The sequence below is a fragment of the Schistocerca nitens genome, chromosome 1 (genome assembly GCF_023898315.1).
Source record: "Schistocerca nitens isolate TAMUIC-IGC-003100 chromosome 1, iqSchNite1.1, whole genome shotgun sequence".
Classification (NCBI taxonomy): Eukaryota; Metazoa; Arthropoda; class Insecta; order Orthoptera; family Acrididae; genus Schistocerca; species Schistocerca nitens.
Genome location: NC_064614.1, coordinates 1,018,888,936 through 1,018,961,024, shown reverse-complemented (window position 1 = coordinate 1,018,961,024; position 72,089 = coordinate 1,018,888,936).

The window sequence follows — 72,089 nt, the reverse complement described above, 5'->3', positions numbered from 1 at the left end:
GCTGCCTACATCCACCATTCGGTTTCGTACTGGGAACAAAATGCCGTCTGTGATTACTGTGGGGGCAATGAAAGCAGGACCAATTCTTGAAACATTAGAAGCCACTTGACGCCCATAAGTTCATAAAAACTGCGGTAGCATTCCAGGGGTAAACTTTCTGGTCCTGGTGATTTGTTCGGTGCTCCATGTGCCAAGGTCGATGTCAGCTCGTCGAGTTTGATGTTCAACAGCAGGATATCATCAGGTGCTCCGTCTCTATGTGTGGAAAAACCGTGCAGCGGCTCATCGTAATTAGGTTCATTTCGAGGATCTTCCATGCATAAGGTCCCATAGAGCCTGGCGAACGTGTGCGCAATGTCCGTTTGTGTCACTGCGCGGCCTCCTGTCTCCGTGTTTATCTCCGTGATGAGCTGATGTTTGCGGTGGCGCCTCTCGCGCATCTAATTCCGTTTCGTTGGGGATGACGTCTTGCACTCTCGCTTGTATAGGGCACCTTCTAGCTGCTCTGCCCTGATGGGTAGTAGACGAGCTTTGTTGCGTTGTATTGACATCGGACATTCGGGAAATGGTGGTTCCATCTCCGTCCCACGTAACGCTTTATAGTAAAATTCTGATGTCGTCCTTTGCCAGCTTAATCTGTCACGCCCGCAGGCCATCAGGGCCTTTAGAAGTGCACATCTGACACATTCCAGCACCTCAGCAACATGGAAGCATACATGGTCAGGCACGTGTCAGTAACTGTTTGTCAAGATGTTTCCTCGTGTCCATGGACCTCTGCTGCGTCTGGTGAGTTGTCATGGTAAGGTGATAGCCGACCGTTGTGGCCGAGCGGTTCTAGGCGCTTCAGTCTGGAACCGCGCTGCTGCTACGGTCGCAGGTTCGAATCCTGCCTCGAGTATGGATGTTTAAAATTGTTCAAATAGCTCTAAGCACTATGGGACATAACATATGAGCTCATCAGTTCCCTAGAACTTAGAACTACTTAAACCTAACCTAGGGACGTCACACACATCCATGCCCGAGGGAGGATTCGAACCTGCGACCGTAGCGGTCGTGGGGTTCCAGACTGAAGCGCCTAGAACCGCACGGCCACACTGGCCGGCGGGCATGGATATGTGTGACAGGTTAGTTAGGTTTAAGTAGTTCTAAGTCTAGGGGGCTGATGACCTCAGTATTTAGAGCCATTTGACCATTTTTTGCAAGGTGATAGTGCATAAACACGCGAGATGATCCGTGCAGGCCGTCGGCCAGATTACTGCATCACGGTTCGCTGTGTGGATGCCACGCGAGATGTATATCTGGTCCAGACGACTGGCAGAGTGGCCGGTGAAGTGCGCATATCCGCGCTGGCTCCCATGATGTAAGAGCCATGTGTCGTGGAACGCGAGGTCACGTACCTGTGTGTGTAGAGCCGGGCATGGGACGTAACCTGGTATCTGGTCCTCCGACGGTAGAACACTGTTAAAAGCACCACTCACTATCTAATGGTCCATATTTCCTTGCAAAAGTGGGTGACCTCATCCGAAGCCGTGTGAAGTACTCGAGCACGCGTAGACGTTAACGAGGCGGACTGCACCGAGTGTGCGATACCTCGCGCGTTCCACAAGTATGTCACCTCCGTCGCTTCCATTCCATCTCTGAGAACGATGCCTGCTCCTCCTGTGCCATCACCAGATGGTGGCCTGTAGCCATAAATGTCTAAACGCAGCTCTGGACGGACCTCCTAGAGAAGGGCAACGTCCAAGTCTGTTACTCTGGTAATGTCATGTAACATGCGGCTCTTCTCAGTGTAGTGGACACCGTAGACATTGACAGTTCCCACACGATAGGATTGAGACATATCAAATGGCGGAGACAATGCACGGGTGCAAGCCTGTGGTGAGGTCGTAAACCACACACCCATCCGGCCACGTGACGTGCATTACTATGCCGTGTGATATTCTGACAGGCAGGGCCCTCCAGGCTCAGTGTCAGCCAAGGGCACCGGAGGAGTTACCGATGTTTTCTGCCCATCATCTGCCTCCATATCGTCTGCCCAATCACCAGGAGAGGATTGGGAGGTCAGAGGTGGCTGGTCACTTTCACAGGAGCCCACATTCTGGCAGTCAACCCATGCGCCTCGTTTTCAGACCCACCGGGAGGAGGTGAGTGTTCCATACCTTGAGGCGCCTTCTGGTGAATGAGACCACTGGAATCCGTTTGCAACTGTAGACGCTGCAACAGAACCGATATCTTCCGCCACTGTCACATCCCTGTCCAGTTCTTCAGCTGAAAATCGTCCTTTCTTGTGCCACTTGGGTGATTTTTGCTCGCGGGTCCGAGAGCCAATATCCACTGGAGGGCGAGACTCGACACGGTCATCGGGAATCCCTGTGTCCGATCCTGACAGCGACGGCGTTTGGGTGCCTCCGACGCCGCGATGGGCAGAGGCTGCAGGAACCTCTGCACCGTTTGGTTGCGGTGGCATCGTCGTCGCCGTCGGTGCCGCCTCTCCAACCGAACTTACAGCGCCTTGAGGTGTTATCAGATTTTGATCATCCGTCACATCATGTCGTGCCGCCTCCACATGCATTAACGGGAGAGAGGTCATCGTGGACCACAGAAGGAGTTCATTGCGAGGCACCTGAACGAGGTGGAGCTGCATACACTCAGTTTGGACATGGTCTTCCTGGCAGCAGCCAGAGCAAATCCTCCGTTCGCCATCTTATATGACAATTGCGCGGCAGCCGCCAACGAAATTATATGATGGGAAGTGCTTCTCGTGTTCAGTGTGCACTTGGTGTGCCCTATTAAGTACAGCGGACGTTTCAAATGTATTCCCTTTCTCCTCTGTGTGGCTCAACAGTGCCATACGGCTGCAGCACGTCAACGACAAGGTTGGTGGGAACTTCGAGCTGCAGTTCAAATATGCTGACAGTGTGCACCGCTACACCAGCATAGTCAACTACTACCACACTCACATTACCGTCAGCGTGGCAGAAGCGAAAACCGTTGGTAGATCGCTGGAGGAGTCTGTCACAGGCCGATTCGTCAATCAGTTTGAGGTACACTGTGCTGGATACAATAGACAAATGGATGTCTATCAGTTCTTACGGTTCTATGCGCATGACGTCTCGAAGAAAGTGTTCTATTTCGTGGGTCTTCGATCTCATGTACGATGCGTTGAACGTGATTTTGTTTGTGGCTTGTCGATATGATAACGCCATGGCGGGTCGGTACCGGTACTGTTAATCAGTACAACAACGCACGAGCGCGCCGAGGTGTCGGCAGGGTGTCACGGCTGAAAGCCGACTGCCATCTGGACACCGTGGTCATCGTAACTCCACGGACTACCCTAGCACGCCTAGCGTCAGATCCGAATTATCAACTAATACACGCAGTATTGCGTGGTGCCCCATGCCTATTTTCCTCATTTCTCGAGGCAGTTCGACTGTGACTGACGCCAGAACAATAGGGACTTACATGCATTAACAATCGAAAATAGTGCATTGAGAACGGTTAGCTACTAGCCGAAATCTGGAATTGCGTAATAAAATCTAAAAAAGGACGACTGGTTGCTGCACTCTATAACTTATAAGCATTGTGATTTGCTAATTCGACTTCATTCCTGTCAAAAATTATCGAAATATCGTCCACATAACCAAAATAGTCAACAATTTTTAGTACCTGGGATGAGTCAGAAGCTAAAAATCCACATCCCAAATCATTAATAAAAATGTCTGTCAACGAGAACGCAAGGGAATTACCGAACGCCAGTCCATTTTCTTGTCTATAAAATTTGCCACTGAAAAAAAAAGGAGTTAAAAGAAAGGGAGATATGCAATAACTAAACATGTTCAAATGCTTCCCTATACTAAGTTTTCTATGGTGCAATTAATTGTGGGCAGCCCTAGCGTAGACCAAGCACGCTTGAATATTGAACTCGTGTAGATAGCAATCTAATTCTGTCATATCTGTCAATTAAGTTAATATTACATCGTAATGAAGTTAACACGAGCTTATTTCATCTTATCTATTCAAGGTTTCACTTGTTTCAACGTATTCCTCGAAAAATAAAAAAGTAAAAAGGAACATATCCTAAGGGCCGGTTTCGCATATTTTGGACGTAAGTTTTCATATAAATTTAAGACTTTGAATAATAATTAGGTGTAGAATTTGGATTGTTTTCATTACACATATATTTTCCAGTGCCGTATTTACTAGACGAATTAAGGGTTTTAAGTTCTCTCTTTTATTTTATTTATTTATTTATTTATTTTCAAAACGCGTAAAGTCCATATCACACACACGCGGCGGTCTTAGGCCTAATTTTTTTATATACATGTTTTGTGTTTTAACATTGATTTATGTGCATTAGGCTATTATATTAAAACTCGTGGAATACACATATATTACTGTAGCATATAACTTTAGCTGGCCGGTGTGGCCGAGCTGTTCTAGGCGCTTCAGACTGGAACCATGCGGCTGCTACGGTTGCAGGTTCGAATCCTGCCTCGGGCATGGATGTAGTTAGGTTTAAGTAGTTCTAAGTCTAGGGGACTGATGACCTAAGATGTTAAGTCCCATAGTGCTTAGAGCCATTTGAACATAACTTTAGTGATCTGTAAGTTAATAGAATATTACTGTTATTTTCTATTTGGTAAAAGGTTGTAATCAGCTATGAGCGAGAAGTGTTTGAGCTGCTGTAGGAAAGTTAGTCCTGGTATTCTATTCTGCTTTTGTGACAGGTGGTTACATTGGGGAGGGGGGGAATATAGTGGCACGGGAACTGGGGATGTAACTGGGTCTCTGCCATGGTACTGCAAAGTGTGTGTAAGGGACAGGAAAATAGCTGAACAGGAAGGGAAGATGAGAGCCCCTAATACTGAACTGGATAGTGCTAGAGAGAAACGGAAAGGGTGAGAAGTGTGAAGACTGGTGTGAACTAGTACCAATGGGGGACCATGGAAAGAAATCAGTATATGACAGTTTTATCATCGGCACAAACAATAGATTTGCCTTGCTACTTCAGTTAACTAAGAGGCTCAGATAGATATAAATGTAGTTAACACTCAACGGAGTTTCACCAGTAAACCAACTGTTTCAAAAAAGTAGGAAGTATGGGAACAGTTCTGTTATTCGGTAGCAGCCACGGAGGAGGTGTGGGGAAGATGTTGCATGTATTAACCAAATGATAGAGGATGAACGGTCATTGTTCAAGGATTTTACAAAGCGGGATGTGATAGAGGGTGGAGCAGGAAGAAGTGTTGATAGAGAACAGGACTACTATACTGAGTGTAGCATGGTAACAATGGCATCTGCAACAGCCATAAATGTTGACTTGGTTCCTACTTCCATGCAATATGATCAGCCTTAATTGAAGAGCTCTGTCAGGAGGGTCAATACGAAGGTAGATCAGCTACGTCAGGCGGCTACTTTGTCAGGCATAGATCTGGTTCCTGTTGATGCTAGTGATAGGTGGGACTTCACAAGACATGGCCTGCATTTCAGTTGTAAAGGGAACCGTAAATTGACCCGGATGACAATATATCTTTAAGCTGTGGGGGGACTGAAACTCATGGAAGCACCTCTTTTATTTCAAGATCAATGATTCAACATAGAACGAAATTAAGCTTAATGAAAAACTCAGACAGGAAGGTACTAGATGTGTTAAAATGTCACACAATTCTCACAAAAGTGCAATTAAAAATAATGTCAGTATATCACAAGATTCTTACAAAAGTTCAGTGAAAAATGAGGGTAGTATATGTCATCGGAATATGAGGGGATTAAAAAGCAAAGTAGATGTTTGTTTAGAAGATTTAGAAACTGAGGGTGGAATAGATGTACTATGCCTGTCTGAACATCATAAACTTACAGATATGGAAAAGGTAAATGTAGGTGGATACAAGCTTTGAGCACATGTAAGTAGAGACCGTATGGAGAGAGGAGGAGTTGCCACATATGTTAAAATTATTCATAGTGTGAAAAATCCAGAAACTGAAAAAGCTGTGCCTGTGAGTCTTAATTAAATATTGGTACTTTTGTAACTGTAGTTGCGCATAGCTCCCCATTGGGAAATTTTCAGCTATTTCTGAAAAACTTGCTTTATCTGTTGTGATATCTCTCAGACAGAGGGAAGCAATTTACTGTTTGTGATGATTTTGTGAAAGAGTCTGATAGAAAGCAATTATTACTTGGCTCTTCCAATTTGACATCAATTAATAATTTTCCTACTCGGGTAGTATAGGAAAGCAGCACACTGATAGATAATGTATTTATATAAAATAAAAAATTGATGATGTTGATTATTGCATTTATAAGATTTTTTCAGCATAGTTCTGACGGTGTAAGCTAGCTCTTTCAAAATGTTAAGTTTTAGTGCTTTAGCATTGTAAAAGTGACTGAGCCTAGATTTCAGATCACTGACGACACCATCCCAAAACTAAATGTGAATGCGTCTAGCATGAAAACGGTCGCCTTATTTAGTTGTAATTGGACGAACCTAACGTGTAAATTATCGATAGAATACTACACGCAACTGAGGACGATAGGACACCGACAGTTTATGTTACGAAGACTGGAGTTCTCACACACGATTCTAAACTGGAATAAGGAAGGGCCTAAGTTACAGTCATTCACGATGTTACGTACTCCACACGCCTTATGGTGGCTTGCAAAATATACACAACATTTCTTCAGAATTTCTAAAATCACTGGCGGAGTGTCAACAAAATGACTCACTAGGGTAGAATCCATGAGACTTGCGTCTTACTACTGGATCTTTCCGAAAATGTCAAAAATATGATAACACCGAAACAAATGCGCGCTTGGACATAAAAGCAGTGGCTCGGCATCTGCACGTCTATTAGCATGTACGAGTACCAGCAGTAATCATTTTCCCCTGTCCTCACCATCGTTGCATCGGCGCCCTATTTGGATTGCGCCATTTTGGTTCAAATGGCTCTGAGCAAAATGCGACTTCTGAGGTCATCAGTCGCCTAGAACTTAGAACTAATTAAACCTAACTAACCTAAGGACATCACACACATCCATGCCCGAGGCAGGATTCGCACCTGTGACAGTAGCGGTCGCTCGGCTCCAGACTGTAGCGCGTAGAACCGCACAGCCATTGCGCCATTTTGCCATGTGTGGTACACTCTAAGCACGGCAGCACTCAGAGAGCTTCCACCTTGTCCCGAAAGCCAGTGATGAGGCCCTCTTGGACATCAGATAAATCGCTCCGTTTCTGTGTTACGACAAACATTGCACCGTTTACTGCGTCCCATCGACGGACTTTATACGTATACCCCCGAATGCTAGTGACGTCACCTGCCGTCTGTGAGTGGTTACTGCACGTTGATGTCGAACATAGACGGTGGTCACGTTAATGTGACTGGACTGTGTACAATATGCCAAGAACCAGGAAACACAAAGAACTAAGTGCTCACATTAACAGGGCTGCAAAACAAGTATGTCCCCTTTTGTTCATATTGATGGATCTATACATCGAAAAAGGAATGATGGAAATAAATGAACGTTTCAGGAGTTGGGTTAACATTGAAGGTGAAATATTGTTGGGCTTTTTGAATGGAATCAATAGCTAATGAGCACAAACTGGCCATTGAGAGTAAATCGCAGACAGACGTTAGTAATGAGGAGTAGGAGACAGAATCGCGGGCCACGGAGTAGACGAAGGAACTCTGCTACCTTTGACGCAAAATAGCTTTTGATAGACGAAGCAAGACGGACATAAAAAGCGTATTAGTAGAGGTAAAGAGGTCACCGCTGGCCAACAGTCCTACTACTACCAAACCTCGACCTTATTTTCAGGCACACAATTGTATACTCATACAAGTGAATCGTGGGCTGTGGAAAAAACTGTAAAAAAGAGAATCGAAGTGACTTAGAAGTGATGTTACAGTATGCTGAAAATTAAGTGGAGTGATGAGGTAAGAAATGAGGAAATCCTCTGCAGAATCGGTGAAGAAAGGAAGATGGAAAAATACCAGCTAGAATACGTAACTGAATGAAAGGGCATGTATCCACGAGTCCTGAAGGGCTGTCCATAAAGCCGTAAGGAAGAGAGGGGGTGTAGCCTCTTCTGAGTTTAAACAATTCTATAGAAATTCTGGACGTGCGGGGTGTCGCATTGTCCTGCTGGAATCGCCGAAGTCCGTCGGAGTGCGAAATAGACACGAATGGATACAGGTGATCATACAGGATGCTTACATACATGTCACTTGTCACTGTCGTTTCTAGATGTATTATGGGTCCCATATGACTCCAATTGAACACGCCCCACACCATAGGCAGTACCCACGAGCTTGAACAGTTGCCTACTGACATGGAAGAACCATGGATTCACGCGTACACGTCCCTTTGCTCGATACAATTTGAAACGAGACTTGTCCGACCAGGCAACATGTTTCCAGAAATCAGTAATCCAATGTCGGTGTTGACTGCCCCAGACGTGGCGTAAAGCTTGCCTTCGTGCAGTCAACAAGGGTACACGAGTGGGGCTTCGGCTCAGAAAGCCCGTATCGATGATGTTTCGTTGAATGGTTCGCAAGCTGACACTTGTTGATCACTCACCATTGAAATCTGCAGCAGTTTGCAGAATGGTTGCACTTTTGTCATGTTGAACGATTTTCTGCAGCCGTTGTTGGTCCCGTTCTTGCAGTACATTTGTCCGGCAGCAGCGATATCTGAGACGTAATATTTTACCGGACTCGTTACATTCACGGTACACGCGTGAAATGGTCGTAGGGGAAAACACCCACTTCATCGTTGCCTCGGTGATGCTGTGTCCCATTGCTCCTGCGACTACTACAACACCACGTTCAGACCCATTTAAATCTCGATAACCTGCCATTGTAGCACCAGTAACCGATCGATCAACTGCGCCAGACACTTGTTATCTAGGTGTATTATATACCAATTCTTTGCCGCTTTAGTGTGTATCCAAGTTCACAGTGGGGTAACAAACATAATACTACAATGACGCGTAAGTGTTTCATGAACGTTATGCGAATGGGTTTGTTAGCGTACTTTTTTGAGGGGCTGAGAAATTAAAAGGTTTGCCTATGTAGGTGCCACCTCTTGGTAGCCTCTGCTTCCACATGGGTCAGTGTGTTTGGTCCGCTCTAACTGAGGCGACTAGATGATTTTACTTCCACATCACTGACCGCAGATGAGATATCCCGGTCGCTACTTTGCAGAGATAAAGTAATGCATGTTTAATGTAACTCACCTATGGAAATATGTCAAAGTCCACCGTTTACTTGTATGTAACGAAATTCTATTTTCAAAGTGGTATAGAGCCTGGTTCACTAAGAAGTAGCTCCCGGTTGAAATACGCACACTTTATTCCTGCTAAGTGCTGTTATTGTTAATCGAATCTGCCTCTGGAACGCATGAACGTAGGATGAAGGGTCACTCATCAATCGACCCTGTTTCAAGAAATGAGTTTACTCTAGATTAGCCCTGAAAACGAAATTATCTTTCGAAACTTGAATTTCCGTGGTACAATGGTTAATAATCATACAGTTTCACACCACGAATAGAGTCCTGAAGAAACAGTTTAATTATGGGTCACTGCGATAGCTATACGTGTTTGTTCAAAACAAACGAAGAGGTATTCTGATTTCTGGTGTAGTTCTTATGCGTGGCAGCATCTGCTTACCGCAGCGCGAATTAAATTTACTGAATAATTCAGATGGTATGTTATGGAACATCTTCCTTACATCCATGATTTGGCACCGAATGAATGTCATCTTTTCCCAGGGATAAAGAAGTGATTGGGTGGATGACGCCTTAAGTGAGAACCTGTAGGTTAGCGTGGTGACGGAAGTTTTTGCTACGCGGGGTAAGAGAGCTGCGATATCATTACGCCACATCCCGAATTCATTGCAGTGATTATGTTCAAAAATAGTCAGTACATATCTATATCGTGCGTACATAACTCCTTGCTCAGATCGACACTTGTTTTAAATTACAGTTGTAACGGAGGCTAGAAAACAGCTGTCATACGCCTTCACGCTGCATTAGACGGACTTAACAATGAGACAAGTACTGTTAATGGATACTTTGGCTTTTTTAGAAAGTAGTGGAGAAATATCTAACTTAGGGGAGACTTAGCGCTTCACCGCTTGAATTTAACACTCTTATCCCGGGCAGTGTTGCGAAAACTTCCGTATACATTGTCTTGTTATTTTATATAAAGCAGACAACAACGATCATTAAAAACATAGATGGTCACTTTAGAAAGAAATGTGCATCAGTACTCCGTCGTATAAGATACGAGCATGAACCATACAGTCATATTCTCGAGGTGCGTGCTATTGTGTATAGAGAATCTGGCTACGAGTCTTATCCCTTTATGAATTGGGGTTTTTAAGTTACCTGGCACAGCCTGTGTACGCTTGAGTCGGGTCGAATGCTTCAGATCGCTAAGACGCGTTTAATGTTCGAGATATTAGACTGTATCCAGACTATTACGGAGCTACAGTCTTCCGTGCAGAGCGTCTCATCAAAAATTAATGAGATACTTAAGGGTGAGAGCCGGATAGGAGCGCTGTGTCTTTCCATGACCGTGTAGGTATTAGTGCCCAGAAGCCATGCTTCGCTGCTCTGGTATCCAGCCCAGCCAGCGCTCAGTTCCTTGTGGTATTGTGTGGGGGTGTTTTTAACATTCTGGTCGTCGCTAAACCCCTCTAATTGCATTCGCCGCCCGTGGAATGCCACGCAGACAGGGTTACGGCATTACGGCTTTCGCCCGCTGTGTGGAATGCGCGCAGCCGCTTACCGTGAATTCCCGGCCCCTGAGAGACTTTCATAAGCACAGTGACACACTGACACCGAATAAAGGAGGTATCGAAAGTGATACAGCTGAGCCGATTACGTAACGTGATTCAGTGATCATCGATTCGCTAGCCGTCGATGTTGAGATAATCAGAGAAAGAACGCTTGCCCGTTTGGGTAAGGAACATTCCGTTTACACGGAGAAAGTGATTTGCGACACCACAGAAAACATTTATAACGATGACGACAGGATTTCGAACCAATTCCAACTCAGGAGCAATGTGCTGCTATTATGCTTCTCAGTTAGCATTTAGCATTTACCAGTACAGACAACTTTGCGCATCGGTTGTGAAACGTGTGAATCTTTTATCACGATGTTTCAAGACTACGTTTTCCCATTGTAAAACAAATCAATACATCGTAATAATACACATACGGGCATCTACGTAAATATTTATATCGTCCTATAGAATACAATACCTTAAAACTCCTGTGACATTACGCATCGTCAGGAATAATAAGCCAGCAGCAGACATACATACATTGTCAAACATAAAACTTTTCGTAGCACTGTCACAAGGCTCCGTTGCAAATTGAAGCCAGACGGCTTCACCTACTACAAATAATACAATCCTGCAACGTATTTATCACAGTCCCCAATGACGCTGCTGTATACGAGGTGCGGCTAGAAAAAAACCGGACTGATGCTGGGAAAAACATTTATTTACAATTATTCACAATTTCATGTTATCTCCTTCAATGTACTCTCCTCCTCGGTCTCTACACCACTCCATACGAATTTTCCACTGTTCATAGCAATGCTGCAGATCATTTTCGGTAAGTCCATACATTACTTCCGTCGCTTTTTATTTTACTGCTTCAACAGTCTCAAATCTATTTCCTTTCAAAGCTGACTTGACTTTAGGGAAAAGAAAAAAGTCACAGGGGGCCAAATCAGGTGAGTAGGGTGCATGATCTAAGATGGGAATGTTGTCTTTTGCCAAAAACGTCTTCACTGACAACGCACTGTGAGCTGGGGCATTGTCTTGGTGAAGGATCCATGACTTTTTTCTCCACAAATCGTTCCGTTTTCTCCGTACTCGCTCACGTAGGGTAGCCAGGACGCTAATGTAGTAATGCTGATTCACTGTTTGTCCCTCTGGTACCCCTTTGATGTCAAAAAAAAACAATCATCATTGCCTTGAATTTCGATTTTGACATTCGTACTTTTTTTTGTCGTGGAGAACCAGGAGTTTTCCAATGCATCGATTGGCGTTTAGTTTCTGGATCGTAAGTAAAAAACCACGATTCATCGCAAGTAATAACATTTTGTAAGAAGGTGGGATCACTTTCAATGTTTTCCAGGATGTCAGAACAAATCATTCTTCGGCGTTCCTTCTGTTCAGTTGTGAGACACTTTGGAACCATTTTTGAACACACTTTGTTCATGTTGAAACTTTCATGAAGAATCTGCCTAACACTTTCCTTGTCAACTCCTGTTAACTCAGACACTGCTCTGATTGTTAAACGGCGATCTTGTCGAACAAGTTTACCGATTTTTTCAATGTTTGCATCAGTTTTTGCTGACAATGGTCTGCCAGTGCGAGTGTCATCACTGGTGTCTTCGCGGCCATCTTTAAATAGTTTAAACCACTCAAACACTTGTGTTCGCGATAAACAATCATCGCCGTACACTTGTTGTAACATTACAAACGTTTCACTTGCAGATTTTCCTAGTTCGAAACAAAATTTGATGTTAACACGCTGTTCTTTCTGTACACTCAACATTTTCCGACGCACAGACAAAACGTCAACTACTTAAAACAGACGCCACGGGCAGACTGAGTGCAGGAGGCAGATGAAACTCGAGCAGTAGGCGGAGCGAGAGTCACGTGACAGGCCACGTGACTTTCAGCCTTATTGCATTCGTTTTATTGTTTCACCAGTACTAGTCCGTTTTTTTCTAGCCACACCTCGTATGCTAAAATCAATAAATATTGTATGTCAAGGCCTAACAAATTCTAAAAACCAATACTACATCTATACTGCAATTTGTGCATCCACATAGAATAACCAACAGAAAGTATTAGACCTAACGCTATTAGTAACAGTAAGCTGGTGGCTGCTTCACAAGGACGGCATCGACAAAATTGGCCAAAAAATGCTCCGTGAGAAGTTCAGTTTTCTCATTTAACATGCTGACGCATTCCTATCTTGCGACCCAGAATACCTCAACTTACTCCATATGTTGCAGAAACCGTCCTTTGTCCTCAAAATGCAATACACTCATACATTCAATGATGTTACACAATATATACTCATCATTCTTGACTCGCTTCGCCACAGCCGAAGAGGCACTTTCGTTATTATTATACCCTATAAACCTTACTTTAAAATTTCTATATGTTTGCCCTACACATTTCATTTCACAATCATATCACTTTACTTCGTAAACTTCCGCCTACCCCGTACAGTTCTCCCCTATGTCAGTCTTATGCTTCACCGTCTACCCTAGTTTTACGTCCGTCCTGAATGCAATTTTAGCCCCTTTGTTGTTAAATAATCTCACCAATTTACACTGAAGCTCCAAAGAAACTAGTATAGGCATGCGTATTCAAATACAGAGAAATGTAAACAGGCAGAATACGGCGCTGCGACCGGCAATGCCTGTATAAGGCAACATGTGCCTGGCGCAGTTGTTAGATCGGTTACTGCTGCTGCAGTGGCACCTTCTTAAGTTTTAAGTGAATTTGAATGTGGTGTTATAGGCAGCACACGAGGTATGGAGACAACGTCATGAATCCACGGACCCTGCATGTCAGCAGGGAACTGTTCAAGCTAGTGGAAACTCTGTAATGGTTTGGGGCACGTACATGAGTATCCTGTGTGACACCTGCTTCCAGTCATGTCAATTGTGCATTCCGACGGACTTTGGTAATTCCAGCAGGACAATCCGACACACGAAACGTCCAGAATTGGTACAGAGTGGCTCCAGGAACACTCTTCTGAGTTTAAAATCTTACGATGTTGGAATTCAATATGGTGTTGGCCCACCCTTGGCGACCGCTACGGTCCCAGGTTTGAATCCTGCCTCGAGCATGGATGTGTGTGATGTCCTTAGGTTAGTTAGGTTTATTTTAACTATATATGACCATGCAGCTTTGCTAGAATTGAAATGATAATTAAATGAACACCCTAGCTGCAAGCAGGCGTTGATACACTTCGTTGGGGACATGTTGAAAATTTTCAACATGTCCCCAACGAAGTGTATCAACGCCTGCTTGCAGCTAGGGTGTTCATTTAATTATCATTTCAATTCTAGCAAAGCTGCATGGTCATATATAGTTAAAATAAATATGGGTTCCCGGCCTTTGACCTTCTTGTGTGCGAACGCACACGCTATGCCCGAACTCGTACGGGACTTGGTAGATTAATCTGCCACGAGTAATGAGTATGATGGGCAAACATCTAATAGGCGCACTACGAATGTAGTGTTGTGGACATGTTGGGAATGTGGATCTCACGGGGAGCGTGCAAGGGATAAGTCCCTGCAGACACACTATCCTCTGTGCCCGCGGTGGCTCAGATGGATAGGGCGTCTGCCATGTAAGCAGGAGATCCCGGGTTCGAGTCCCGGTCGGGGCACACATTTTCAACATGTCCCCAACGAAGTGTATCAACGCCTGCTTGCAGCTAGGGTGTTCATTTAATTATCATTTCAATTAGTTAGGTTTAAGTAGTTCTACGTTCTAGGGGACTGATGACCTCAGAAGATAAGTCCCACAGTGCTCAGAGCCATTTAGACCATTTTGAACCACCCTTGGCCTTGATGAAAGCATCCACTCTCGCAGGCATAGGTTCAATCGGGTGCTGGAAGGTTTTTTGTGAAATGGCTGCCCCTTCTTCATGGACTGCTGCACTGAGGAGAAGTATCGACGTCGGTCTGTGAGGCCTGGCACGAAGTCGGCCTTCCTAAACATCCCAAAGGTGTTCTACAGGATTCAGGCCAGTCCATTACAGGGATATTATTGTCGTGTAATCACTCTGCCAGAGGCCGTGCATTATGAACAAGTGCTTGATAGTGTTGAAAGATACAATCGCCATCCCCCAATTGCTCTTCAATAGTGGGAAGCAAGAAGGTGCTTGAAACATCAATGTAGATCTGTGCTGTGACATCGCCAAGCAAAACAACAAGGGGTGCAAGCCCCCTCAATGGAAAACACGACCACACCATAACACCAGCGCCTCCGAATTTTGCTGTTGGCACTACACACGCTGGCAGATGACGTTCACTGGGCATTCGCCATACCCACAACTTGCCATCGGGTCGCCACATTCTATGCCGTGGTTCGTCACTCCACACGAAGTTTCTCCACTGTGCAATCATCTAATGTTTGCGCTGCTTGCACCAAGCGGGGCGTCGTTTGGCATTTGCCGGCGTGCTATGTGACTTATGAGCAGCCACTCGACCGTGAAATCCAAGATTTCTCACCTCCCGCCTAACTGTCGTAGTACTTGCAGTGGATCCTGATGCAGTTTGGAATTCTTGAGTGATGGTCTGGATAAACGTCTGCTTATTACACATTACGACCCTCTTCAGCTGTCGGCGGTCTCTATCAGTCAACAGACGAGGTCGGCCTGTACGCTTTTTGTGCTGTACGTGGCCCTTCACGTTTCCACTTCACTAACTCATCGGAAGAAGTGGACCTAGGGATGTTTAGGAGTATCTAGCGTACAGACGTATGCCACAAGTGATACTCAACTACCTGACCACGTTCGAAGTCCGTGAGTTCCGCGGAGTGCCGCATTCTGTTCTCTCGTGATCTCTAATGATTACTGAGATCGCTGATATGGAGTGCCGGGCAGCAGGTGGCTACACAATACACTTAATGTGAAAAAGGTATGTTTTGGGGGTGTCCGGATACTTTTGACCACGTAGTGTGCATATAAAGTATATCATAGTGGTTGTGGGGCAGTGAAATAATCCTAGCATGATCGTACATGCAAAATGAACGGAGCGTGGGTCTTCTGTTTACTATGTGAGTTTACCGTGAAAGATGGAGAAAAGGTATCCTGAGTCGAACGAAAGAAGCAGTCAGCACTTGATAATTAAATTTTAGCAACAGATTATGTCACTAACATTTTTCACTTTGGACAAGGTTTAAGCATGATCAGCTTTCAGTTTTGGATATTGATCCGATGGAGATCTTTATAAATAACCACTAAACATTTATTAACAAAGACAGTTCGGAAATTATGAATATAAGATACATACACATGGGCAAATAAAATGGTTCCCATTCATGATAAAATAAAACAATTTTACATTAATAAAGGGAGTTTCATCCTTCTTGTTGTGCATGACTTTTCATAGTGTCGTATAACATTAAAGAGGTTTGGGATAGACACAACTTACTACATGGGGGCCGACGTACATACAGAGTTGTGCATGACTTTTCATAGTGTCGTATAACATTAAAGAGGTTTGGGATAGACACAACTTACTACATGGGGGCCGACGTACATACAGAGTTGTGCATGACTTTTCATAGTGTCGTATAACATTAAAGAGGTTTGGGATAGACACAACTTACTACATGGGGGCCGATGTACATACAGAGTTGTGCATGACTTTTCATAGTGTCGTATAACATTAAAGAGGTTTGGGATAGACACAACTTACTACATGGGGGCCGACGTACATACAGAGTTGTGCATGACTTTTCATAGTGTCGTATAACATTAAAGAGGTTTGGGAAAGACACAACTTACTACATGGGGGCCGACGTACATACAGAGTTGTGCATGACTTTTCATAGTGTCATATAACATTAAAGAGGTTTGGGATAGACACAACTTACTACATGGGGGCCGACGTACAGACAGAGCTAGTCACGCGTCCGTTAACTCGGTTAATAAGGGTAGCAAGTGATAGTTTCCATTACAGTCAAGGGCTACAAAGCATTACTGCGTACTCAGTACTGATGAGGGACCTTAATCATGGTCAGGAACCCCAAAAAAGCGTTAATATGAAAATTAATAAAAACTGCTCACACACATTCGTTCGTCGTGGAAAATTGAGCACTCTTCGTTTACCAGTGACATGAGAATCTACAAATACTTGAAAATCAAGTGCTGTACATATGACGAACCGCAATTAATTTGTGAAACTGAGAATCACGAAAATTAATAAAAATTGTCTATGCATGTAGGTACTGGTTCACCTTGGAAAACTGAGCACTGTTCGTTTATCAACGAGCTACGAACCTGTATTCCATCTGAGAAGCAAGTCAATGTACAAGTGACTACGTGTACGAGAAAGACCCGTCTACTTCAGACACTTCCATTTAATCCAAAAATTAAATCTGAGATAAACTCATTTAGCGAACAGACACAACATACGCAAGCATTCCTCACCGATCTAAGAACATCAGGCTTAATCTCGCCAGTGCTCTCCATGTTAGCATGAGACGGAACAAAGGCCAAGACTTCTAAGTCATGAAAAGTTATAAAGTAAAATAAAACTTAAGCGCAAATACATTCCTAGAGTCTACTCAAAGCATTGGTTGTGAGTTTACGTTATGAATCATTAGGCAAAAACATGGTTTCTTCGTACCACCGCTGCATGTGGTAACAGTTCAATCTGCCCATAAAGCGCTCCCCACAAACATTACTGTTACTCATGCAGATGTAAATTTACATTCCCCATAACATCCAAAATCTGAAAATGAAAATGTTTAACATGATAATACTTCGCTCACAAAGCTTTCCAATAGTTTTAGCCATACCGTTAGACAGTGCGTACCAAGAGCAGCTGTTCGTAGTCCTGCCGAAGGAGTGCAGATCAACGGCCAGCGACAAATTGAAGAGCAGCCTACTGCCTAGACAGGGACCACTCGCCCTAGCTGCTATCACCGTACATCCTTGAGTAAACACCATCTCATCTACGTCTGTACTCCGCAAGCCACCTGACCGTGTGTAGTGGAGGGTACCTTGAGTGCCTCTATCGGTTCTCCCTTCTATTCCAGTCTCGTATTGTTCATGGAAAGGAAGATCGTCGGTATGCCTCTGTATGGACTCTAATCTCTCTGATTTTATCCTGCTTGACTCCTCGGTGAAGGTCTATTCTCGAAACTTCAACAAACGCCCATACCGAGCTGCTGAGCGTCTCTCTTGCAGAGTCTTCCACTGGATTTTATCTACCACCTCTGTAACGCTTTCGCTATTACTAAATGATCCTGTAACGAAGCGCGCTGCTCTTCGTTGGATCTCCTCTATCTCCTCCATCAACCCTATTTGGTTCGGATCCCTCGCCGGTGAACAGTATTCATGCAGTGGGCGAACACGTGTGCTGTAACCTACTTCCTTTGTTTTGGACTGCACTTCCTTAGGATTCTTCCAACGAATCTCAGTCTGGCATCTGCTTTATCAACGATTAATTTTATATGGTCATTCCATTTTCGATCACTCCTAATGCGTACTCCCAGATAATTTATGGAATTAACTGCTTCCAGTTGCTGACCTGCTATATTGTAGCTAAATGATAAAGGATCTTTCTTTCTATGTATTCGCAGCACATTACACTTGTCTACATTGAGATTCAATTGCCGTTCCCTGCACCATGCGTCAATTCGCTGCAGATCCTCCTGCATTTCAGTACAATTTTCCTTTGTTACAACCTCTCGATACACAACAGCATCATCCGCAAAAAGCCTCGGTGAACTTCTGATGTCATCCACGAGGTCAGTTATATATATTGTGAATAGCAACGGTCCTACGACACTCCCCTGCGGCACACCTGAAATCACTCTTACTTCGGAAGACTTCTCTCCATTGACAATGACATGCTGCGTTCTGTTATCTAGGAACTCTTCAATCTAATCACACAATTGGTCTGATAGTCCATATGCTCTTACTTTGTTCATTAAACGACTGTGGGGAACTGTATCGAACGCCTTACGGAAGTCAAGAAATACGGTATGTACCTGGGAACCCGTGTGTATAGCCCTCTGAGTCTCGTGGCACAGTTAACTTCTCTGACTTCCTGCCTATATATCCAAACTGGGGAGGCTGTTGTTGCCGACTATCGATTTTCGTCACCCACGAAAATCTAAGTTTGGATCAAATACAGCGTTCATTCTGGATTTAATCACAGGATTAAGACATAAGAGAAATGCAGCTACACAAAATACAGAGATAAAGATTTTAAAAAAAGTGCCTTCTACCATTTCGCAGGAGCGGCCAGAACTGACGAATAATTCGGAAACGAGACCTGATTGTATGAAACGGATCTGACGAATCTGTTGCATCTTTTACGAAAGGAAAGTAGCCACACTATATGCTTCACAAGGCCTCGCACGTGTTGGCAGTTGTAGTACTGTTTTAAATAAGCATCCGTGGCGTTGAACCGAACAATGAAAATGAAAGATCGAGCTCTGTTATTCTGAGTTGGATACAAAACTAAATTCACCAGAAAAAAAAATTAGTTATTCTCTTAAAACAGCACACTGGTCGCGTTGGACCACTGTAGATAACTGCTATCTGACAGTCATATGACTCTCCACCGCTGACTGAAACTGTCGCATAAATGGATGAATTTGCACAGGAATCAAGCGAGAGCAATTGAATGGGAGATCAAGTACTCGGATTAAAAGTGGTGTAAGATAGAGTTGCAGATCTTTTGTCTCTATTTAGTCTGCACATGGAAAAAGCAAAGACAGAGAAAATGCTGAGTAATGTGATTAACGTTCAGAATAAAAGTATATCAATGGTAACCTTCGCTGAAGGTAATCCTATCCGCATTCGAGAAAGAACTGTAGAATCTGTTGCTTAAACCGAAGAAAGACAAAAGTAATGAACCGTGGCAGAACTCCTGTTATTGATCAGTTTAACATCAAAATTCGATACCACGTAGTAGACGAGGTGAAGTAATTACGAACCATGGATACAAACTAAGACATGACAGAAGAAGCTCTAAGTACATAAAAAGCAGACTGGAACTGACAATGAGAGCATTCCTGGCCAAAGTAAAACAAAAGAGGAGAATCGTAGGCTTTGAGATGCGATACTGCAGAAGGGTATTGAAAATTAAGTTATCTGATAACGTATGAAATCTATCTATCAGCTATTTCAGGACATTTGGTGCAAGTACTACTCTGAAATGAAGAGGTGGGCACAGGATATTCAATGCAGGTCATTTCAAAAGAGTCAGTAAACTGATGAAAGGGAAAGCACTCATAAAAGACTATTGCTCGTACTGTCACATACACGTACAGTACTACACAGTAGCTTACTGGAAGCATGTTGCGTGGACCATCGAGTAGCGATTTTGCCTCAGTTAAAATGGCGCAACGCATCGAGTGCCCCGACTGCCCAATTACGCGTAAAGACCTCCGTGCATGGAATCTCGGTGGTTCTCTGTTGTTGTGCGGATGTTTCTCGTAGCATGACTTGGGACCTACCCATTCAGGGTATCATGAAAATCAACCGGGATATTTATTGCAATATCCTCGGTGCCCCGTGTTGACCATTATTTCCTGTGTTTACAATGCATTCGTTGCAGGTACTCCAGTCTTCCTAGATCACATCAACCGTTTTCACTGGGGTACAGGCATAAAGGTCTGGTTTTACGAACATTCGGACATCGTACCGCATGTCAACTGGCCCAATAAATCAATCATATTCGTATACAAAATGTGTGGGACTTTTTGACACAGTCCATAAAATCTTAGAGATCTGATGCTGCCCCCCCCCCCCCCCCTCAATGGAGTGGCTTCAGTTGATATGGCACAACTGAAGAAATACGCAGACTGTCTGTCTCGCTGACTTCAGTTCATTGTCAGCGCTATAGCCGGTGTTGCTAGGAAGTAGCGTGATGTCCCCTGGGGACAATTTTTTCTCTGATGTACTTATTATTGTTGTAGTTACATGCTGGGATTTATTTACTGCACAAGTCGCGATAACAGTGTGATATGGTGCTAGCTTGCAGGGGCTTTAATTTTCTTTACCATAGTTTCACAACCGGTTCGCGACATAATTCCTAAAGAGAATACAGCTAAACGTAATGTTCTATCTGGCCAGCAATAAATATTTAATTATAAAACTTAAAATACTAAATCATACCCGGTTTTCACGTTTTTGGTGTGATAAGTATTATTTTTGGCATGGTTTAATAAATTTATCTACACGTTCCATCACAATAGTAGTGTCCTACAATTCCAGTTAAAAGGTATCAACGGGAAGTGGAAAAGAGTCACATTTAAATGTTCTCTTTACGTGCAACTAAGTGAAATGACGTTCTGAAGTAAAGTTATTTAGTTTCATTTCAAATTCCATTATATTACTTACGTTTAATACGCTGCAACAAGTTGTTGAATACATGTGTACCCATGCATCTGACGTCTTCCTATAGTAATATTAAATCATTTAAGGTTATTTTCTTGAGGTTAATTCCCAGTGATTGCTTTTGGTTCTCAAAATACGTTCATTTGCCTGTTATTTTATTTTTATTAATTTCTGCAGAGGCCTTTCAAGCATTTTATTACACCAGACGTAAGTCTTACAACTTCCTTCTGTATTCTGAAAATAGTATCTCTGCAACTCGAGCTTCACTCAAAACTGGTTCCCTACCTCATTTTCAGTGTAAATATGGAGAATACACTAGTTTCTTTACTTTCAATGTTCCAAAATCTTCATATTTTCTATTCCTCGTCTGGGTCACACAAATAATTTGTAAGCAAGCTCTTTTATCATCTGATTGTATTTCCCTAGCACTCTAGTTGCGAACTGGTGTGCCACCTTCTTCATCTACGAGACTACGTGATCGTTGCGTTTCGAACTCTAAAAATAGTTGTACCAAAGTATTTGTATGAGTAGATCTATTCTAATGGTGAGTCATCGAGACTTTAGTCATAGGACGCTATGTATTTTTCGTTTTGTGAAATGGACAACATTAAGTTTACGAACTTGTAAAGGAAGTGGCTCATTGTAGTACCACTTTGAAATCTTATCAAGGTCCACATTAATACCTGGCAGATGTTTTTTGAGTACTTGAGTGTATATAACTTCATTATTTATGAATAATTTTAACTCATTTTAACGTTGTGTGCTAGATCATTAATAACAAGAACAGAAATGATCTCAACAAACTTTCCTAGGGCACACCTGAAGTTACTTCACATTTGTCGACGACACTCTATCAAGATAATATGCTGCGTTCTCTCTAACAAGAACTTCTCAACCCAGTCACAAATTTCGATTGGTAAATCACATGATTTGGACTAAGACTCTTTAGATAAAACTGATGTTGGACGGTACTTTTATGGACCACTTCCGATGCCCTTCTTGTAGACGGTTTTGATTAACTCGGGCCGAAATTCTGTATAGAATCTGACAGGGATACCATAAGGCACCGGATCATTGTGCAGTTTTAGCAATTTCACCTAGGACTCGACACCACATTGTAGTTTTCATGAGGATAACGGGTAAAACGCTAAGTGCAATAGTCAATACCTTCAATGTCCGTACTATTCGCGGTCTCATGGTAAACTCAAATATTAACACTTATAAGCTACGCATTGGCATCCTGAATGTAATACCAAAAAGCTGTACCAGGATCAACAAACACCATGGATTTCAGTAAAAAATGCCGGCGCTCAGCTTGCTTACCTCTTGTCTTGTAAAAACGTCTCGCAGCAGTCGTCCCGAATGGTTCCTTCTCCGCTGGCAGCAGGCTCTAACGTGAATGCAGTAAACAGTGCAGATCGAAATCATAAATGGGATAGAATTCAGTGCTATTAATAATGAAATTACAAAATATTGGGATGCCACCTAATTTTTATTTGTAAGTACATGTAAATTAATAATTTTTATTTCTATTTATAGAACCAAAATAATTATGGAAATGATTCTGGGAGGCTATCTACTGTCAACGCTCATCTCCAAATATTCAAGTACCATTTACTCCTGTAGCATCCTAAAAGTCACAATAAAATACGTCACACTATCTTACATTTCACACAAGGTCACACGTAAATGTTTTCTGAGGGAACTTTTAACGAATTGACTAATAGTCACTCTAAATCCCACCAGATGCGTCTGAATACGTGTTGCTGCTCAGAAACAGATCGTAGACTCGTAGTGAGCTATGCTAACAATTCGTCGTCTACCCGCTCAAGTGGCGCCTCTGAGTGGACGTAGTTCTCACCGATCATATCATTAACTGAAATTTGTATTTAGTTTTTACATGTGGATTCAAAGTTACTGAAACTATTATTGACAAGCTATCAATGCAAGAGTAAAGTCATAAATGCGGTTGGAAAATTACTATGTAAACGAGACATATAAATTACGAAAGTTACGTTCCTTCGCTCCAAGCTTCGGTGGTGAATCGCTGCCTTCTGTATAAGCTCCAGCATGATGTGGCTCTTATTCATCCCACCCATCTCACGCTCTGAGACGAACTGTCGCGTAACGTAACGTTGACTCTAGATGCTATCTTACAGCGATATGAATCTTCCTACACTGACTGATAAAACGTAGCAGTAAAGGGAAATGAAACGTAGGTGGAGATGTGGCATAGACGCCACATATCACCCAACAAAGCGTTCTTCAAGATTTCCTGACTTTGTTAACATTTAGAAAATTTATCTCCATTGTTAGACGATATTTTCGTACCACTAAGCTCACAGTATTTCAAAATTTCTTTCAATGCCAAGGTGCTCGTTCCTACTGTCGAAATACAATAAAGTAAATACGAACCCGATTATATAAAAAACCTAGCAGTCGTGAGGTAATGTTATTTCTTTTGAATATATTAAGATAATAAATTTAATTTTAAACAATTTATAGGTTACTTGTGCCAGTCAAGTATTGCTGGCATCCATTCTCAATTCATCATGAACATTTTGATGTTTGCGACATACAAGAAACAATACAAGCATTGGACACATACAATATCACTATCTTCCTGAAAGAAGGCAAAAATTATAATAATATTAATTACATAACCAGTTAATAATTTCAACAGAATCCTTCATACACGCCAACAGATGCCTGGTTCGTTTGTAAATGTTAAATGACCTCCTGCCCTATTGCACACAGCGATGGATCATCTACATTCCGCTCTGTCAACAGCCTGGTACCTTGCTGTAACAGCTGCTGGATGGCAATTCATTGCCCCGCACATCGTTAGCCATGTCTCTAGAGCTGTTACTATGTGCTCAGCTGATTTTGACACTCCATGTGTTGAGCACTAATTCTATGAAACCTACTTCTTTGCATTACGTCAAATCCAGTCCTTATAAACTTGGCAAAAGACAGAAGAGAGAAAATAAGCTCCAAGCAGAGCAGAATACTTACTTCAGAATAAGCGCCAAATTAAATATAAACATTCAGAATCCATTCTTACATAGCAGTCTAATTATTCACATGGATTTAAATTATATCAACACTTAGTCATATGCTTATATTCATATCATACCAACAACTTAAACGTTTACAAATAATTAGCAAGAAATGCTCTTACATGTACCAATCTTCAGTTTCATTTGCTTTAGAGATATCACAGATATTCAAGAACAGTCATCTCAAACTGAACAGCATAATTTTACTTCTGCTAAAAATGTTTCGTTCTGCTGTATGCCTAGAAACTATTATATACATTTACATTCCACTTAGTCATTCTGACACACATCAAGAGCAGTGACTAGTATTCAGTCCTTCCAGTAAATGTGTGGCAGATGTTACTCAACCTAAGCTCTAGTAGTCTATATTTTTCTCAAATCGCAAGTAGTGTAAAAGCATAAATAACACTAATTACATAGATATCTTCCAAGTTATGTGTATTCCATGGTGAAACATAATATTATGACATTTCTCCAAGACTCACTTACTAAGGTACAGCCAACTGTTTATCTACTTTCATCAAAACACAAAAAACTCTTACTCTGAATATTTTAAGACCATTTTGTCAGTACAATCCTTTTATTTTATGGGCTCTAAGAATGTCTCTACTTCCAATAAAAAGCTCTCACACTGATGCTAGTAAGGTACTTAACACCAAGAAACTTTTGCAGGTTCTTCATATTAAGTCTGTCTAGTACAAACAGGACTAATGATTTTATTGATAGCCCTGATACCTAATATCAGGTGAACATTTTGACTGGGCTCCCTACAGCTGGTGAAGGGATGAAATATGGTGACATTGAGGGTTCTATAATTTTCCACGTGAGCATTTGCCATATTTCCTTTGTGATGTCTGCTCGTTTAGTTGATTGGTTGGGGTAAGTTTTATGAGAGTATGTTTCATATGTGGGGACTTCCGTTTAATATTGGTACATATGGATAATACCTGTTTTTTTTTCAAAAGGATGTACAAACTTTAAAAGCAAACACCTTAGCTCTGTCTGCTGCAAGGAGTTAATACTGAAGACTCTATAAATTTATCTTTCATGTACTTTTCATTATAATCAACTTAATTACATTATGAAGGTATACTACTATTGTGTGCAGTTTTCGTTTTAATGAACTTTATTTTTAATGTAGGCAGTATTTACGATTCTTAACTCTTGTTGTTATTACGTCAGCTACAGTTTTTTGCCATCGACGTTCAGACAGTATTTGTCTGAGGAGAAGTTTACCACTGTGTACATGTCTCTTAGAAATTCCATGTCAAAAATGGACTTTGTAGTTAATCCACTTAGAGTTAGGAACAGTCAGCCTATGGCTCCCTTTCCTGTCACTGCTTCAGCCTATGTCTGCAATTTGATGTATCACAACCTTACACCAACTGCTTTAATAGCCTTACAGTCCTTTAAGGGGGATATAGGCTCCCCTATTACCTCAAAAAACTTACTAGATAAATTGACTGGCGCAACATTCACCGTAGCACCTGCAACCAGAACACCTGCAGTCGGCACCTTCACTGCAATAGCATGTACAATAGTTTCAACCATTTCTTTGTTATCATTATGGCACCTGCAGTGGTCAGTGGTTAGTTCATCTCTAAAGTCCGTGTCATTATTACATATGAATAGATCTGCAGAAATACTTTCTCTGCCCCACTCCATTCCACAACCGCTGTTAGAGGGCATAACGAAGCCGACTCTAGTTTGTCCAACACGCTGTAGTCAGGCGGGATTCTTCCGCTATCTCAAAAAAATTTAAGGCTGGATTTTTTGTTCGCCATTTACGAAGCCGACTCTAGTTTGTCCAACACGCTGTAGTCAGGCGGGATTCTTCCGCTATCTCAAAAAAATTTAAGGCTGGATTTTTTGTTCGCCATTTTGTGTCCTCTGTACAGTTTTTTACGGAACCTTCTTGTATATGAGCACTGTTCATGTATGACTGACTGAAGTTTCCCATTTGGGGATATCACTGACAATTTTAATTATTATGCCGCTATTCTGATCCATTATTACATCAACCATGTTGATATCCGTTATCATTTCTTCTTTTCCTATTAAAATCCTATGGAGTACAGTCAGAAGGTCGTGCATTGTGCAGCAGAAGCAGCCTTACTGCATCACGAAGTTGACAGGATAGTGTCTTGTTCCTTCCTGATGTAAGACAGCACACACAATGGAGAAGATAGATTCGTGCCATTATTCTTACTGTTATTGCTCAATTTTGGGTCTTCAAGCAGTAGATGAAATGAATCTAATATAGACAAGAAGGGCTTTAGATTTGTTTCTCGCTTGTGAACTACTTTGCCTCATAGCTCCACAATCAATTTTGCTCTTAATATTTGTAAAAAGACCCTCTGTGATATAGGTTCATCCTAATACCGAGTCTTATTCAAGTATTCCTCGAAATATTTTCTTAGGCTTCCTCTCGTGCTGTGAAGTGACTCTTGATTGAACGTTTCGCTGCAGAGTCTTTCTTGCAAACAACTGGATCAGTATTTCGACAACTGTGTCTTCTCAAACTGTTCATACGTGTGATAGTTTTAAGCAGTCTCAGTCGCCCAAAGGGCAGCTTTGTCCAAAATAAATACCGCATAGATGTGTATCTTTTGCTAATCAGTGTGCCCCCAACCCATAGAATACATGATTATATCAAATCTGTACACTCCCTCTTATGCTGTGGGACTACTGTTTTCACAACATGTCCTAGCAACAGATGCTGTTGTGCCATGTACCACGAGCTTGTCAATGGACAGCTGGTGCTTAATATTCTGCTTTGAGATATGACACAATATCGCCATTCTGGAAAATCTTTACTCAATGCAGATTTAATTTGGTTCAATTCTGTCATACCTACTTTCTATGAAGTATGTTACTGGACAAGACTCCAGCGGCAGGTGGTTGTATAACAACCCTTAGTTCTGAATCCAAACTTTCAGTTAACTCTTTGTCTTTAATTGAAATTCACTGCAAAATTCCTAGGAAAACCTTTTTCTTTGAGTATCAGACTGTTCCCCCATTTACTCCATTTTGGATCAATTTTTTCATTCTCTTTAAGAGCAGATTCATGTAGCTGTGCTTATTGGTCAGTTAACTGCCTCACTGCATGAGAAAGGCTCCAGAGTGCAGTTTTTAATCACGTGTTTTTAGTTGTTAAAGCATGCAGCTGTGATGACGAATTTGTCAGGTTTCACGATAGTTCATTTTGTGTGGTTAACATTTCACTTTGTTTAGAGGATAGTTCATTATGCTTAGATTACATTTCATTTAGCTTTAATAAGATCAAATTTTCTGTTAATGGTAAATGTTAAAAATTTGTTCTTATCATAGCTCCCAAGCTACAATAAAATGCAGCAGGAGGCCTTGTCTTGAGCTGGTGGTTGGATACACTTCCTCGCTCTCAGCGTTGACTCAGATTCTTGACCTGAGGTTCATTGTTTTCAATGGGTGCATCCACGAATGCACTACCCCTGGCATTCGATTCTACATCATTACATGCTTTCAGTTCATTTTTCTGGGCCTCCCTATCTTTACCATAACATTAAAGGTAGCTACATTTATGTGTGTAACATCACGTATTTTACATTGATATTCGCACGCAAATAACAGTATTACTGAACATGAACTTACTAGGACAACATTAATTTGTTGATACAATAAAGAATGATGGCTCTCTGCACACATTCATGATGCAAAGTCAGTCATCTTGTTTAATCCAATAAATAATTACTTACATATTAATTTTTTTGTTCATTTTCAACTTAATATTCTTCCATTATTCATCATCATTCACATTTTTACATGAAACAGGAACGAAACATTTCTAACAATGCAATTACAATAAAGTTTCCTACACAGAATATTAATCAAATAAGCGTCCTGTAAACAGGTCACCCAGTTTGCAGTATTGCTTCTGAAATTATTATATTGTCTTTTAAATCTTTGAAGTATAAAAGAAAGATATTGATGGAGGTAGTCGGCATTAATTGACAGCAGCAAGAGGGTGATGAATGTAGATATAAAACACGATATGATGTAGCGTATCTTTAAATTGAAATGTTTCGTCTACTGCGTGCCTTATTTTACTGCATGAAATACTTTACTCACTATGCATTTGTATAGTTCAGTACCAGAAGTTGTCGTTGATAAGTAGGGAGCATGGTGACACAAAGATCACGTTATTGTTGAATCTGAATGCAATGAAATGATTTTCAGGGTGATAATAATGATAATAATCGGACTTGGTTAAAGATATAGGCTGCAGGCTCAATATATCATTGATGAAACGCTTTAGCGATAGTGCTTTGATGGAACACAACCGTTGCATCACCAAACATACTACTTCCAACGTATTTAACAGGCTGAAAAATGTACAGAAGGTTTAAACAGTGTTAGTGAATAGGATAAAACATAATACTATACAATAAAAGAATTTTAAAATTAAATCGATTATTATTTCATCTAAAATTACATGACAGCGTTCTTTATGACTTTTTCGTATGGTGGTCTGAGAAAGAAAAAATAAAAAGAATGCATACTTCACTTTTTATAAAACGGTATACGATCAAAAAATTAAAAATAGATATTGATTATGTCATAGAAGAAACCTTGCATTTCGAAAAATAATTACATCGCTAACCTTAGCAAAACGTAGCGGTTTGTTTCATGTGTGACAATAACAAATGTGGTGATTTATTTACGAAGGTGGTTAATATCAGTAACATTTTAAATGCCTTTCGAAAAATCCGGTGAATGTACCGCCAGTTCCATTGTATTGGCATGACCTATCTGATTAATCTTATATAGATCCTCATATATATCACAGAATTTCTTTATTTCATTGTCTATCTTTGAAGATTCAACCCTTGATCTGACCAACACAACGTCTCAAACCTTAAATATTCTGGCCATGTTTCCGTAGTTATGTCTTTCTTGTCTCTTTCTCGCTCTTTCTTTCAACCTAACCAGCGCTAGACTCCTTATATTATCCAACGACATCAGCATCTTTGAAGGAAATGTGATAATTCGTTCAAATTCGTCTGACGGTTTTTCAGCATACATTACCTCAGTGGTTGCATGTGGCAGTTCATTCGACAGCTGCGGCAATTCTTGTACACAATTTCCCGATCATGAGTGTTTCCTAGCTCAACAAGCTTACCTCATCATCCTCACAGCCACAGTTGATGATGGGTGGTATTTTGAAACATATATGGCGGGTTATTTGTTCTGCCCTCGATATATACTGATATACTTTTAGTACAAAGTGGGTCCCTTTATCGGTAACGTCCTTTTGTCACTGTCCAACGTTTTCAAGTACTACTTTTTCATGACATTTGCGGTGGTCTTTCGTGTACTTTTTCTTAAGAGTATAATTTTATGTATTTGGTCATCACATCCAAAATGACTAACATACAAATATATCCCCCCATAGTTGTCGGACGACACTCATACAAGTCAAAGGCAACTATTTCAAGTACAGAGCTTGGAATAATACTGTATATAGCCCTATTCATACGTGATCCGACCCTAGCACAACTCGCACTTTTCTAATACTTTCCTCGCCCTCTTTCCCATGTCATTAAGATGCTTGTTCTTTTTTTTAAGTTCATTTGCACACCTTTTGGAACCATAGTGACCATATGCAAGGTAGACATAGTATATGAAATTGTCATTTACATGTTCAAGGAGACATTTTTACCAATTGTTTGATTGCGGATTGACCCCATCTTTAATAATGTCAAATTTATGCAACATCGTTTTTATTTCCCCATTAACACTTTGAGTGCTATTGGTTTCTGCCTGAAACCACCATTTCATTAATTTTTTTTAATTACCAGTGCCTTTCACGCAAAACAGTCCTTGCTGCCGCAAGACAGAAACATCTATAGTTCAATTCTTTTATCTTGGCGGCTCGCGCATGCCCGCCCAGACGCGGGAGATTGCTGCGTTGCCAGTTGCACACGACGCACGTGCCAAGAGAAGCAGCGCCATAGTATAGTATAGTTCGCAAGCTCACGTTTAGGGGGGAGCGCGCAGTTCATGAAGTAAAGCCACCACGGCCGCATTAACCCTTTCGCTGCTACAAAGACGTGCTTCTGCCTTCCGCGCTGTGAGCGATTTTGTCACTGCACTGCTCGCCTGTGCAGACACATGGTGTTCCGATTGCTTTGACACGCTTATCATTCGATTCCACAAAAACTATTTGGTCCAAAAATTAGATTTTTACACATCTTCTTGACTGATACCTTCCCCCCATAAATGATTTAATTTTGTTCCGATGCTCAACGCAGTTATTATGCAGCATTAAATATAGTAAACCATTGCACGAAATTTTGAAGAGTTTGCAGAGGTAAAAGTCCATAGAGTATACTTTCCGTATGGTCGATTTTAGTTGCCACAAGATATCTAAATTTCATATAAAATTTACTGCATATCAATATCTCATTTAATTTAAGTACAACATAGGTGTCGTATGTAATATTGAGAAATATTCCATCTTTCGTGACTGTAACAAAAGTTTTATTTACACTGGGCACCTCTGGCTTTATTTTAAAGCACTTCAATCAATCAAAAGGAAGTAGACAAAATACATTAAACAAAACTGTGGACTTACAAAAACAGTAGGACTTGAACATACCGTCTATCAGTGAAGTGCTCTGAGCTATGTCAAATATAGTTTTTGTGTGTGGCACACACAAACAGCATTTATTTGCTAAAACACTGATCAGCCAACACAAACGTTGAATATTGTGTTACCGCAGCACAAAACTACGAAAGGTGACTTGGCAATGGAGGAGACAAAATACTGTACACTGAAGATGCTTCAAAAGAGAGATACGAATCTGGTCTAAATGAGTCACTTATTACATTTGCAGAAGAGGAATATATTTCAATAGCATTGGTAAAACTGCGACTGTGGAACAAAAACAAAAAATAGAACATGAGTACCATACCTTTCATTGATTGAAGTGCTTTAAAATAAAGCCAAACGCGTCCGGTGTAAATAAAACTTTTATTACAGTCGCGAAAAACGGAATATTTCTCAATATTACATACGACATCTATGTTGTACTTAAATTAAATGAGATATTGTTATACAGTAAATTTTATATGAAATTTAGGCATCTTGTCCACATTTCATTCTCAACATTGTGGCAACTAAAATCGACCATACGGAAAGTATACGCTATGGACTTTTACCTCTGCAAACTCTTCGAAATTTTGTGCAATGGTTTACTAAATTTAATGCTGCATAGTAACTGCGTTGAACATCGAAACAAAATTAAGTCATTTATGGGGGGAAGGTATCAGTCAAGAAGACGTGTAAAAATCAAATTTTTGGGCCAAATCGTTTTTGTGAAATCGAATGATAAGTGTGTCAAAGCAGTGGAAACACCATGTGTCTGCACAGGTGAGCAGTGCAGTGATGACAAAATCACGCACAGCGCGGAATGTGGGGAGCACGTGTCTGCAGCAGCGAAAGGGTTAATGAAGAGACAAAGCACCAGAAATTTCAAAAAATTGCACTCATACGAATTTAATTCGTGAAGTAAGGCACTTCGATATTGTTTTTAAATAATGAAAATATTTAGCACTCCACAAGGTTTGAACTCATAACCTTTCACGTAGAACACCAACACCTTAACAGTTACGCTAACACAGCTCGTGTGACTATGGAACGCCATAAGGACTAAAAAGTCACGCAAAATACTGACAAACACTGTTGGTATGACTATGAATTACTCATGCTTAGTCGGAGTACAATAGGAAATAAACAATTACCGCTGTTCTTTATTGCGAAAAAGCGGTTCGTGAGATTGATACAAACACCTTTCCTTGCTATCGCCTGAATTAGGAGTCTTATTGCCTGTTTCGTTTAATTAATTAATAAAATATGAAGCAATTGGTATAAAGAATGCTTTTTCCAAACATTCTATAAAAGAAATTCTGCTATCAAGACATTGCTTTAGTTCTATTACTTTATTTATGACTGAACGTTTCTAAAACTGAAGACATTCGTCCATGCTCTGCACTGTAGTCGAGATCTGGCAACGTCGTTCTCTGTTCATTGGCTGACTGTGTTTTGTGACGTCAGATGCGCAGAACGAACCTAAACTCGGCCGCCAACATAAATGATGCGCACTTTAGTGTAACATAAATTTGAGTTTTTACTACTGCTGTTATTCATGACTTTGAAATGAAACCACTAGAGCAGTACATCGTTTGAGTGAAATTTATTGTATTTTAGGCCCATTTTTACTTGTTTCTTAGGATTATATTTTATTTTAAGTTTATGTGTTCACAGAAGTTTCGAAATGCAGGATTGTGTCTAGAAATATTGCGAAATTGGTTTCAAATATCTTGGGAAATGATGGGTGGTTGAAAATTACATGTTTAAGTGGTTTCAGAGAAGAACCACACCTTTAAAGCAACTGCTTGTTTAGTTTTTGCTAATTCCTTCTTGTATTCTTTGCTTATTGTGTTAATAAAGGTCAGTTTTGTGAATTTTTTTAATTAATTTTTTATATTATTTGGAATCAAAGGATTAAGTGTTAATCGTTGTCACTCTATTCTCTTCTCATATGTTTTAAAACTCGTTTCACATCTTTCAAATGTGATATTTATGATTGTTTTGGCATGTTTATCACTGCTGCCTTTGAAGTCAATACAATCCATAACAATTAGTAATCGAGATAAAGCATCTGCTACAACATTTTCCTTTCTAGGTTGGTGCCTAATTTCAAAATTATAATCCTGTATCAATGAAGTCCATCAGGTAACCCTACCACGTGTCAACCTACAGTCCTGTACGAATGATGCAGCCTTATGGTCTCTGCAAAAATAACCTTTCTACCAAGCAAATAGTTCCTAAACTTGTCAAAAGCCCACACAATGTCTAGAAGCTCTTTTGCTTTTACAAAGTACTGCTGTTCGCTTTTGGTTAATATTTGACTCTCAAAACTAATTGTTTTTCTTTAGCTTCGATCTGAGGTTTCTATTATTTGAAATATACCTGCTGTAATCCTATACTCTGATTTATCTGTGGCAGTGCATATATGTTTACAGTAATCTGGGTCAACTAGATTTATTGTTTCACACAAATTTTCCTTTATTCTCTGAAATTTCTGTTTACATTGTTCAAATCAAACCCATGGGATGTCTGTGTAGTTAACTACAATAACACCTATGCTCTCATGGCATTTTTAGTCGAACATTTTCTATAAAAATCGCTTCACCTGAGATAAAACTTAATCTCTTTTTCTATTTCTGTGTTCTGGTACTTCCTTCATTGGCCAAATATTTTCTGGATTTCACCTCATATCATCTGTCGAAATAATGTGATCCAAAAACGTAATTTCTTTTCGCCTAAATTCCGATTCCAATATTAACATTGATTCCATTGTTAGACAAAGCACTCACTGCATTGTCCAAGACTTCGTTATGTTCATTCTAAGTACTGGGCAGCATTAGGACATCCTCTACATAAAGCGTCACGCTCAATAGAAATTCCGTGCTTACTATACCATCAACTTTCGGATAAATGCTGATGTAGAAATATTTAGTCCAACTCGGACCACACTAGAATCGTAACATCGACCCATGTAAACAAAGGCTGCGTACTTTCTACATTCTTTTACTGACAGAATCTGCCAGAAACTGGCCTTCAAATCAATGCTAGTCATAATCTGAAAACTGTTACATTTTTGAATCAGTTTCTGTAATACTTCTGACTTATCCATTTGTGAAAGAATTATTTTGTTTATTCCTCTCTTATCCAGAGTTATTTTCACTGATCCACCTTTCTTTCAGAGCAATACAAGTGGACTGCAATACTGGTGTTGTGACCTCTCGATTATGTTCCATTCTTACTTTTGTTTAATCGCTTTACCTAAGGATTCCATTTTGCAGTATGGTAACATGCTGCTGCAACTTAAATGGTCTGTGTTATTCCACCTCAGACTGGTATGCATAGTTCTTCCTTAGACCAGGTCCGTCTGAAAATATGTGTACATGTTTCCTCAACCATCTCTTTAGTGATACCCTTTCGTCGTATCCTATACCTTCCACTTGACCTACTTTGTCATTTAATTGCCTTGTCAACATTTTGTCGTAATGCCATTAATTTGAACATGCGTCTGCATATTTCAAGCACACTATCCCAATCTATATTATTCTGTAACATATCTTGCTCATCGTATATAATACAAGTCATCTCATCTCTACACTGTGCATTTGTGCTACCAATAATTTTCATTTTACTGTTTCCACTTCCATCAGGAAGTATAACTCCATGAGAGTGAAATAGTGGGTGAAAGCTTTTTTTTTTAATATATCATTATTAAAGAACTACTGAAAAATTTCAAAGCTAGATCTATGAACACTGCTATTTGACTTCTCAGTTACAAATTTAAAAAAATTACGTGTTTCAGTGGTTTTGGAAGCTGAACCCCTAAGAGGCTGAAACAAACAGGGAATGAAATTTTTTATGAAATTATTTTATTATGAAAGGATTTTTAAAGCTAAATGTATGAAAATTTGTATTTGGTTTTCTGTTAGAAATAAAAAAATGCTTCACTGTTCTTAGACGTTCAGTTATTATGGGGTGAAAAAGGGGATGAAAGTTTTTATGGAAATATTTCATTGTGCAAGTATTTTTAAAGCTAAATATATAAAATTTGTGTTTGGCTTCTCTGCTAGAAATAAAACATGCGTGCCACTGTTTCTGGAAATTCAACGACTCAAGAGATGAAAAAGGGGGTGAAACGTTTTATGAAAATATTTCATTGCGAAAGCATTTTTAAGGATAAATTTTTGAAGACTGGTATTTAGATTCTCGGTTAGAGATGAAGAAATACGTGTTTCACTGTTTTTGGAAATTCAACCGCTAAGTGGGTGAAACAGGGTCATACTGATTCACTGACTCATCATTGCCCAACCCATATCGATACGGATGCAAACTTGAAGTTTGGAGAGGGTGTGAATCTTACACTGTACGCATCGTTTAGTAAAGGATTGTCCGTAATTCCACTACTAATGGGGTGAAATAGGGGATGAAGGGTTTTTTGAAGGTGTCTCGCTATTAAGGGAATTTTGAAGCTAGAATTACGAGTTCTGGTGTTTCGTTTCTCAGTCAGAAAATAAAAATATGTGTTTCAGCATTTTTGGAAATACAACCAGTATGTGGGGGTAAAATAGTGAATGAAAGTATTTTCGAAAATAAATAATTAGCAAACTGCTAAAGGATTTTTAAGACTACATCTGTGACAATTAGTGTTTGACTTCTCGGTTATAAATGAAACAATACGTGTTTCAGTGTTTCTGGAAATTCATCTTTTAAGGGAGAGCAATAGGGGATGAAAATTGTTAAGAAAATATTTCGTTACATTAAAAAATTTAAAGCTAAATTTACTAAAATTGTTATTTTACTTCTCGGTTAGATATAAAGAAATATTTCTTAGGAGACGAAAGTTGCTACAGAAATATCTCTACAAGAACGCCAAAGGCAAAACTAACAAAAACTTTGGACTCCAACTATCAGAATCCCTTTTTGGTCAGAAGTACAATCGGTAAGGACCATACTTATATGGTCTTCATTAGCGTGGAAAGCTTAGAAAGCATTTCAATTTGTAGACAACATAACAATTCGATTAAATAGAAACAAACAAAAAACTTATCTGCCGGCCATACAGTCTACTGGGCGAAGCAACAGGCGGTAAACTAGTGATGCTATATGTTTAGAAGTGTTCAGTTTTTTTCAATTTACACTTTATTTATTAGAGCTCAGAAGATTTGTTCCCAGCCCCAATGATCGTGCCGTGAAGGTAGTCTAGCTGTTGGTGTCAGCAGTATGGGTTCAAATGGTTCAAATGGCTCTGAGCACTATGGGACTCAACTGCTGTGGTCATCAGTCCCCTAGAACTTAGAGCTACTTAAACCTAACTAACCTAAGGACATCACACACATCCATGCCCGAGGCAGGATTCGAACCTGCAACCGTAGCAGTCGCACGGTTCCGGACTGCGCGCCTAGAACCGCGAGCCCACCGCGGCCGGCAGCAGTATGGGGTTCCAGTCGTCTCAGCTGCAATTGTCACAATTAAAATTTCTCCATAAAATATTTTATTGCCTGCTGTGTTATAGTTTTTCCGTATTTAGAGACAGAAATCTAGTTCTGAACGAAAATGGTTAAACATTTAATATCAGAATAAATTGCTACTTAACAGGAAAAATCGAAAATATTTTTGCAACTAGTAATGAAGTGTTACAGCGTACGTAAATTCAGATCTATGAGGCGTGATATCTGGCAGGTACGAGGGTGGTTTGAAAAGTTCTCGAAATCACCACGATAGGTCAGTGCTAGCGCAACGAATTGTTCACGTGATATTCATTGGACTGTTGCCTGTAACACTTGTCACGTCAGTGCTCTTGGAAGACAGCTGTGGCGGTGACGTGGCTCTTTTGTTGTTCCCACGTAGTGATTTGCGAAGATGGAAAAAATCGAGATTCGATCAGTGATTAAGTACGTCATAAAGAAAGGTATGAAATCAAAGGATATTCATGCCGATTTCCAGGATACCCCGGGAGACTCTGCTCCTTCATATTGAACTGTTGCCAAGTTGACAAATGAATTTAAATTTGGTCGGGAGAGCTTACATGATGATCCGCGCAGTGGTCGGCCAAGATGTGTCACTACTCCAGGAATCATTGCAAAAGTACACAAAATGGTTATGGAGAATCGTCGATTGAAAATGCGTGAAATTGCTCACGCTTGCCAGCTGTCTTCTGAAAGGGTATAACACATTTTAATTAAAGAATTAGAAATGAAAAAATTATCTGCAAGATTTGTGTCGTGACTCTTGATACTGGATCAAAAACGCATGAGAAAGGACATATCGGAATAATGTTCCGCCCGTCTTAGGAGAAACTAACACGGTTTTTGCGCCGGTGTGTGACCACAGGTGATACCTGGATGCACTACTATACCCCAGAGACAAAACAACTGTCAAAGCAGTGGAAACATGCTGATTCTCCGCCACCAAAGAAAGCAAAGACAATATTTTGGGTGGGAAAGGTCATGGCATCAGTGTTCTGGAGTGCCAGGGGGTTCTGTTTACAGGTTTTCTCCCCGTTTGGCAAAGAATTACTGGAGAATACTATGATAACCTCCTGGACAAACTGCAACAAAAGATACGCGAAAAAAGGCCAGATTTAGCAAGAAAATTGTCATCTTCCATCAAGGCAATGCGCGCCCGCCCACATGTACCGTCGCCATGACACAATTACGCGAACTAAGGTATGAATTGTTGCCACACCCGACTTATTCACCTGATATGGCTCCGTCAGACTTCCAACTCTTCCCAAAACTGAAAACTTTTCTTGCTGTACCAAGATTCACTTCAAACGAAGAATTGATAGCCAGAGTTGACAATTACTTTGCAGGCCTGGAGGAAACTCATTTTCGAGATCAAGGCACAGGAACAAGTGCATTAATGTATAAGGAGACTACATTGAAAAATAAAAAAAGTTTCAGTGATGTAAGTACTTTTTTTCTATTCTGAGAACTTTTCAAACCCCTCCTTTATAATTGTGTACGTCACTTATTTGCGGCAAGGGACATTTTAGAAATAAAACACTTTCGTCACTTCATTTAGTAAAAGATTTTTATTTACCGTTATGACGACACACTGACAGGATTTAGATGAAAAATACTAGGTAGCATACCTTTTAAGTAATTATAGACAATACAATATAGTCTTATTCACGAAATTCTCGGAAATACTTTATTGTCATACTTACTACACATGGATATGTTTTGTCATTTATGATTTAGCCTTTAAATCTTCCCCTTTTGTCGGTAGCATGAGGCCAATGAACTACTGCATCAGTCTGGATAGAATTATATGGAACTGGTTTTATTGACCTTACATATCTTACATAGTAATGATTCCTCTGTACTGGCTGAAGATCCACATCTCTTTTCATTTTTCATACATTTTCCCTTCTTGCAGAGCGCCTCTGTAATTTTGTATTTGAATTCTTTAAGTCATTTAGTTTATCACAGAGAATTTTGCTACATGAGCTTTAAAATCTCCATTTGTACTTCGTGGAGCATAAAATCTCGGGAATCCATCGGCAATAAAATAAAAATTCAGAGTATTAACAGTTCAATAGAATTTCCACATCGCAATAAAAGTAAAATTTAGTGTCAATACAGTTTTTAGATCTGATGTTCATATGATTCATTGGAAAACTGTAATACATTAAAGTATAAATACGATAACAATGAACACAATTGGTCACTCAAGTGTTCTGGTGCTACAAATCAACGTAAATATTTGCTATCACTAGATGTGGTTTCATCTCTTGTATGCGCCCTCAAAGGTACACAGACGCCTAATGAAGCATATTTTACTGTAAACAGTATTTTAGAATTCATATGCACGTGCAACTGGTTCATTGCATATGTTTGCGACGTGTCACAGATACCACAGAACAAACAAGTTTCAGAACTGAACGTATCTCTGTATCTGTAGCTGTAATGACGATAAACAAACAATGACGATAATATCTCGTGTGCGTGTTGTGAACGAAGGACGTGATAAGTCCTGTTTCTCTGACAGAACTCATTGATACTCTGAAGGAACACAAGGTTATTTTGAAGGTTAATAAACTTTTAAAAATTGAGAAAAAAAGCTTGTTTTATTCCATGCTTGCTTCAATTTTGAATCATAATTAATACCACAGAAATCATAACAAAATTTTAAAAAATAATAAGTATCGTCAAAATATCGAAAAAAATGCCAAGTTATTAACAGCTCTTCGTGGAGCTCGTAGCCTGTTCACTTCTCGCGGAACACCAGTGTTCCGCGGATCACAGTTTAGGAAACCCTGCTCTGGTAGGACTCGAAATTTCCAGAAGAGGGAAGCACATGTCAGAGGCGTTGGTAGCTTCGTATACAATATACACCGACCGTCACTGGAATTAAAACTTTTCATTTACAAGGGTAATTCAATAAGGAATGCCCAATGTTTTTTTAAAGCCATTAATATACATAGACAAACGTCCTTGCTGGTGCTTCACATTTGATGTTTGTTTTGTGCGCCGGTGAAGGTTTGAACCATTCTAGCAGATGGCAGAGCGCTAGTACAGAGTCAAAATGGCGTTACATACGACTCATGTTACAAGCAGCTTGCTGTTGTTGAATTATAGTGTGCAGAGAATGAAACCGTGGTGAATATCCGTAAACGTTTGTCTGCAGTGTACGTAGATGGTGCAGTTGATAGGAGTTCAGTCGGGCGGTGGGTAGAGAATGTTACAGCCTCAGGAAATGTAGAAACAGAGGTCCATATCAGCTACGCTCGGAACGTCCTGTCACAGTCACTGCTGAGTCATGTGGATGCCATTATTCGTGCCGACCGGCGCACGACAACTCGACAATTCCACTACAGTTGTCGGCCAGCATTGGTAGTGCGTTTGCAATGATCGAGGCTGTCAGATATTCAAAGAAGTGCTCACGATGGGTTCCACGAATGCTCACAGCGGATCACAAGATTCAAAGAGAGGCCATTTGACCTGAATTGTTGGAGCGTTTTGTGACCGGCGGAGAGGCCTTTCTGTCACGGATCGTTACGGATGAAGAAAACTGGGTGCACCACTTTCAGGTGGAAACAAAAACGCAGTCCTTGGAGCGGCATCATCCACATTCACCACAAAATAAGAAATTCAAGACAACCTTCTATGTTGGAAAAGTCACGGCGACAGTCTTCTGGGATTGTGATGGCGTCATTCTCGTGGATGTGATGGCAAGAGGGTCAACCATCAATTCAGAGGCGTACGTGAAGACTCTGAATAAACTCAAGAACAATTTCCGACGTGTTCAATCGGACAAAAATCCAGCAGAAATATTGCTCCAACACGATAATGCACGCACAAACACAAGTCTGATAACCCGCGAACACATCGCGAAATTGGGTTGGACATCATTGCCTCATCCACCCTACAGTCCAGACCTGGCACACTCGGACTTCCTTCTCTTTGGGCCCCTTAAAGATTCTCTAAGAGGAACACACTTTGAAGATGACGAGAGTATCAGTCATGCAGTGAAAACATGGCTGCGCCTACGGGACAAGAGCTTCTACCAGCATGGAATACATGCTCCTCCACAACTTTGGCGTATGGCCATAGAACGACATGGAGAGTAAGTAGAAAAATTGAATATGGACAAGACATGTTGATGTATGATGCCACCAAGTTCTGACTCTTAACAATAAATATATTCGTAGAAAAAAAGTGGGGCATTACTTACGGAACGACCCTCTTATTAGCGCCACTTTGGTATGACGCGAATTCGCGACGCTCAGCATTAAGGGTTTGAAGGAACCACCCCGAATTACACCGTTAATGCACTGAAAATCTAAATAAATGAAGATGTAATCATTGTCACATACGCGACGAGTTTCTTAACGGGGGCACCTCGTTAGTTGCGTTTCCCACCTCCCTCCGCGTGCAATATGTGTTCTAGACTGCAAACCTTATTGAACACCTTATAAATTCTTGTTCACGGCAGGGTATCTGCAGCGTGTTCCGACAGCCCGACAGCCGCTTCCTCAGACGTTCGGGCAGAATGCTTTCAGCGCGTTCTCCTGTTGAGTGGTATTGGTCGGCCCTGACAGTGTGCCGGGAAGTCCTGCGCAACCCCCATTGTCCCTTGGCAGCTCACGTCCCTTGGCGGTGTCTACTCGGATTCCCGCCATTCGTGTGAGCTGGCTTACGCGAACTCGCACAGCACACGTCTTACGATATTTTTCACTTCCAGTTTAAAGATTCCACCTACACGTCGCATAGAGAAGACGGAGATATTAGTTGCATTTGCAGGATACGACTCAATTTTTTAAGCCTTGTTTTTATCTTTTCTTGACAAAGCGACAATATAACCGAATCGTTTAGTAATTCTCTCTGAATTATTTCAAACGCTCTATTCGTAACTCAACATGAACCATGCTGAATTATCATCCTTACTTTCTACCCCAAATTAATGTACGCAGTATAGGCCTAGTACCGTCACAGGCTGAATATCGGCGCATTGTTTTGAGTGATATAATGTATTCACATGAGGAGAAAAACTTTAGTAATGCGGAAGCAGTGCGTTCTGACTCAACTTCAACGACAATAATGTTAAATAAGACGTTAACGTATGGAAAAACGTATGACAATAACGAAACCACAAACAGAGAAAATCGCGATATGACTCATTACTCTGAATTGCCCCATCTGAATTCTTTAAAAAGATGGAACTCATAATTTGGTATTTATGTTTGTTCAATATATTTAGTAATGTCGCTATCTACACAACTAATTTAAAAGCTGAATGTTCTGCTGGGGCCTTAATTTTAGTCTCCCTTAATCAAATAATTACTCATACTACAAAAATCCTCTCTGATCTGATTAGTTTTTTAACCAAGGAAATTTTTTTCTTTTGAAGCTATATTTTCTTTACGTTGCAGCATACAATAATTTTAAACATATATGTGAAAAATATATTTTAGCGTAGGACTTTTTAGATGATTCCATTTGGAATCATTGGGACACTGATGTGGTAGGTGAAAGCAGAGAATAAAAATTTTGGTGTTCGACAACTGCCATCTTATTCCAACTAAAAGTATGTATATTTTAAAAATCATGGAAATTTGTGTTTTCATGTTTTGTAAAATGTTTTTGGAGTTAAATTTTGGAGTTAATACATGGTAGCATTGAACTTATGCTACATACAAATTCTTAAAAAGATTCATACCCTTGTTAAGACATAGTGAGACACTGTATTTCGTCGACGTGATACTAGAACGTAATAAGATGGAACACCTGTAGCCGTCATTCCGATATTACTTATTACATAGCTAAAGGTCTCGGTGATTCAATACACTATGCGCCGTGGGTGTTCACTCCATCGGCATCAGTTATGGCCCGAAGACGATGTATTGAATCACAGAAACCTTTAGTCATATAATAAGTAATATCGAAATGAAGGCTGCAGGTGTTGCATCTTATTACATAAGAGAATGACCAAAGTCCCTCAGACCATCACTCATAGAGATGGACATACAAATACTTCATTCTAGTACAGCTTTTTATGCACAATTTTCATCTTGGATTGTCAGGGAGGTGTTCTGGACAACGGCCTATAACATCACGGTACACCTCAGAAACTGGAAAAGATGCTTTTTCTGTTCTCCTCTTCTCTATTGTGTTTGAGTATGGTCAGGGTTGGATCCAGTTTCTTTTTTGGTTACGCTGTATCTCTCTTCGAAAGTCATGCTGAAACATCGCCAATAAAATCGTCTAGTGGCCGGTAATTTATATTTTTCTGACCACAGTGTCTGCTATAAAGCAGTCATGCATTGACACATGCAATGTTGACTAACTGAAAACAGAACTGACATCCTTTGATATTTCTTCTAAAGAGCTGGACTAGCTTGTCATGCAGATCAATATCCTCCATAAAAGTGCTGTACTCTTTTTAATATGGCAGGAGCACAGCCCTTTGCGTATTGCTTACAACGGAAACTCCCGATCGCACCCCCCACAGATGTATTGGTAAGATGCCCCAGTCAATAGCCCGTAAAAATCTGAACACAGATCAAGCTGAAAACAGGAAAAGGATGTTCTGAACTGCAAGAAAAGCAAAATGGAAATAGTGAACGGTGCAAGATCTGCAATAAATAGCAGCCTTAAAAAATTGGAAATTTGTGGTAAGGACTATGGGACCACTCTGCTGAGATTATCGGTCCCTAGGCTTACACACTACTTAATCTAACTTAAACTAGCTTACGCTTAGGACAACACACACACCCATGCCCGAGGGAGGACTCGAACCTCCGACGGGGGAGCCGCTCGAACCGTGACAAGGCGCCTGAGACCACACGGCTACCCAACTCGACAGCCTAAAACAGCAAGGGCATCGTGGGTAAGTCGTCATAGTGCTGGTCTGCCAGGAGGGCGGGCCATGTTGGAAACTCCCTCGTGCCATTTTTTCTCATAACATTATGAACTGTCCGTCAGGTCATTAAAATGTTTGTTCTCTTTCTGCAGTACTGGCAGTTGTATTATAAAGTAGCCACAGACTATGAGTCATGTGGTAAGAATACGATATCGTTAAAGTAAATGTGATGAATAGTGAGAGAAGGCGAGATACCACGTAGTCGTGTCACAGAAATGAAAACAGCATATACACGGGTGTGAACTATGTTACATGTGAACTATGTTACAACAAAGAAATTCAGGAACCAAGACTTCAAAAACGGAAGGCCACTTCAGAAACGTTAATAACATAGGTTGTAACAGAGCACAGAGAAACTGTGTGATTGTGAAACTGTTGCGTTCATTTGTTGAAGCTTATTTGAGAAACTATCATGTTTTCATCATGTACTTGGGAGCGGTCACGTTCACATTCATACGAACACCTATATCGGGCAAGGGGACACATCTGACTCATTTACAAGTCGTACAAATTAGGTGCGTCGATAAGAGATTCTTGTGATATGACAACCGTACTGTCATTAATTCTGTGTGTGGCACACCAGACTTGTTTTCCGGTGGAGGATTCGGTTGAGTTGTCATCAAACGTTTGCTGTTCCCATTCGAAACCCATTTCCTTTCTCCTATTAATGGAGCAGTTGTACGGAGTCAGCTGTCATTATAGGTCCCTACCTCGCTGTTGCAAACGGACGTTACAGCACGACACAGACACAAATTTGAATAAAGCAGACAGCGAAAAAAAGGAAAAAAATTGGCACGAGGGAGGTCTGAATACGTCACGTCTCGCAGGCAGGCCAACACCGTAACCACTCACTCACGATGCAGTTTCTCTGCCCGCCTACTCTATTTTGCGCTTCTTGTTCTAGGACCGTTCAATGTTCCTATTTTGCCTTTTTGACAGTTCAGTACGCCTTCATCATGTTTTCATGTTTGACCGGCGTTCATTTGTTGACGGGCTGTGCACCAGGCCCTTTTACAACTAAATCTGAGTGTGGTTGCGATGGGAAGTTTCCCTTGTTAGCAGCAACTGACCATCGTCATACACCTTCAATAACCTATTCACTTTTACATACGTGAAAAATTAAATGCTCTCCCTTATGGTCACACAATTTTAGCACCACGATATTCTCGTTTGTCTCTACACTGAACTCGTAAGATCGTTGATTTTTCTGCAAAGAGCATCGTGCCAGTCGGTTCTTTCTCAGGGTTCCCACCAAGTATTTTGCCAACTTCTTTAGTTCAACAGCAAGATCATGGGAAGCCAACCAATCGTCAAAAAATAAATCTTTTTTTTTTATATTCAGGCAAATTATCAGTAAACTTTGTGGCGATATTACCACTTGTATTTAAAGACACGTCTTTCATTTACCCATGTAAATTTCGAAATTGTAGACAAAACCACTTACTCAAATCCTTTCCAATCCTTTTACTCCCCATCTATGTGATTCGCTGTTATATATGGCAACATAGTCTTGAAAACTTGAGCGAAATCATCATCGCATTAACTGAGTTTTCGGCACCATTTTCACAAAATTATTTCTCAGAGAGTTAACAAAAGGTCTAATTTTGAACAATTTTTCATAGTATCTATGTTCTCTTGAAAACATGTCATCATTATTGTTTGCATATAAATAAGCCTTCAAGTTACAAAATCGATCACGTGACACAATTCCTGCTATATACACATAACTGGCAGAAGCAGCGCAGTACATCCTACACTTCGGCATTGGAACAATTCCAGCGAAAAATTGGGTTCCAAATAAATGAGATATTTCAGTAGGAGACGTGTCAATGGACTTCCCTGCTTTTTCTATAGAATGTAGGTTTGTTTGACCTTCTAGGTTCTGAATGATGCTGCTGTCAAATTTTTAAAAGTAATTCAATGAGCGTAAGTCCTCGTTTGGAGGATCAGAAAATGAGAAGCTGTAAGTCACATCTATTGGTTCCATATTTCTTTGTTGCTAACGCCTGTTTCTTACTTAACATACAGATAATTCACTTGGATATTGTGTTTCGAGTGTTACAGTGAGAGGTGTCTCATCTAATTCTTCCTCGTCATCGTCATTCAATGCGTGAAGTTCCGTAGACATATCTAAACAGTCTGTATTCAAAGCTTCACCAGCAAGATCTTCTTTATCAAAAACTCTTCCTCGAACAGCTGCTTCCAAAGTAGATTCCACCTCATCATCTTCGGATTCAGTATCTTCAAAATTAGGCACATCGCCTTTTACATTGCCACAATTTCTTTATCTGTCACTGGCCACGACTTATCTTCAAACAAATGACACCAGACTGGCCGGCTTGGGGAGTTTCTCTGCCCAGGGACTAGGTGTTTGTGTTGTCCTCGTCATTTCATCATCATCCTCGTCATTTGTGACAGTGGCTAGGTTGGACTATGAAAAAATATTGGACTGTGAAAAAATTGGGACACTGTATGGACGCTGGAGACCGCGTAACTGAGGGCCCCAAAACCAAAATAGTCCATCATCGTCATCATCATCAAATGACATTAGTGTAATATTTGTATTGTGACCGATAACCTGTAAACATAATCATCATTAAAAAAAATAATTATTACAAGCATCTTCTTCGGGTTATATATAACTTACATTGTATTTGTCATTGCAAACACGTATGAAATTGATGAACGTGCATGGGAGGTATTAAATAACGTGCTAACTATGTGTACAATCAATAGTAAACCACATCATCATACGTTAAAGTACGCATACAACGAAGACTTACTGATTCCAAATGGAATCACTGTTTTCTAACGACAAAAATTCTAATTCCACGAATTCATTCTAAAAATACAATACAAGCACATTATTCTCTTCTTTTGTAAGTGATACAAACTGATAAAAGCAGGTCCGTCTCCCTCTCCCTCTCCCTTGTGCACATCAAGAAACAACGTAAGACAGCCACCTGAACGTCGATCGTCATCGATCAAAGAGGTTCTACAAAATGTCGGTAGACAGAAGAACCAATTCGTACGACTCAGTTTGAGAATATTCACTGCGTAATATAGGCTCCAAAAGCCAGAAAGCGATAGGGACACTAGTTCACTTGGGTTTTAATTTCAGTGTCCCTTCATCAAATAATTATTCATTTTGCGAAATTTGTCATACATACTGAAGTAACTGAAAATCAAGCGATTTTAAATTATTTATAAACTAGTTAATTACCAGTGTATGCAAGATTTATAAGAAATGGCTCATCTCTTATTTACGGAAACAACATTTCTTTTTGGGACGAAATACGTACACAGGCTTGATCAATGTCTGTACTAGTCTTAATAAGGAAAACACATGAACAGTTCTACAATATTGACACTCGTACAGTTTATTTAGGAACATTGCTAAGTTCACATGCTTTGTTAATGGACTGATAGGGAAATGAGAAATAAAAAACGATAAAAATGATTACAAAAAGTATAAACATGATTATGCACTTCTATAAAAAAATAAAGCAGAGAATTTGGTAAAATCTGATAGTATCGTAAATAACATTACAATTTTTTTTTTACACAGCAATTGATACGATAGCAGACAAGTAGCACGTTATGGGGCCCCTTAGGGACATAGCTGCCAAGAAGAGAAAGAAAACCAATGTGCACTTCATGTGCCTACCGGGTTGAGTCGTTAAGATGTGGAACGGGTCCTCCTCGATGCCATGAAGAGCACAGGGTGCAGCCAGCTGCAGGCAGTGGCTCGATTTGGTATCAGTGTTCTGTGTCACTTTGGATCAGAAGAGATTCTCTTTGGTTTCGAGCGGCTAACCGAAGTGGTAAAGGTTGCCAGTTTTGCTTGCAAAATGAAAGCAGAGCTGACCGTTTGCATCATAGTCGACAAGACCGATTGTGGACCTTCGGTATAGATCCGAGTGGATGGTCTGAATTAGAGGCTCATACGATTCTTCGACCGTGTAGGCTGCAGATTCCTCGACTTGCGACAAAGGGTGGTTGGCATTCAGGTTCCGCTGAATAGGTCAGATGTCCACTTAACGCAGGAATCGGGTAGATGGGTAGCAGGGGCTGTATGGCGTGGACTGGGCGACTTTTTAGGTTAGAGGGTCTCGGGAAAACACAAGAAGGGCTTCAGTCACAAAGGGCGGTGGCCAAACACAGGAAGAACGTGGATACAGGAACCATCAGTATAACAATTGTGAATTGTCGTAGCTATGTTGGGAAAGAACCAGAGCTTCAAGCGCTAATAGAAAGCACTTACGCTCTAATCGTTATAGGCACTGAGAGCTGGCTAAAGCCGGATATAAGCTCAGCCGAAATTTTTGCGAAGAACCTAACGGTGTTCCGAAAGGATAGGCTAAACACGGTTGGCGATGGCGTGTTTGTTGCTGTTAGAAGTAGTTTATCTTGTCACGAAGCTGAAGTAGATAGTTCCTGTGAGTTAGTATGGGCAGAGGTCACTGTTGGCAACCGGAATGAAATAATAATTGGATCATTTTACCACCTTTTAGTGAACACAGGTTTGACGTAGCGAGATTGAATATTGTAACCCCCAAATCCTCCAAAAATAAACGAAAAATATACCTATTCAAAAAAGGCAGATAAAAATTCAGTTGATGCCTTCCCGAGAGACAATCTCCACTCCTACCAAATTAACAATATAAGCGTAGACCACATATGTTTTGAATTCATAGAAATAGCAAATGAGAAATGTATACCAAATAAATTAACAAACGACGAAGCCGATCCTCCGTGATACACAAAATGGGTCAGAACACTGTTGCAGAAACAAGGAAACAAACATGTCAAATCTAAACAGACGCAAAATCCCCAAGACTGGTAATCTTTTACAGAAGTTCAAAATTTAGCTCGGACTTCAATGCGAGATGCTTATAATAGTTTCCACCACGAAACTTTGTCTCGAAACCTGGCAGAAAATCCAAAGTGATTCTGGTCGTATGTGAAGTATGTTAGCTTCAACAAACAATCAAAGCCGTCTCCGCGCGATAGCAATGGAGATACTAGCCAAGACAGTGCTGCCAAAGCAGAGTTACTAAACACAGCCTTCCGAAATGCCTTCACAGAGGAAGACAAGTAAATATTCCAGAATTTGAATCAAGAACAGCTGCCACCATGACTAACGTAGAAATAAATATCCTCGGAGCACTGATGCAACTTACATCACTTAATAAAAGTAAATCTTCTGGTCAAGACTGTATACTAGTTAGGTTACTTCCAGAGTATGCTCATACATTAACTCCATACTTAACAATGACATACAACCGTTCGCTCGACGAAAGATCCGTACGCAAAGACTGGAAAGTTGCACAGGTCACTCCAAGAATGGTAGTAGGAATTATCCACTAAACTACAGGACAACATCATTAACGTCGATATGCAGTAGGAGTTTGGAACATATATTGTGTTCGAGCATTATGAATTACCTAGAAGAGAACGCTCATTGACACACAGTCAACAGGGATTTAGAAAAAATCGATCTTGTCAAGCACAAGTAGCTCTTTACTCACACGAAGTGTTGAATGCTATTGACAAGGGATTTCAGATCGATTCCGTATTTCTGGATTTCCGGAGGCTTTTGACACTGTACCACACAAGCGGCTTGTAGTGAAATTGCGTGCTTATGGAATATCGTCTCAGTTATGTGACTGGATTTGTGATTTCCTGTCAGAGAGGTCACAGTTCGTAGTAATTGACGGAAAGTCATCGAGCAAAACAGAAGTGGTTCCTGGCGTTCCCCAAGGTAGTCTTATAGGCCCTATGTTGTTCCTTATCTATATAAGGATTTGGGAGACAATCTGAGCAGCCGTCCTCGGTTGTTTGCAGGTGACGCTGTCGTTTATCGATTAATAAAGTCATCACAAGATCAAAACAAACTGCAAAACGATTTAGAAAGATATCTAAATGGTGTGAAAATTGGCAGTTGGTCCGAAATAACGAAAAGTATGAGGTCATCCACATGAGTACTAAAAGGAATCCGCTAAACTTCGGCTGCACGATAAATCAGTCAAATCTAAAGGCCATTAATTCAACTCGGAATTACAATTAGAAACAACTTAAATTGGAAGTAACACACAGAAAATGTTGTGGGGAAGGCAAACCAAAGACTGCGTTTTATTGGCAGGATACTTAGAAAATGTAACACATCTACTAAGGAGACTGCCTACACTATGCTTGTCCGTCCACTTTTAGAATACTGCTGCGCGGTGTGGGATCCTTACCAGATAGAGTTGACGGAGTACATCTAAAAAGTTCAAAGAAGGGCAGCACGTTTTGTATCGCGAAATGTGGGAGAGACTATAAATGAAATGATACATGATTTGGGCTGAACATCATTGAAACAAATGCGTTTTTCGTTGCGACGAGTCTTCTCACGAAATTCCAATCACCATCATTCTCCTCCGAATGAGAAAATATTTTGTGGACGCCGACCTACACAGGGAGAAATGATCACCACGATAAAATCAGGGAAATCAGACGTAGTACGGAAAGATATATGTGTTCGTTCTAGCCTCGTGATATATGAAATTGGACTAATATTTATGACCTCTCTGCCAAGCACCTAAATGTGATTTGCAGAGCATCCATGTAAATGTAGATATACATTATGTAGATATATATAACTGTCTGCGTGCTATGTACCCCCGCAGACAGTTCATGGAGATATGTTCCCCATTTCCAGCTGCAGATCTTCAGCCAAATACCATGCTGATATTTGGACAGAGGGAGTTCCAGTTGTGGACGTATGGGAGGGAATTACCAGTTCCGGCATTTTGAAACGAAGGGAAACTTCGCTAAACCCTTGAATAAAACGTTTCCCAAGATTCTTTAAAAGCGTGCATAGAACCGGAGAATGGTGGTGGAAAGTATTTTAATTTAGTTAAGGAACAATGTATCCCGTTCAAAATATTAAGTCTGATGTACGTGAACGCGTCTTAGAGGTGTATATACAGGGTATTTTCGATATAATTCTCGATAAGTACAAAGTACCTAACGTGTGCTGAGAAAGCAACCTTACTTAGCTGCGAAACACAGTATATACATTCTCAGAGCAGCTTTCTGCCAGATCCAAGAGAGTTCGTTTGCACGAAAACTCATAATACAAGTATCCTTGGACAACAAATTATCGCTGATAGAAGGAGGTCATAAAATGGGCAGTGAAAGACAGGAATACAGCAAGATAAGCCACATTGGCGTCAGCTAGATAGGTCTCTCAAGAAAGCTAAAGCGAAAGGCTGCAGAAGTAACGTGAAGAAATCTGAAAACAAATTTTGATCAGGAGGAGTGATTCATTTTCGGAATCATGAAAAGGAAAGGGGTTAATATTAACAGTTCAAGAGGCGTTTCACTGTTAAACGCAGAGGAGGGAACAGATAGATGAAAAGAACACATAGCTTCATGACGTTGTAGATGCATATCCAATGTTCGAGTCAGTTTACCAGAGCTCTAGAAGGTATGTGTTCAGTTAAGTCACAAATAATTATTACCATTCTTTCTGAAATCATTGGTGGAGATGGGAATGAACGATTATACAAAGACTTTCGGAAAAGTACTATCCATACTATCCCAAAGGTAGCAAGAGCTTATAAGGGCGAAAACAATCACACAAGCAGCTCAACATATCATTCGATCAGGCTGCAGAGTAATATAACACACACAAATATGTAAAATAAAAATATGTAATGTAAAATATGTAAATGAATGTCGAGGACCTGTTATATGACGAACAGCTTGGCTTCACGAAGGGTAAGGGAGTCAGAGAGGCAGTTCTGACACTGTACTAGAATGTGGAAACAAGGCTTAAGAAAAATCAAGACACATTCATAAGATTCATCGGCACAGAAAAAGCGTTTCACAATAAAAAGTGGTAGAAGGCGTTAGAAATTGTCACAAAGGCAGACGCATGTTACTCGTCTGTCACAATATCCCACAATATGTGTTAGAGTTAAGAAGAATCAAAGAAAATGAAAGACTAAGGACTAAGTACACCGATAAAAAAAAGGGTGTGATGGATGCAGTCTTCCGTCACACTATTCAATCTACATAGCGAAGAAATAATTGCGGAAACAAAAGAACAGCTCAGTACTGTGCTTAAAATTCTGACTGAAACGGTATTATTAGTTTTACTGATGGTATTATTCCCCTTCTACTTTAATAATAAAACTGGAAAACCGTCGTGTCTGTCTCTTTGAACACATTAATCTACATAACTAGTAGACATATTTCTGTGGTGTTTCCATCAAAATCAGGTCACGGAAGAAAGAGATATCGTAATTTAAAGTTTCTCTAAAATTTTCTGGTCTGTGTGTCAGTATGGACTCGTTAATCTACAAAATTACTAGACGAATTTTCTTTGGGTCTTCGCGAGTGACTTGAGTGTATCTTTGGGCACCGTATAGTACTTCTTTCATCGAAATAGGATAGCGAAAGAGAGATATAAATACGTATTGTGAGAATGTATCTAACTATGTACATATGTATTTACAACACCTCCTCCGAAAAACCATTGGACCGATTTCAACCAAACTTGGTACACATATCACTTACTGTCTGGAATGACCTGCTGTAAGGATTAGAACCGTAACGAGGCAGAGGGTGAAAAAGACGTGAAGGCCACTGCACTCGAATACCCGAATTTTACTCATTCAATATTTGACAATGAGAGTACGTAGTGACTTGTAACAAACTTCACATACGAGGTGTGGCTAGAAAAAAACCGGACTAGTACTGGTGAAACAATAAAACGAATGCAATAAGGCTGAAAGTCGCGTGGCCTGTCACATGACTCTCGCTCCGCCTACTGCTCGAGTTTCATCTGCCTCCTGCACTCAGTCTGCCCGTGGCGTCTGTTTTAAGTAGTTGACGTTTTGTCTGTGCGTCGGAAAATGTTGAGTGTACAGAAAGAACAGCGTGTTAACATCAAATTTTGTTTCAAACTAGGAGAATCTGCAAGTGAAACGTTTGTAATGTTACAACAAGTGGACGGCGATGATTGTTCATCGCGAACACAAGTGTTTGAGTGGTTTAAACGATTTAAAGATGGCCGCGAAGACACCAGTGATGACACTCGCACTGGCAGCCCATTGTCAGCAAAAACTGATGCAAACATTGAAAAAATAGGTAAACTTGTTCGACAAGATCGCCGTTTAACAATCAGAGCAGTGTCTGAGTTAACAAGAGTTGACAAGGAAAGTGTCAAACCTATAGGAAACTCATGTTCACATCAGGCGTGACGTTGTATTTTATTACTTCTTTAATACTAACTGTATTCGCGACATATTTTGCATATAGCGTTCACACATATCACTGAAAGTACGTGGAAAATTATTTCATTGTAGGCATAGCCCAGCATATGTTACTTCATAAACACAAACTACCGCGTCATGAATGATGTTTAAATTTATTGTTACTAACCCAATGAACCAGTTTAGATGAATTTTGTTAGCGAGATGACGTAAACCTAAGAAAAAACATAAACGTATGTAGCACAATCTAACATATACACTGGGCCGGCCGGGGTGGCCGAGCGGTTCTAGGCGCTACAGTCTGGAACCGCGCGACTGCTACGGTCGCAGGTTCGAATCCTGCCTCGGTCATGGATGTGTGTGATGTCCTTAGGTTAGTTAGGTTCAAGTAGTTCTAAGTTCTAGGGGACTGATGACCTCAGAAGTTAAGTCCCATAGTGCTCAGAGCCATTTGAACCATATACACTGGCGACACTCATTGGGAAAATTGCTATCGGCTGACGGTTGGTGCGACACTAGCATCCCAAGCGGCGAGAAAGCAGCCGTAAAATCTAAGTCCGTGTTTAATTAATTTTCTAGTTAATTAGCGAAATTTTATTACATTTTTTCGTTCCAAGTTTTAGTAAATTATCAAGAGGCATGTATGATCCTGAAATACATGTAACAACGGACGAGTCTCCCTGGTTCAGTAACATATGCTACGACTTAATAATGAAGAAATACTTGCAAATATGTGTAGAACTGCAACTTATTCCGCTGAAAATACGAGAATATAAACACATATTTCATGCATCAGAAGAAAATATTTCTTTTTTTCTCTCTCTCTGTTCTGATTGTGACGAGCACTTTCCTGTACACACAACAACTTTGTAGGGAGGCTGGGAGTGCATTTATAGTAGGAAGTACCTCAGATTGGGGACGCATGCACCCTAAACTTTAACGCCACGTTGTGTCCTACTGCACGGCATTACAAATGTCACGCTGGTTGACACGACACCATGTGTCATAATGTGCGACATGACATAATGTATATTGTTACATTATTTGGCAAAATGGATTACATTATATGGATTTTTTAACAAGTAAAAAAGCACGAGTACATCAAGATGTTGTCCTTTAAATGGTTTTAAAGCTACTAGATGAGTGGAAAAACTAATTCGCTTCTGTTACATCTCTAACTCTGCCGCAGACATATTGACTTTCCATTGGGGTTATGTTATACAGATTATTCCACCTATTGCTTTCAAAATTTTTGCAGTCGCATTGAAACGTACTAGCTGATAAAGCCAACTTTTTCTAAGTGGTGAACTTTTTTTACGTCCTACTAAACGGTTGTTGACAACTTTATATTTCTGCCTTAGATGAGTCTGTTGCGAGAAGCAATATGGGTGCCATACGCTTACCGCGCTCTGGTAAGCGTAATTGCATCTGTCGACCACTATGTACGACAGAAAATCATGATGGTACGATGATATGCCCGTAATTCAGTGGCAAGAGCAACAAAAGCTGTTCCACTGGGTGAATCCTTTGTCCGTTGCTAATTAGGTTTCGTGTGAAATCATGCTGACCAACAGAGATGGCAGGGACAGATAAACTGACTAACCAACTGTTCTGCTATTTAAACCACTTTCACGGTCGAACTAGATCGTCGTTTGACTAACGTAAATGCAACAACACTTCTGAATTTAGTAAAGTGAATGCCTCTCTTTGAAAAGTAAACCTTTGGAGTGAGATCATCACATGCAGGCTTCGGAACTTCAGTGATACTTCTCTCATAGGCATTCTATTTGCCGACACAAAATTTTATGCTATTGGAAGAGATGAAAGATTTACAAGTACGTACAATCAGGAGAGCTTCCATGCGCTGTTTTTCGTTCTCAAACGGAAACTTCAATCAGCACAAGAAAAGAGGAGACTCAGAGGAAAAGTGCATTGTAGCCTGCACGTACCAATATTGTCTGCATTCTATCCTCTTCCATACGCGTTTGGTGCGACGTCTGTTTGCCTTGGTATACAGCTGCATGCCTCGGTGTACAGCTTGTGTGTCTCTTCTTGTCTTTATAATGCCTAGATGAGACACGTGATGAAACTAACAGAGTTGTGAATCATTCTTCCTCTAATACCGTTTCCCTAGGTCCAATTATCAGAGTTTCGCGAGGAAAACGTCCGTTATCTGCCAAAATATAATCACGTCGAGGTCTACGTGATATTTTGCGAACGAGGTGGTGAAGTAATCGAACACGGAGCTGTCGTATTTGTGGGGCAGGATTCACGTACCTATTTCATCATCCACACTCAGGTTTTCTTTGGTATTCATAAATGGAGTGTGGCGAATGTCGGAATAATTCTTTTCCTTTGAGTACTGCCAATATGATTCTCACCCTTGTCTTGCCCATGCATGTACTTTTTCTCTAGTGACAATTGACAGAAAGTTATATGCAAATCTTCTTTCTTTCCTTCTCAAAGATTCCCATATCACTTCCTCGGTCTCACCTGCTTACCTGTCGTGAATTTTCACGATCCTCGCGGTGAGTCTGTGAATTCGGTTGATGTTCGCTGCCATGCCTGTTGGTAAAGGTAAAGTTGTCCTCAGTCCTAAGGTTGGTTTCAACGCCAGAGTGCTTTGACAGTTATGGTGTTATTGGTGGTGGCACGTTGTTGCCATCTTCTGACATATGAACTCATACCCAGCAGGTTACAGCGGGAACTACCATATAACGGGGAGTCCATACATCAGTGAAGCTCAGCATTTTCCATTATAACATTGCCAGTGTGTAAAAGCGACAAGTGACAGATAGAAATCCTAGGACTGACCAGGGATATAATTAGCGACCTTTGGATCCACAGTTGGCACTCTCTTATTGAGCCACTGAATCTCGTGTATCTCTCGGTAAAGATTTCATATGCTAGAGCAGTACAACTGGTCTCACCGGTTTTCTATGTACTGTTACATTTACAAATTTATTACAATTACTCAGAAAAATTCCTAAAGTCGAATTCTACCATTCGTGGTCTCTACTATCTATATTACATACTAGTCCCATTTTACATCACTTCTCTCTATTACACCCACAGCGTGTAATGGGTATAAGTCAGGTATTTTTATTGGTGACATCAGTATTTACTAATAATTATTGCTGTTGGGAATAGAATATTTTTAGGCTAGATAGTACCTCCAAATACATGTGGCAAGAGCAAGCCATTGCTGCTTATTTTCTCCTGTGCAGTAGATCAGGTGTTGAAAGTGTGGAGGAGTGGAAGCTAAATGGGTAGCCTATACGGACAAGTGTAGTCCACTGAGTTCTGCAGTACGGCATTGCAGGAAACATCAGGTCATAAAGTTAGTGATGTGTAAGTGGGAAGACTGTTCTACACAGAGAAGGGGGGTTTGGGTCGGGTTGTTTTGGGGAAGAGACCAAACAGCGAGGTCATCGGTCTCATTGGATTAGAGAACGACAGGGAAGGAAGTCGGCTGTGCTCTTTCAAAGGAACCATCTTGGCATTCGCCTGGAGCGATTTAGGAAAATGACAGAAAACCTAAATCTGGATGGCCACACGTGGGACTGAACCGTCATCCTCCCGAATGCAAGTCCAGTGTGCTAACCTCTGCACCACGTTGCTCGGTATACACAGAGAAAAAACAACCAATAAAGTGATGTGCGTACATATTTACACATTTAAAAAAATCTGCATTTATACCCATTGGAACCTGTTTATACACAGCTTAACAGATTAGAAAAGCTTACCACAAATCTAGTAATCGGATACGATCGGTACTGTCCCCTTTGTTGTAGACATTTTCTTGAATTAACTATCATACAAATGGGGAGAGAGAGAGAGAGAGAGAGAGAGAGAGAGAGAGACTTTAAACTATTTAAAGTTTTGCCCATTTTTGGTTCCAGTTACAATTTTCTATGGCTTTTCTCCTCTTATGTGGCGCAATGGAACTGTATTTGGCTATATGCACAGTTCAGGATGTTTAATATATATATGCTCACCTGTACAGTTGCATGAAGTCATTTATTATAATAGTAAGGTATCTTTGTTCTAAGTATACAAAGCAGATATATCTGCTCATCTATTGCAGAGGTACGAAAATATGTAAAACCATACAATAATATAGCGCTTCAGTTACTAGGTAGGGACGGTTTCATGCAGTTTTCCACACTAATCTGTGTCTTGCAAGCCTCTTAATCTCTGCATAACTACCGCAGCATACATAAATTTGAAATTGCAAAATGTGTTCGAACCTTCATCTCCCTCTGCATCTTTGATCTTTGATCTTTGACGTGACATCAGCCCCCCCCCCTCCCCACCACACACACCACACCAACACCACCACACAACCACCACCACCACCACCACCACCACCACCACCACCACCACCATCACACACCCTTCTGCTATCTATTCACGCATTCTTAATATCTCAGGATGTATCTTCTTTTAGTAAATACAAGGCTTCATAAAAACACTGCCTGCAGAAGATATTGTTAGTCGGAAGACACGTCAGATGTCAGTGTAACTTGGTTTATGCACATAGTATCTGCCAGTGTGTCAATGATTAGCGTTGCAACTCTCTGTGACAGCTAGAATGGCCACGAGAGTGCAATAGTGTTGTTCATGTTGTTATTATCAGGCCTGGTAACGTACCTACGGGACGCAGCCATCATCAGTAGTTGAGTGATCACTGCAAAGGTCACGTAGATGTCTCGTACTCAAATGAGGCCATGTAAACAGCATGTGACAGAGTTTGAAAGGGCCTCGTTGTGGATCCTCTGATGGGTCAGTTGATCGAGTCATGCAGTATTCAGACTGCGCGGCATTTGGATGTGCGGTGGCCCGATGATGGTCTGTGTGGGAACGTCTTGGAAGGTATACTCGTCGTCAGTGCTTTGGTCGACCATGTCTAACCACTAGAAGGGAGAATCGCAATACTGTGCACTAAACACTTCATAACCCTTCCACATCCGCGCCTGCAGTCCGATAAGAAGTAATGAAATCTCTGCAACATTTTGTGACATCTTGGACCACTGGTCGGATACAAGGAGCAGGCGGTCTCGATAACTACCCCCCGCCTCCCCCCTCCCCCAAATACGTACACTGCCGGTAACACCTTAACACAATCTGCTGCATTTGAACTGTACCATGACCAGGAGGTATTGTCTGTCACCGATAGGCATTCACTGTGCTCAGCAATGAATCGTGCTTCAGCACCACACCGGCTGACCATCGTCCTCGTGTGCGACAATTAAGCGGGGATAGGTCCCATCCTTACAATGTTTCGGAGAGGCACAATGGACCACATGTGGGACCATTGTAACTTAGGAAGTGGGGATGAGGGGTACACTTAGAATGGAAGGTCAAGGCCACTGTAATGTCACGCCTTAAACAATAACTACCAAATTCATTGTTTATTCAAAACAGGTAAGAGACAATCAACGTGGTCATCTTTTATAAAATATTACAGATATCTTACTTCTCAAGCAAGACAGCAGATAATAGAGATGACCCACAGAGATTTCAAATAAATTACAGTCTGAATCTGATTTAAAGAAATGGCACAAAACATTTTTTAAAATAAATAATTTACAACATGGAGCTGATTTATGAAAAGCTTCAGTTCGTTTAGAACCCCCAAAACCCAACCAGCACAACACGTGACTAGAATTACAATTCATACTCAACAAATTTCAAGCCTTCTTTTTAACAAAAAAAAACAGTACATAAAATTGGTAACGTTTATCAAACGCGCAGTGACCCCAGGCTGCCCTGGGCAAGGGTGACTTAAATGCCAGAAGCAGCAGACCAGCCGTCCAAACAACACCAAAACGCCGGGCCCAACTGGGAGTCACTTCCCATTAGACGGCACGTCACAGCTTCTGCGCACCGAAGCGGGACGTGGCGTCGCAACCACGCACCCTAACTCGCAGAAACTGGAACACAAACAGAGCGCAGAAGACACGGTAAACACCAAGCCAACATCAATCAGTATACGTTAAGAAATTGATAAACAATAAAATACACAAACCAATTACTGTTGAGTCAGTGCATTCAATAAGTGCACGTATATAAGAGAGTACATATAAATGACTAGCTTTACAAATACAAGTCTCACTAATAACAGAATAACTGGTTGCAATTTTTTTCTTTTACAGCAATATACCAGAGACGTCGCTTGATGGCAATAACCCAAAATCACACGCACGCATTCGTGCTAATCTGATTCCTAATAGCAATCCAACCAGCAGATTTTAAAGGTAATAGTAACTGCTAATCTGCCCTCCCGGTTGGCCGTGCGGTCTAACGCACGGCTTTCCGGGTGGGAAGGAGCGCCTGGTCCCCGGCACGTATCCGCCCGGCGGATTTGTGTCGAGGTCCGGTGAACCGGCCAATCTGTGGATGGTTTTTAGGCGGTTTCCCATCTGCCTCGGCGATTGCGAGCTGGTTCCCCTTATTCCGCCTCAGTTACACTATGTTGAAGATTGCTGTGCAAAAAAGTTCTCCACGTACGCGTACACCACCATTACTGTACCACGCAAACATAGGGGTTACACTCGTCTGGTGTGAGACGTTTCCTGGGGGGTCCACCGAGGGCCGAACCGCACAATAACCCTGGCTTCGGTGTGGGGCGGCGGAGGGGTGAAGTGGACTGCGGTAGTGGTCGTGGGGTTGTGGACCACTGCGGCTGCGGCGGGGACGGAGCCTCTCCGTCGTTTCTAGGTCCCCGGTTAACATACAATACAATACATACAACTGCTAACCTCCATAATAAGTTCACTTATACCAAGAAGCACATATAAATGACTAGCTTTACCAATTCAAGTTTTACTAATAGCAGAATAACTGGTTGCAAAAAAAAAAATTCTTTTACAGCAATATACCAGAGACGTCGCTTGATGGCAATAAACCAAAATCACACGCACTCCTTCGTGCTAACCTGCCTTTTAATAGTCATCCAACCAGCGGATTTTAAAGCAAATCGTAACTGCTGGTATGCATACAGTCACACAGACTCTGTCGGCTGCTCTTACTTCGACAATATTAGAACCAACCGACCAACAAATACACTCGCTGTAACGCAAATCGTTTGACGAAACGAAGGCACCAAAACCACTTTTATGTACAATGGAGAGCGTTGTTCGAGACGGTCTCGAGGGATGGGTGTCTCCGAGAAAATAGGCCCCAAAGCAATGCGACGAGCAGCACCCGAAGCTGACATCAGACAGGTCCACCACAAACTCGGGACCGTCTTGCAAGGTAGATCGGCCGCGCCATAGCTGGCCAAGCCCGCGTGTTTGCTCCGTCGTCCCCTGAAGTACTTCCTAGCGTCTCGTAGCGAGTCCGATGGCAAACTCGCCTACCACAAATCCGCTGGCAGATCACAACAGGGGCAAAGATCGTAGTACAGCAGGGTAATCGATAGTGGTGCCAGAAAAGGAGCACCACTGCTCTACCATTTTGAATGTCAATACCCAGGATATCAAAGACCAGTTACAACAGTTGAAAGCCAGCTTGCCTTAAGACAGGATACATCGGCATTACAACATCCTTACAACGAATTAGTTCATGCCTCCAGGCCAGATGTAGCTCATCGTCATTCTACTAAGTGGACTCACTCCGTAATCAGGCTACGAGTGGCCTACCGGGACCATCCGACCGCCGTGTCATCCTCAAGGGAGGATGCGGATAGAAGGGGCGTGGGCTCAGCACACCGCTCTCCCGGTCGTAATGATGGTATTCTTGACCGAAGCCGCTACTATTCGGTCGAGTAGCTCCTCAATTGGCATCACAAGGCTGAGTGCACCCCGAAAAATGCCAACAGCGCATGGCAGCTGGATGGTCACGCCCAACTGCGCTTAACTTCGCTGATCGCACGGGAACCGGTGTATCCACTGCGGCAAGGCAGTTGCCCTAGTAAGTGGACTAAACCTGTAAAATTGTATGTGACTTTCTCCACCCCCTCGCGATTCTTAATTTTTTCTATCCTTTTTTTTCAGGCAGTCGAAGTTCCTCACGTCTACTTTTTCAGGTTTTCTACTTTGCGTAAGACCTTCACCTCTTCAATTATTTTCCATTTATCTTCTTGGGTTCAGAATTCAGTAATCTGTTTACTGTATTTGCCCACTATCGACTGGCTAGTTGTCATTCTTGTTGCAGTTAATGTCAGCTTTAATTCTTTTCTTTTCAGAGAGGGGGTTCGATGCGGTAAGGTGGGGGTTCGAGTGGCATTTTGCATGACATTCTTAATATCCATTTCGTCTCATTTCCTACGTTTTCCGTGCAGACCTTCAAAAGCGAACTGTTAAACATGAACTCCAATATTACTGTTTTGTGCATTTCAGCTATGATGTGGAGTGAAATCATTATTCAATATCTCCATGATGCCTTGGCCATAAATTTTAGATAACAGAGTTGAAAATTTCCTTCGTAATGCAAGCTTGTCTTTCTCAACAGCTTTGCTGTTCCGACATCCTTTATGCATTGTCTTGATACTTCACCTTGAAATTCCTCAAACATTCGAATAGCTTCATTTACTAGTTGATTAGCTTTTCTTTCACGGCAACGGCCTTGCCGCAGTGGATACACCGGTTCCCGTGAGATCACCGAAGTTCAGCGCTGTCGGGCGTGGTCGGCCATTGGATGGGTGACCATCCAAGCCGCCGTGCACTGTTGCCATTTTTCGGGGTGCACTCAGCCTCGTGATGCCAATTGAGGAGCTCCTCGACCGAATAGTAGCGGTTTCAGTCAAGAGCACCATCTTACGACCGGGAGAGCGGTGTGTTGACCCTACCCCCCTCCTATCCGCATCTTGCACCGAGGATGACACGGCGGTCGGATGGTCCCGGTAGGCCACTCGTAGCCTGACGACGGAGTGCTTTCTTTAGATTTACAGAACTTCATAAATGATGTAGCGTTAGATTAGTTTTTTCTTGGAATACTAATTATTTCTTAGGATCAACTACTTATCCCGAAATGTAAATAATATTTCAATCTATTTTCACTTTTATTTCTACTCTCCCGTGCATTAATTTTGTCAAAATGTTTGTCCTGTAGACCTAGGTCAACGGATTAACCTGTTTCTTACATTCCCGACTTTCTTGAGTGCACCATCAAGATGCGCAGGCCTAGTAACCACTTAAGATCAAAGATTGTAGCAATGTCTCTTATTTATTCGGCATCACTACCTACCTAGTTCTAGCGTAATGTTACCAGGTGTGGATGTAGCGAACTTTTTTGTTTAATATCTTTCTGTTTCTATGTTACCTTCCCGCAACTGCTTTTAGTTTGTCGGTTTCTCGTGTGGACTTACGAACCGCGTCAGCTTTGTTTTGTGAAGCACGTATGGTCACCTGTGAATGTGTACCTTTTTCTTAACTGAACTGTTTTTCTACAGACCACAAAACAGCCCTGTTGTATACGTGGTTTAGCCCTCAGGAACACTACTGCAAGTGTCATGTGTTACACGAGACTTGTAATCTTTTTTTTATTCGTTGCATTTTCGAGACTTTCTTTTCACTGAGCTGGTCTCTCGGAAAGTGAGCTGAAAAAAGTTGGAAGTTAATATCTGTAAATACAAAAGCTTTTATTAAAGTGTCACGACCGTCTCACCATCACCCCCACCCCCCACACCCCATGGGTCCCCGCTTGAGTGGAGGTCAATATTAATTTGCTTGGTACATGTTTTAATGTCTCGCCGTAAACGGTATCCTGCCGTTCCCTCCCAAGCAAAATTTTACTAAAAAAGCTTGTACTTTCAGATATATTGTTTTCCAAATTTTTCAGCTAACTTTTGGAGAGTACAAAGCTATGAAACGTAAATCTCGGAAACGGAAACGTGACACAATGACAAAAAGGAGATGTCCTTCCTTAACCATACGTGACTGAAGTTCCTCGCTGTGTCGACGTACCATCGCAGACTGTCCAGTGTGTCTAAAAGCAATAGGTATAAGGCTTCTACGAGGTTTGCAGCTGCGGCTGAGGGTCTCCCCTGGTATTTGTCAGTATTATAGCGGGCATTGTCCATGAGCTATAGATACACACAAACTACGAGTTATTATCCACCACTACTTTATTTCTATAATGACATTTATAACAACGTGCTCGTTACGCCAACCCGTCGTCACTGTGTATGACGTCCTACTAAGAACAAATACGGATTTGTCAGTACTCCATTGTGAGTCGAAAAGGACACAATTCCGCGTCGGATCCACGCGCGTTGGGTACCGTCCTGCCCGTGCAGGTGGCCAGCGACGCTACGCGACTGCCGGCCGCTGTGACGGAGCGGTTCTAGGTGCTTCAGTCCGGAACTGCGCGAATGTTACGGTCTCAGGTTCGAATCCCGCCTGGGGCGTGGATGTGTGTGATGTCGTTAGGTTTAAGTAGTTCTAAATTCTAGGGGACTGGTGACCTCAGATGTTAAGTCCCATCGTGCTCAGAGCCATTTGAACCGTTTTAATTCTTTGCGACGCGACTACTGTTTCTGTGAGGCGCTCTGCGGCCGGCCTATACTGACACCGCAGTTCGACAGCATTGCACGATAACGCCACCTCCCACTCGCATCCGCACGTGGCAGTTGCGTCCAAGCCTGTGACCCTTACACCATGCCCTCTAAAGAAGATTAACTACCGAATGTGGCTCGAGATGACCTCTTGAATGTCATGAAACTGTTTCGCAAGCTGTTGCATCAGACGGCATTGCAACGTTTACCTCATTTGCAGACACAATAACGACTGGTACTGACGGGCGGGCTTTCAAAGTCGAAACTTGGTATATGGTACACGCTGTAAACACAAGATACATTAATAAAAGTAAGAACAACACAATACTGACAAGTACACTACTGGCCATTAAAATTGCTACACCAAGAAGAAATGCAGATGATAAACGGGTATTCATTGGAAAAAGGTATTATACTGGAACTGACATGTGATTACATTTTCACGCATTTTTGGTGCATATATCCTGCGAAATCAGTACCCAGAACAACTACCTCTGGCCGTAATAACGGTCTTGATACGCCTGGGCATTGAGTCAAACACAGCTTGGATGACGTGTACAAGTACAGCTGCCCATGCAGCTTCAACACGATATCACAGTTCATCAAGAGTAGTGATTCGCGTATTGTGACGAGCTAGTTGCTCGGCCACCATTGACCAGACATTTTCTGTTGGTGAGAGACCTGGAAAATGTGCTGGCCAGGGCAGCAGTCGAACACTTTCTCTGTATCCTGAAAGGCCCGTACAGGACCTGCAAAATGCGGTCGTGCATTATCCTGCTGAAATGTAGGATTTCGCAGGGATCGCATGAAGGGTACAGCCACGGGTCGTAACATATCTGAAATGTAACGTCCACTGTTAAAAGTGCCGTCAGCGCGAACAAGAGGTGACCAAGACGTGTAACCAATGCCACCCCATACCATCACACCGGGTGATACGCCAGTATGGCGATGACGAATACATGCTTCCAATCTCCGTTCACTGCGATGTCGCCAAACACGGATGCGACCATCATGAGGTTGTAAACAGAACCTGGATTCATCCGAAAAAATGACGTTTTCCATTCGTGCACCCAGGTTCGTCGTTGAGTACACCATCGCAGGCGCTCCTGTCTGTGATGCAGCCATGATCTCCGAGCTGATAGTTCATGCTGCTGCAAACGTCGTCGAACTGTTCGTGCAGATGGTTGTTGTCTTGCAAACGTCCCCATCTGTTGACTCAGGGATCGAGACGTGGCTGCACGATCCGTTACAGCCATGCGGATAAGATGCCTGTCATCTCGACTGCTAGTGATACGAGGCCGTTGGGATCCAGCACGACGTTCCGTATTACCCTCCGGAACCCACCGATTCCATATTCTGCTAACAGTCATTGGATCTCGGCCAACGCGAGCAGCAATGTCACGATACGATAAACCGCAATCGCGATAGGCTACAATCCAACCTTTATCAAAGTCGGAAACCTGTTGGTAGACATTTCTCCTCCTTACACGAGGCATCTAAACAAAGTTTCATCAGGCAACGCCGGTCAACTGCTGTTTGTGTATGAGAAATCGGTTGGAAACTTTCCTCATGTCAGCACGTTGTGGGTGTCACCACTGGCGCCAACCTTGTGTGAATGCTCTGAAAAGCTAATCATTTGCATATCACAGCATCTTCTTCCTGTCGGTTAAATTTCGCGTCTGTAGCACGTCATCTTCGTGGTGTAGCAATTTTAATGGCCAGTAGTGTAAGTATGGATTAATATTACTTGAAGATTCAAAAGACTTAGTCCTATTTGCTGCTTGAATGAAATTCAACTCATCGTTAGTAGTCATTACATCTTATTGCATATCCATAATTAAATCAGTGTCCTACGGAAAACTGGACAGAGGATGGTTTGCATATGCTAGTATGTTTGATACGTTATAATAAACTGGTAATATTCTCGTTAATGGGAGCTTCCCAGCAACATGAAAGATAGCAGGCAATACAGAAGGCTTATCAAGCAGATCACATAGTAAATCACAATGACTGGCATTTTAAATTAATCCATTACATTTTAATTTCAGTGTGACAGATTGATCTGACGTACTAGAAGTTGTACATCTAAACGTAACACGAGAGTCGAACTGAAAGAGTAAATTATACCATCAGAATATCGTTTATGAAATGACTGATACCAACGCATTAACTTCCTTTGGCAATCATCTCTCGGAGTATTATTCATAAATAAATAAATCAATAAATAAATTCAAGCTTAGAATTATTTGTTGGAACTGCCATGTCTGACCGTGGTTCAGACGAAACACCTGCGGTCTGTGTTACTACTGCTACTATAGCATTAATTGAACACATTGGCATAGTAAAAATTAGAGTTACAGTAAACATGGTTAGTTTTTATAAGCACTAGAGTTAAACAATCAATATAATACAAATGTGTCTCTTGCGGTAAGCTGTGGAGGAAGATTTAGTTACACTTGCGCACTTTATGAAATAGCTCCAATCTGTATTAGCACAACACATTCACATATGTACATGGTTGAGAGATAAACATACGTTTTACACTCACTCACATTACACACGTCTACGCAGATTGTAGGAGTGTCTGGGAATGGATCGCTCGGTGTATAGCGACGCCTCAGCCTCGAAGTCTGGACTGCGGCATTGCGCTGCTCGTGTCCTGGATTTAGGAACAGCTGGTCGGCTCCTAGCTTGGTCCTCGTCGTCATCTCGCGATGCTACAGGAAGTGTACCCAGAAATGACTTTACATGATTGACATGAACGACAATCGGACTGAAAAACAGTTGGAGCTTAATAGTGACTCGCTACAACACTTCCAAGATCGGATACGGTCCTTTGCGAAATTTCTTAAGCTTTTGACCTGGCCTCTTTAACACCACGTTGCTCGGGAGACAAGATCTCCGACTCAGTACTGTGGCGCAACTGCTTGGCGATAGTGCTGTTTCGCTTGCTGCAGAAAAATTGATGATTACGCCGTTTCACTCTATCCCATGCCTCCTTTAAAAAATGGTTCAAATGGCTCTGAGCACTATGGGACTCAACTTCTGAGGTCATCAGTCCCCTAGAAGTTAGAACTACTTAAACCTAACTAACCTAGGGACATCACACACATCCATGCCCGAGGCAGGACCATGCCTCCTTTAGCTTGGGCGCTAATTCCTTTACGTGTTCATTGCTGATTCCAGAGGTACATCGTGCAAAGTCCAGGGTTGAATGTATCCTTCTTCCTCACACAATTTCGTATGGACTTAAGCCAGTTGACGTGTGCATTTTTGCATTGTAAGCGCTCACAAAGTATGGAAGACACACATCCCATTTGTCATGCTTACTACTTACCTAGTGGCTATCTATTGTTCTGTGATCCCGCTCAAAGCGCCAGTTTCCTTCTGGGTGTGCTGGCGTAGATCTTATACGTGTTATTTTCATTAGCTTAAAGTCTGTTTAAGCAATTCACTCATGAAATTTGATCCTTGGTCAGCGATTACGCAAACTTTAGAATACACTCACAAAAAACCTCTCAGCACTCTGATCAGGTACTGGTGTCATGAGAAGGTATCTGCAGAAATGATCTAACATGTTTAGTATGAATTAATTCCTATCTTTAGTCTTAGGCAAACGTCCAACACATTAAACCCAACTCTTTTAAATGGTTCAGTGGTCTTTGGAAGTTCTTGGAACGGTGCCTTAGTTTTTCCCGAATTATTCCGTCTGTTGCAAGAATCACATTACGAAACAAACTCAGAAACGTCAGCTTTACGTCTTGGCCACTAACATACCTCAGCTATTTAAATGTTTCTTGCTTTCTTACCACAGTGTACAGATAACAAAGAATCACGGTCTTTCGTCATGATTTGCACTCTCATGCTTTCCGGAATAACTTGGCGGTGTCCTTTACGAGTGATCTTGATCAGCTATCCATCTATTTCGACAAAACACTCATCATTTTTTTTAACATTTTGCATTGTGGATCCTTCTCCTGAGCTGCTTTTAAGTCTTCCTCGTGGCTTATTGTAACGTTAAGACGTACGTTTCGGCTCATGGCGTCAGCATTTACGAGTGGTTTGCCAGGTCGATGAGTAAATTTAAACTAACTCAGTCTCAAAGCCCACCTTGTTAGTCTGGAACTTGAGTCCTTTCAACTCAACAGCCATTTAAGCGTGGCATGGTCTGTAATCACTGAATTCTCTTCTTGTCAAAAACACGTTTCTTTAGCATTATACTAAAAAACCTAAGCACAAAGTTCCTTTTCCGTTGTAGTATGATTACATTCTGCTTTGTTTAACTGTCTGGAAGCAAATGATATTGGGTGTTTATCGCCATCAATTTCTTGAGACAAAATAGTGCCGACAGCAACATTTGAAGCATCTGCTGAGAGAATAAAGGGCTTGCTGAAATCTGGATAGGCTAACACTGAAGCTGTGGTTAGAGCAATTTTAAGTTCTTCCATTGCCTTCATGCATTCTGGTGACCAACTGAATGTAGTTCTCTTTTTCAGTAGCTGTGTCGTTGGATGTGCTATATTTGCATAACCGTCTATGAAACACATGTAGAAATTTGCTAATCCCAACAACGGTTGTAATTCCTTTAAATTCTGTGGTTCTGGGAAGTTCTTGATTTTGGACCAGGACAGGCAACTTGACTAGTTGTAACAAGAACAAGGTAGTTCACTTGATTTTGTGCAGAGCGCTGCTAAATAACGTCAGAAGTCACTTTTGGGTACTAACCTACACACATACTCAAAATTCCACGCCACAGTGCGTGGCGGAGCATATTGTGCACAACTACTAGGCATTTCACTTCCTGGTCCAAACACAAGTAGAGCGAGGGAAAAACGATTTTCTACAGAGTGATTCAGCCGCCCCCAGCGATGTCATTTCATGCAGCCCGCCAAGTTATACCTGGCCTTCATAAACCATGTGTGCGGTTTTCTTATTCTTTCGCGCGCTATGTGCAAACTCTTAGTATTACCAGGAAAACATGGGCAGGGCCTTTTTTGTTGGAAATGTAATGTAGTTAAATTTTGTACTGGAATAGTTTTCGCTAGATGCCGTAGTTTCCGAGTTACTCAAGAAAAATCGATAACAATGACTTCAAACGCACCGGTCGTGATTTCTAGTATGTTGTTCATGGCATTCCCTCCTACCAAAAAGTGCGACTGGGCGCATTATTTCCAACAGTCGACCTTGTTTGGTTTTCATTGACTTTCCTTATCACGCCAGCAGCTTAGTCTCATACATTCAAATTGTAAAATTGACATTGGTTTACATTTTACCTAATAGTTTTGTGAATTTTAGTAGCATAAAATACAGTTTTATTCGCCATTCCTTCTGATTACGAACGACTGTGTTTACAAGGGTTAACTGTGGATCGAGCTGTCAACGCCGGCCGTTGTGGCCGAGCGGTTCTAGGCGGGCCGGCCTGTGTGGCCGAGCGGTTCTAGGCGCTACAGTCTGGAACCGCGCGACCGCTACGGTCGCAGGTTCGAATCCTGCATCGGGCATGGATGTGTGTGACGTCCTTAGGTTAGTTAGGTTTAAGTAGTTCTAAGTTCTAGGGGACTGATGACCTCAGATGTTAAGTCCCATAGTGCTCAGAGCCATTTGAACCATTTTTGGTTCTAGGCGTTTCAGTGCGGAACGTGTACAAAAGTAGTTTTTCTTTCATTGCCTTCACGGATACGTTTATATCAATAATGTTGAAGAAATAGCTGGTTATGCTGGCGACGTAATTACCCAATGAATAAAGACGAAAAAGGAGAAAACAGTACATGTATTCAGAAATTTTTGTAAGTGGTGGGAAGGAGAGTCTCGAACAACATACTGGAAATCCTGACAGATAAGGGATGAGTGGAGAAGGGGGGGGGGGGGGCGGAGGGAGGTGAAAGTGTGTTTGAACGTCAGTTTTGTACTTTGTTCTTGAACAACTCTAAAACCATGGCTTCCATCGAAAACGTATCTCAGTACAAAATTTATCTGCATCATATTTCTTACAAAAAGATTCTGTTCATTTTTTACTGTGGCTGTGATAGCTTATAAAAAGGCGGGTGTGTTACGGGTAAAATACGAACCTTTATAACAAACATAAAAATTAGAAAACATAAAAATATAGCTCTCAAAATTTCATTAGTTGTTCACTGAATTATAGCATACTTGCTCTAACACCGCTTGGTCAGTCGGGATTATGCCGGCCTCTGTGACCGAGCGGTTCTGGGCGCTTCAGTGCGGAACCGCGGTGCTGCTACAGTCGCAGGTTCGAATCCTGTCTCGGGCGTGATGTCCTCAGGGTGGTTAGGTTTAAGTAGTTCTAAGTTTAGGGGACTGATGACCTCAGATGTTAAGTCCCATACTGCTTAGAGCCATTTGAAACATTTTGAATCAGTTGGTATTATATAAATAATACTTAGTGACATGAAATCAAATGTCAGGCCAATTTCACAATGTACGCGTATCCACAAAGTGCAGGTGAACTGAAGGCTACTGCTCAAGACAGTTTCACAGAGAAACCGCTTATGCCGCTTGTGTCTCGTTCATTAACTCAAATCCAAACCATTCATGTACATCTTTACAAAAAACGCTCAAACACAGATCGAACAAGTATTGAAATCACAGGGGTACCGACCGGCCACCATGTCATCCTCAGCCCTTAGGCGTCACCGGATGGGTATAGTGAGGGGCATGTTGTCAGCACACCGCTCTCCCGGCCGTTGTCAGTTTTCGTGACCGATAGCTCCTCAATTGGCCTCACCCCCCTTGCCAACAGCGTTCGGCAGAGCCAGGCGGTGACCCATCCAAGTACTAGCCAAGGCCGACAGCGCTTAACTTCGGTGATCTGATGGGAACAGGAATTACCACAGCAGCAAGGCCATACAAAGTCAGAAATGTAACATGAGAAATAACAAACCGTCAAATTTTTCTCCACTGTCAAAATTAACAGCAATACGCATATATAAATTATGCAACACTCCTATTAACGAAATCTGTGGTACACGATTCCAGTTCACAATTCACAATGACATTTACTTATCACTAACACTTAGTTTGTGAAAGTGACGAAACTTTATTGAAAAACGTAGACTCTGTTGTTTACACCATTATAACAGAATAGTACATACGAAACAGGTTCGACATACGTGTCATTCATAAAATAGTAACACCGATCAGATAAAGTAATTATCGGCTCTACGCTAACGTCCGCTGCCCAACAAATCGCAGCATACTATTCATATGAAGATCAGTGTCCAAGATGAAAATGTTCCAATGTGTGTGAAATCTTATGGGACTTAACTGCTAAGGTCATCAGTCCCTAAGCTTACACACTACTTGACCTAAATTATCCTAATGACACACACACACACCGAGGGAGGACTCGAATCTCCGCCGGGACCAGCCGCACAGTCCGTGACTGCAGCGCCTTAGACAGCTCGAGTATCCAAGATATTTCCTTTTCAAGTAACAAAATCATATTCAGATCATCTTGTAATAGTACATTGAAAGGAAAGATGAATTACATCATCGAATAATAAGTACGCTACCATACTCTGCCGCCATACGGCCATATGTCAAGTGTATTAACCAGTAACATCTGTACGGTAAAAAAATTCATGCTGTAAAAAAGTTACGTTATAAAAATTTCAGGGGAAAATAATTTACGACTTTGTGACTACTTCACAGTCTACTAAAATAAGAGACCGACATAAAATGTTTAAAATGACAGCGCATGTTCACAACGAGTAATTGGCTATAATCCGCCGCCTTGCGTCCAATTAGAGTTATGGGCATCAAGAGCGCAGCAGATATAAAATTGTCTAATCCACCTGGATAGCTTTCAATACATTGACACTCTGCATGTGTCCTATAACTAAAAAACAATGTAATGCGTCATTCGATTGCATATATCCTTGTTTAAGAAACAAAACTGCAGAGTAACGCACAATTCAAAACTAGGCAGTAACAATCAGTGAACAGCACGTCACAGCGATAGGCTACAGAGCTATCAGCTGATCATACAGCACACAGTGGTGCTACCCTAATAGTCAAGCATCCGTGTGTGTCTCTTAATGTGGCAAATACATTTAACAATTTCATTTTATATTATTAACAATGGCTACAGGTACACATCAAGAGCTACAGGTACATAGTATCTTAGCCAGCCGTACATACAATCATAGATTTCAGTGGTACCATGCTCGTTGACACCAACCCTAACATCACTATGGAACAGGGTGCTGCGAGAAACATACGAATGGCGTTCAGTAAGTAATGCAAAACATTTTTTCTCGACTAGTTTCTGTTGATAAATTCTTGAAATTGGTCATGAAGTTCGGAACCCGTGGCACTATACGTAGCCAACAAAATGGCCTCTGTAACACAGAAAGCTATTATTGAGTTTGTTTGGCGGAAAGCCAGAGCGTCACAGATATTCTTAGGCGTTCGCAAAGTGTCTAAGGATAACTCGCAGTGAACAAAAGCACGGTGAGTTGTTGGGCGAGGCGTCTGTCATCATCGCAACGAGGTCGGACAAACCTGTCGGATCTTCTGCGCGTCTGTCGGCCGCACACAGCTGTGACTCCCATATTATTGGAACGTGCTGACGCCCTCATTCTAGGTGTTCGACGGATCACAATCAAATACCTCACTGCATAAGTGGACTTCTGTGTTGGTAGTGCTGGCACACTCGTCCACCACTTGGGATTCTCAAGGTGTGTGCCAGCTGGCTTCCTCGCCGCCGAATAGAAGACCATAAAGAGCAACGAAGGCGGAATTACTTGCGCTCTACGAGGGTGATCGTTACAACTTTTGGCGAACATCGTCACAGACGGAGAAACGTAGGGCTCATCACTTCGAACCGGAAACAGGACGGTAATCCATAGAACAGTGCCACACCACCTCTCCTGCGATACGTCAGAGCCGTGCCCTCAGCCGGTAAGGCCATGACGACGTTTTCCTGGGACTCCGAAGGGATTATTCTGTTTGACGTCTTCCCTTATGGTGCAGTGATCAACTCTAAACTCTGTTGTGCTACCCTCATCAAAATGAGGAAGCAACTTCAGCGTGTTCGTCTCCACAAAAACGCAGACTCCTTCACTACGTGACATAGCAAGACCTCACCCAAGTCTGTGCACCCAAGAGGCGCTCACTTAGCT